The sequence below is a fragment of the Urocitellus parryii genome, assembly GCF_045843805.1.
Source record: "Urocitellus parryii isolate mUroPar1 chromosome 10 unlocalized genomic scaffold, mUroPar1.hap1 SUPER_10_unloc_2, whole genome shotgun sequence".
Taxonomy (NCBI): Eukaryota; Metazoa; Chordata; class Mammalia; order Rodentia; family Sciuridae; genus Urocitellus; species Urocitellus parryii.
In genome coordinates, this window is record NW_027551755.1 from 407,935 (window position 1) to 480,023 (window position 72,089).

The 72,089-nt window shown below is 37.1% G+C and overlaps 1 protein-coding gene across 1 annotated transcript; it reads left to right on the forward strand.

Annotated features, from left to right (window-relative positions):
• Positions 1-5,955: 5,955 nt before the first annotated feature.
• LOC144251234 (broad substrate specificity ATP-binding cassette transporter ABCG2-like) lies at positions 5,956-44,458 on the forward strand. Its single transcript, XM_077794264.1, is given in 13 exon segments — positions 5,956-6,146; positions 10,006-10,065; positions 10,658-10,772; positions 11,335-11,487; positions 20,120-20,256; positions 23,591-23,742; positions 25,520-25,767; positions 31,079-31,161; positions 37,252-37,341; positions 39,777-39,901; positions 41,074-41,228; positions 43,455-43,544; positions 44,369-44,458. Coding segments are annotated over 13 exon segments (1,689 nt in total).
• The last annotated feature ends 27,631 nt before the right edge of the window (positions 44,459-72,089 follow it).

The window sequence follows — 72,089 nt, forward strand, 5'->3', positions numbered from 1 at the left end:
CAAGAGATAAGAGTCTAATTTTTTTCTTCTATATATGGGCTACCCGTTTTCCTAGCACTGTTTGCTAAAAAAAGCTGTCTTTTCTCCCATGTATGTTTTTGGCACCTTTGTCAAAAAAAGATCAGGTTACTACATCTGAGTAAGTTTGTATCTGTGTCTTCAAGTCTGTACTATTGGTCTATGTGTCTGTTCTTAGGACAATTATTTTTGAGGGAAGTGTCTGTGTGTGTTACCTGAGGATGCAGAGGGGACTTAGAAATGACAATGGACAGCACTCTCAGTGCTGTCCGTAACGCATGGAGTAGTGCATATTCTAAGTGCACTTTCTGAGATGGTTTATTGTAGTTGTAACTGTCCTTATACTAAGAGTGACAGTATACACTTGGACACTAAGACCCTGTGGTCCGTATGTTACCAGTTGATGGCTGGGTTTTATTTGTAGATAAATCTAAATTTTATAGAGGAATAAGTGGGCCTCCCCTTCCATCCTTCCTTCCTTCCTGACTTGTTATTTTTACTCTTATTTTTAAGTAGGAGTAGACTGGAGATACAGTAGGAGTAGGCTGGAGATATACCTCAGTTGGTAGAGTGCTTGCCTTGAATGTACAAGACCCTGGGTTCAATCCCCAGTACCACAAAAAAGAAAGAAGGAAAACCTATAGAATAGTAAACATGTAACCAGTAACATCATCATTTACCATTGCTATTATTATGTATGGTACATAACTTTCCATGCTATACTTTTATGACAGAAGTATTGTAGGTTATTTATACCAGCAACACCCCAAATTTAATGAGTAGTGCACTTGCTAGAACAGCTGCCATGATGTTGACAACAGATGACAGCTGTCATGTCACTGGGCAACAGGGATTTTCCAGCTCTGTTATAATCTGATGGGAACATCACAGAAGCAGTCCATTGTTGAACAAAATTTCTATGGCTGTAGTTTTTATATTCAATTACACACACTTGATTGATCCCGTTGGTGAGTTGATCTAGTTTGTTGCTGATTTTATGCCACTAGATCTGTCCATTTCTAACACTCAATAGGAGGCTGACAAGAGTGAATATCTGATTTTGAGCTACACATTTAATTTATATACAGAGAGGAAATATTTGGTGGATCATATTCAAAGTTAGTAGTGTAGTAGTTGTTTAAGCCAGGGATGGGTGATAAGTACAGGGAGAAATTGCTATTCAACCTTCTGCTTGCATCCTGGTGTCTTTGAATAAGTTTGTTCTTTACAAGAAGGGAATGAAGTCTGTACTTGGTCAGAAACCCTCCTGAACCAGTATTCCTATATTTTATTGATCAATACCTCAATGTCTTGGGTTTGTGACTGGAAAGACCTTGCTGCTGTTTAAGCAGGGTCTGGCTGGAATTTAGTTCTTAGGCTCAGCTGGCACTAGATAATACACTTCATTTTATCCAGGAGGTGAAACAGAAGTTTCTAGAAGGTAATAAATCTGAAGATCTTGTAGCTGTAACTGTCCTTATAGTAAATGTGACAGTACACACTTGGACACTAAGACCCTGTGGTCCATATGCTACTGTTTGATAGCTGGATTTTATTTGGAGATAAATAAATGATGCCATGTCCCACTGCAGCCACTGGAGGTGAGAGTCTTACAAAGAAAGAGAAAGGAAAGACTGAGAGGTTTATCTACCCTCTCACAGAAGGTCTAAACAGTACAGTGGGGTCAGCTTGGTGAAGAGAGGAGACAAAGGGGGCATCTGCCAGTGTTGTCCTCCTGACTCCCACAGACACACACTCCCCCATGTCTTGATACCTACTCCTCTTGTTTGGATTCATAGGAGACTCTCCATTGGATTCCTTTTAAATTTGCATGAGTTTTTCTCTAGTTTCCATAGGACATAAAGTCAACAGTTATTATGCATTATACTTATTCTGTTTCCTAAAGTGATCATGGGGTGTGTGAGGCAGGGTACTGATGTATTTTTGGAACAAGTTAAGATCATAAAGGATCCTCACAAATCCTCTGTTTGGACCACAGAGTCCTTGCTGTGGGAATGAGATTCTCCTCCTCTTGAAGTTTTGTGCCTTCCCCACCTGCACCCCCATTTTCTTGTGGGCCAGGAGTGCTACAGGTGGTGTGTTCTTGGTGTGTTGTGTCTGATAAACCTGGGGCTGTTTCTGTTCTTGGAGTTTCTAAGTGGTGTTACACAGGGGCAGCACATACAGAGATAAAGAAGTCTTCCAAGTTCTCTCATAGGCAACAGAGGAGGAATTGAGAACAGTGTTCCCATGCTGGCTCTTTGGTTGTTAGAGTAGTCTTTTATATGATCTCCTTACTCCATCCTTACCCTGATAAAAGTAAGAGTGGTCCTTTTAAATATAGTTAAATAATGGCATTCCTTCACTCAGAATTTCTTGCTACCCTCAATCTCATTCCCAGTCCAAGTCAAATTCCTCATGGTGGTCAGTAAAGATATCTGCCTGAGCTCTCCTTCCTTTGACCTTATCACCTGTCTTCTTGCCCTCCTTCACTCTTCAGGCCCTCTGGCCTTTTTGCTGGTTCTTTACACTAGTGCTTAGAATAGCACTGTTCCTCCAGAAAACCACCCTCAGTGACTGTTCAATAGCATCACTGGAGAGTGCTTTCCTGACCCGCTGTCCTACATCAGTCTCTTGTGTAGCTGGGATTTAGAGGTTTGCACCACTATATCTAGCTTGAATTCTTTATTTTAATCTTTTTTTAAAAGATGTGGTTATTAGATGATAATCTGTTTTCCTTAACATATTACTACTGCAATTAAAACTACCTTTTAATGTCAATGTTTAATAACTCCAGTCTGGATTACCTGTGGGTCTTCTTTTATGTTCTAATTTTTGGAACTTTAGCTCCTATATCTGACACACTTGAAAATTTGAATGAGGATATCTTTTGTTTTTCTTTGTATTGTTAATCTGAGGCCCTTAACCAGTGAGCCACATCCACATGCCGTATTATTTTATTTTTTTTATTTTGAGACCATGTTCTTGCTGTGCTACTTAGGGCCTCACTAAATTCCTAAGCTGGCTTTGAACTTAAAATTCTCCTTCTAGCCCTAATAACCAGAATATACAAAGAACTCAAAAAATTAGACAATAAGATAACAAATAACCCAATCAATAAATGGGCCAAGGACCTGAACAGACACTTCTCAGAGGAGGACATACAATCAATCAACAAGTACATGAAAAAATGCTCACCATCGCTAGCAGTCAGAGAAATGCAAATCAAAACTACCCTAAGATACCATCTCACTCCAGTAAGACTGGCAGCCATTAGGAAGTCAAACAACAATAAGTGCTGGAGAGGATGCGGGGAAAAGGGCACTCTTGTTCATTGCTGGTGGGACTGCAAATTGGTGCAGCCAATTTGGAAAGCAGTATGGAGATTTCTCGGAAAGCTGGGAATGGAACCACCATTTGACCCAGCTATTCCCCTTCTCGGTCTATTCCCTAAAGCCCTAACAAGAGCATGCTACAGGGACACTGCTACATCGATGTTCATAGCAGCTCAATTCATGATAGCAAGACTGTGGAACCAGCCTAGATGCCCTTCAATAGATGAATGGATAAAAAAAATGTGGCATTTATATACAATGGAGTATTATTCTGCATTAAAAAATGACAAAATCATAGAATTTGGAGGGAAATGGATGGCATTAGAGCAGATTATGCTAAGTGAAGCTAGTCAATCTTTAAAAAACAAATACCAAATGACTCCTTTGATATAAGGGGAGTTAACAAGGACAGGGTAGGGACGAAGAGCTTGAGAAGAATATTTACATTAAACAGGGATGAGAGGTGGGAGGGAAAGGGAGTGAGAAGGGAAATTGCATGGAAATGGAAGGCGATCCTCAGGGTTATACAAAATGTCATATAAGAGGAAAGGAGGGGTAAGACAAGATAATACAAATGGAAGAAATGATTTACAGTAAAAGGGGTAGAGAGAGAAAAGGGGAGGGGAGGGGAGGGGAGGGGAGGGGGGATAGTAGAGAATAGGACAGACAGCAGAATACATCAGACACTAGAAAGGCAATATGTCAATCAATGGAAGGGTAACTGATGTGATACAGCAATTTGTATACGGGGTAAAAGGGGGAGTTCATAATCCACTTGAATCAAACCGTGTAATATGATGTATTAAGAACTATGTAATGTTATGAACGACCAATAAAAAAAAAAATAATCTAAAAAAAAAAAAAATTCTCCTTCCTCAGTCTCTTAAGTTGCTAAAAAATATGTGCCACTCCATCTGGGTGATGATATCTTTTTAAGAGTGATGACCTAGATTGAGCAGAGAATGGTCTCTTTTTGGTTTTCCTGTATTCTCAGGACATAATGTTTCTGAGATCTCAAAAGCTTGGTTTTCTAGGAATCCTCACCTTACTGGCTCACAATTCCAAATTTTGTCTCCCTGGATGAAAGACTGTTGAGATATTTGCTCAGATATACTAGGGGCTTCCTGGACAATGCCTCTAGCAGCTTATTTCTGCTTGGCTCCTGAATGGTGTCCTGTGTGTAAAAGTTTGAATTTGCAAACCCCAGAGAGGAAAAGGCACAGGGTTCTGGGATTGTCCAGTGCTATTCCTTGCTTGCTGGGATTTTCTGCATGGAGGCCTACATACCTGGCATACACCAAGGTTTTCTGAGTGGCAGACAACTTCCCTTGTGCTAGGCATGTGAGCTGCAGAGCCCTGGGCATGAGGCCATGTGTTGCAATCCCCATGCTTCCTCCATGGTCCACTCCTCAATTGGTCGTTGCAAGGACAGGTAGCAGAAATTGCATTGGTAGCTGCATGTAATCTTCTTAGCTACTGCCTGAGTATATATACATGGTAACTGTGCAATAAAATCAGATCTGTTTCCTGCTTGGTCTCCAGAGGTCTTGATTAGCAATTCTGCAGTCACACTCTCCTCTACCCTGTTCTGTGGACCTAATCGCTGGATGAGAGAGAGCCCACACAATTTTGGTTCCTCCAGTTCCATTGGCTTTCTTGCTCTCATCAGAGAACTCTTCACACACTCCTTCTCATGTTCTTTCTGCTTCTATGGTTGTTCTCGGGAGGATGATTAGTTTGGAGCAGCTAGTCCACCATAGGCAAAGAGAAAGTTCTCCATGAATGTCTTTAGCTTTTAAAAATGAGAACTAGGATTATTGCATTTAGCACTTAAAACCAATTTAACAAGCTTAGTTCAGCCACAGGTCTAATTCTGATTAAATACTTAAGGGAACTTTTGTAATTTCTGTAATGAAATATATGAAATATTTTTAACTTAATATTCACTTTTGCTCTAAAGCTTTGAACTGCTTAACTATTGGTTTGATTTACTTCATAATTTTCGTATGTTTGTGCATGAAGGAAATAATAATGTCATTGCAAAAGAATGTTGGAGTTTACCTACTTTGCTGATTGGAGGTGCCCAACAACCAAAATTGTACAACTGTAAATTCAGAGAAATCTCTCCTGCCACAGAATGCTAGAATAAGTTCCTTTTGGTAGTAAAAATATTAAAAACACTAACATTAAACAAATACAACCACTGAATGATGCTCCTCTAGGCTCTTCTTGAATTGAGGTTGTATCATACTATGATTTTCAAGCCAGACAAAACTAATAATTATTTGCATTTTTCTGCCTTCCTGGGTTTTAAATAATTTTCATACTGTTTAATTATTAGGACACCTTAATTTGGGAATGTGATATCTAATTGGAGTGCAGGTATTCTAATTTGGATCTGCCTCCCATTATAGGTTCTAAGGTTCTTTTTATCACAGTGATGTGGGGTCTTCTTTAGAAAGGAACCTACTCACTGCAGCACAATTTAAAGGATCCTCATTTAAATGTGTTCATATGTTGTTATCTAGTGTTTAAAATTTGATTTACATGGACTATCAACTTACAAATGTTTTTCTCTCTACAGAAAGACAGAACTATCCAGATGTCTTCCAGTAATGACCTGTGTTCAATTTCCATGTCCCAAAGAAACTCTGATGACCTCCCTGAGACAACTTCCAGTGATAAGAAAGGGCCTGTGTTGAGTTTTCACAATGTCTCTTGTCATGTAAAAGAGAAGAAAGGCTTTCCATTTGATCAGAAAACAACTGAGGAAAAGGGACTATGGAATATCAAGTATGTGCGTGAACTTTTTAAAAGACCACTATATTGACCAACAATGAATACAGGTCTTGGCTATTGTGTTCAAGACTGTGTACAGACATATTAAGATATGCTTTCACATCTTTTGGCTAAACTATGACTGAAATGATTGAATCATCTTTAAGTGTATGTTTAGTTCAAAAGGAACTGAACTGACACACCATTTCTAAAAATGATTGTAAAATGTATATCAATATTTATTTAAGAAACTGAACAATTAATAGGTCTTTGGTTTTTCATGGGTAAGCCTTGTGTTTGGGTGGAAGGATGCCTGTATCATTGTTTTTTAATTGTGGGTATATATAATTGTAACTCTGACCTTTCCAAACTATGAAATACAATGTGCTTTCTGAAACAGATGCATTTTAGGTACCTGTGCACTTTATATCCTTTGTAGTCTAGAAGCAAGAAGGTTAAAATGCTAGTATATTGTGAAAGTACTTTTCTTTTCAAACAGACCTGGGTTAAATGAATGTTTGCTTTAAAATTGTCTCTTTATAATAGTTATAATTGTTCTATAATAATTTACTTATCACTTATTCTAATAAAGACAGGTAAAACATTTAAATATAAGATGTCTGTAAGTTAATTGAAGTTATACAGTTAAAGTACAGAGTAATAAGAATTTATAATCTTAAATCAACTATTTTTTATTTGTTCTAATTAGTTTTACGTGACAGTAGAATTTTGCATTTTGACACATCATATGGAAATAGAGTATATCCTCTCATTCTTCTGGTTGTATATGATGTGGAATAACACCAGTCATGGAATCATAAATGCACATAGGGCAGGGTAATAATGTCCAATTCATTTTACTAACCTTTCAAACCCTATATCTTCTCCATTCCCTTCACTCCCCTCTGCCTAGTCCACTCTTTTTCCCTAGCCCTCACTGCCTTATTGTAAATTAGCATTCACAAACCTAAGAAAACATTCAGCCTTTGGTTTTTCTGGGATTGGCTTATTTTGCTTAACATGATATTCTCTAGCTCCACCCATTTACCAGCAAATGCCACAATTTCATTCTTCTTTAAGGCTGAGTAATATACCATTGTGTATATATACCACATTTTTTTTTTATCCATTCATCTGTTGAAGGGCACCTATGTTGGTTCCATAGTTTAGCTATTGTGAATGGGGTTGCTATAAATGTTGATGTGGTTGTGTAACTGTAGTATGATGATTTTAAGTCATTTGGGAATAAATAATTATATTTTTAAAGTACATGGCAATTATGTTTTTTATTCTTTTCATCTCACAACAAATTCAGAACTCAAAGTGCAATGTTGAAATGGGATCTAGAGGAGGAGGGCAATGAGTATTTCTATGTAACCTATCACTACCACATGTACCTCTGAGTTCAGATACTGACCGTTATGGGTATCAATGTTTTTCTGATATTTGTGAGTCTCTGATTCCCATATATGATGTTAGGATGTGAATTTGGCTTTGCATAGATACCATCGCTATAAGTTCTGTTTCTGTCATAAGGGAAAAATTCTTCCTAAACAAAGCAAAAACTTTTTCCTGGCTCCCCAAGGCTGGAGAGTGGTTATAAAAGAGTACTTTGACTCAATGTGGCTGCAGATCTATATGGAATTAGACATTCATTCTCTTTTCTAGATATTTTTTATGTGACTTTATACTTCTTTGTTAATGCCAGCAACTCCCTTCAGATCAAGGAAGTGATAAGATAGCATAGAAAATGTTGAGGCATGGGTGGAAAAGAAATGGTGAGGATCTGAGGGCTGATTGGGCTGAGGCCTTGACTGTATTAGGATGGTATCTCTGTCCATGCAGCAACACCTGCTATCTTGCCTACTTCTTGTCTCTCTCGTGTTAGTTTAGGAAATCCTGACTAGGAGAATAAGGAGAGAAATGGTGGATAACGGGCTTTGATCTTTTACTACATTAGATAGACTTGACTTATGAAAAGGTAACAAGCCTTTGTGAATACAGTAATTAAAATATGTTTGTCCCTACAGATTTTGTGATGAAAGAAGTGATTGTACCATGCTTTGAATATGTGCAGGTTGAATAGATATAAAATACATTCTGTGTGAGGGTTCATTTATCTTGCTCATCCTTTCCAGCTGCCTCAATGGATATGGAATTAGCTACTGATCCACATTGGAACTGTGGCATTTGGGAAACTACACTACTACCATTTTCTGCAACACTGGGTTTAGTGTCAAAGAAAACCAAAGAGTGGTACCTGTGAAATACTTTGCCTTTACATATTTACATTTGGTTTTGGTTGAATCATTGAGGATGGCTTGATCTTTCCTTGAATACATATCTTAAAAACCTGGGTAGTTTTCCAGGCACTGAATGAAGACTTAGGGAATAAGAAGGCTTTTCCTACTCATTTTAGAAGCAGTTTCTAGGTAGATATGAATAAAGAAGATCATTAGGAACTGTATACAAATGCACTTTGAGAGTGTAACCAAGCATTTTTAATTTGGGAGTTTGCTAATGATTGAACCCAAGACTTTATACATGCTAAACACCCATGCTAGCACTGATCTTCACCCCCAGATGTACCCAGTCATTTGTGTGTCTTTACACTGGGGGAGGAAGATTACCAAAAGAGTAAGAATTTTCTGTGTCACATCTTGTTCCTGGTTTATCACACTCTCATTATATTAGTTCAGTCATTGAGTGAGTTGTTCCTAGTTAAAACGCAAAGTGAAAGGTACATTTAACCTCAGCCCCCAGCTGCCCTAGTATCATTGTGAGACAAATTAGGTGGCACCGGCCATGAATGCCAAAGTCCTAGTGGTGTGAGTGCTGTGGGGCACTGTAGAACACATTTTGAGGTACCTAACAGTTCTAAAGAGAGACTGGCATAGACACCAGTGTTCTGAATGGGCTAAGTCAGACTGCTCTTTGATCATTCCTGTGCATCTGCAATGTCCCTGCCCTTAGTTCTCCTTCCTCCATTTAATTTTCTTAGTAGTTTCACCTCTTATATTTAGGACAAAATTCAGCCTATTTGACTTCATCTTGGGTCTTAGCACAGTCAACACTGCCATCATCACCCCCTCTTCTCTATCTGAATACTCACTACCCTCACATACACACTTAATTAGATTGAAGCACAATTGTATCTGTTTTGTGCCTGCACATCCCCAAAGGACATTCATGCTAGAGGGATGTCTCCTAATTCTACACAGATCATTTTCCAGTCCATTTATCAGATCCTGAACAAAGTAGTAAAACATCTATCCTAGGTCATGTTTTGCTTTTTTAATTGGTAAGGTGTTTTTCTCAAATGTGAAGAACAGATGTAGTTTCTTATACTCTAGAGTGCTTTATTCCAGTCTTTTATTTTTATTTAAGATGTATTGATTCTTTTGTTCTGATTAGATTTTAAAAGTGAGAACACTACTCCTGATAGTCCACAAATCATTGATTTATTAATTGTGTGTTTCTTGACTGGGAAACAGGCCAGGGAATTTGAAGAGGCTGATCATCAAACATTATTCAGAAGCTATTTAAGAGGAGTAAGAGGAATGGAGATTATTTACAAGAATTTCACAGATTGTTGATATAGAATGTGTCATTTCCATTTAGGGATTAGTGGCTTCATAAATAAATGAAAGGGATTTTCAAGGATCTGAGGCTTTTCTTTCATAGGTCTTGACTAGTGATTCACATCCTATGTATACTAGACTATTTTTAACCAGTGATTTTTTTCCTTAAAATTTGGTTCTTGTTATATGTCTGCAATTTCATTAGCCTTCAATAATATATTCAGTGTAGCTCCTAAACCTATAGAACTCTTTAAAAAGTTAAATAATAAATCAGTATGTTTTTGTGTTTACAGTGGGATCATGAAACCTGGCCTTAATGCCATCGTGGGACCCCAAGGTGGAGGCAAATCATTGTGAGTATAACAGAAAGCACAAATAAGTCTTTTGGTGCTGTTTCTGTGTGCTTTCACAAATCACATGCATTTTCTTTTCATGTCTTGGCTTTTGTCTTGTGGATAATGTGCATTTGGACTATCTTATGGTTTTAATCCTAGGACCAGGAATTCTTATTAAATTCAGCATTACAAACACAGCATGATAAAGTAATTAGCGCAAAGCAGTTGACCTTGTTATGAGATAATGAGAAAGTAAAATAAGGGAATAATATTAAAAGTGTAGATAAGGAGCTGAAGGTCTCAGTGGGACATACCTCAGAGGTAAAGGCTCCTATTGCTTGGGTTGGATCCATAAAGGTGAGGGTCACTTGGAAGATCTGTACTGGATAAGCCAATGATATCTTGCTTTAATGTTTTTTGGCTTTCTTATACCACATGATAAAGGAAAGTAAGAATTTGTGTGTCTGCATGCATGTACACACATATGTTAAACCACAGAATATTTTGGCTAGTTCACTTTCTAACCTGAACAGAATTTGGATTCAGAATAGGTGAGAGATGTGACCTTTGTAGTAAGGAAAAATCTCACAACATGTGTGTCCTTTTATAGGTTATTAGATATCTTAGCTGCAAGGAAAGAACCAAGAGTATTATATGAAAATGTTTGGGTACATGAAATACCTCACCCTGACAATTTCCAATGCAATTCAGGATATGTGGTATAGGTAAGTGTGGGTGGATTTTCGTTTTAGGTTTCCCCTGTTTCTATATGGGCAAGAGCCTTGGCTTGTAGTATACCATGCTTCCAATTGAACGTGCCCAAGGAACCAATCTTATTTACACCAAATTTACATAATCTCCCTTAAGACTGACAAAGAGGTTAAAAGGAGAGGAAGAAAGGATCTGGAATATGAACCTGTAGGCAATGGTAACAATTCGAACTTTGAAACATTTCCAAAGGGTCTACTGTTGCCCCTTTGTCCTTCCTTCACTTCTCTTTTTCTCCTAAAAGATGCCCCTGTCAAATCCTCATATAAAGTATTCTGGAAGTGCTTAGAAGTCACCATAATCACCTGTGCTCCATCTGGGTGTGAAGATAGGGAAGGAAAATTATTCCCTGGGCTCTGAAGCTCTGTGGAGTCACTGAAATGTTTAGAGTTGAAAGTTCACCATTACCTACAAATTTTCCATGAGTTTGTTATTTTTGTGAATAAACTTAAACATTCGCTGGAGTGATGGTCTTAGAAAAGACTCAGTATGACTCATTGAAAGCACATTTCCCTTCAGGATGATGTCCTGATGAGCATCCTGACAGTGAGAGAAAATATGTGGTTCTCAGCTTCTCTTCCACTTCCAACAACCATGTCAAAGAAGGAAAAAAATGAGTGAATCAAAAAGGTCATTGAAAAGTTAGGTCTCTGTGAAGTGGCAGATTCCAAGGTAATGTGAAAATTCCTGACAGATTCATAACCAGGAAAGAAGACTTCCCTATGTGGGCAATATGACCTTAATCAGAAGTTTCCTAAGATGTGTGTGGTCAAAACTGGCTGCTTTCTGTAGTTATAAAAAGAAGTGTCCAGATTCCTACTTTAAAGGGGTAAATTAAGTGAAGAAATAATCTTAACCGTGATCTAATCCTGGGGTGGAGTTGGGCTATGTGGAGAGAGCCCACCCTCATTGCTCAAGACACAGATCATTTGATGTCTTTGCACTTTTCTTGTTGTTTATTTCTTTCCCTTTTTACTTTTCTTCTGCCTCTCTTCTTCTGGTGGACATTGTTGTATGATTTTCTGAAATACACTTCTGTGTTTCATAAATGACAAGAATTCAAGGATTTTTTTAAATGGGTTCTTTTTAGTTGCACATAACACTATGATTCATTTTGACATAATTAGAAAAGCATGGAATATAGTTTGTTCTGGTTCAGTCCCCAATGCTTTCGCTTCCCCTTCTAACCTCCCTGCCCTGTATCCTTCCCTCTACTCTACTGAAACTTCAGCTATTTACTTATAGTTTTTTTAAAATTAATGTCTTTTGGATTTCCATGATGGGAAGATTCCCTGTTGTTTATTCATATAGGCACATAGGAAAGTTTGGTCAGACTCATTCCACTGTCTCTCCTTATCTCACCCCTCCTTCTCCTCTTCATCCTCCTTTTTCTACCTCACTGAACTTTCTTCTAGTTTTCTTATTTTGGATTAGCTTCCACATATCAGAGAAAACATTTGAACCTAAGCTTTGTGGAACAAGTTACTTTCATTTAGCGTGATAGACTTCTGTTCCATCATTTACTGGCAAATGGCATAATGTCAATCTTTATGGTTTAGTAAAACCCCATTTCATATTTCTACCACTTTATTTTTTCTGCCCATTTATCTCTTGATGGGCACCTAGTTTGATTCCATAACTTGGCTATTGTGAATTGTGCTGCTTTAAACATTGATGTGACTTTATAACTATAGTATATGATTTTAAATATCAAGGAGTGGGCTAACTGGGTGAAAAGATGCTTTCATTTCTAGTATTTAAAGGGATCGCCACACTGCTTTCCAGAGTGGTTGCACTAATTTTTAGTCCCACCAACAATGTATGAAAGTACCTTTTTCCGCATCCTAATCAACATTTATGGTTACTTGTATTCTTGATAATTGCCACTCTAACTAGATCAAGAAGAAATCTCAATGTAGTTTTAACCTGCATTTCCTTGATTAGCAGATATTAAACACTTTTCATGTATTTATTGAGAGTTTGTATTTCTCCTTTTGAGAAGTGTCTGTTTAATTTATTTGCCCACTTACTGATTTGTTCATTTATTTATTTGGTGTTAATTTTTTTAAAATTCTTTGTATATTCTGGATATCAATGCCCTGAGAAGCAGATGGAAAACATTTTCTCCCATTCTGTAGGTTTTCTCTTCATGCTCTTAATTCTTTCCTCTGCCATTCATAAACTTTAACTTGATGCCATCCCACTTACTGAATTTATTCTATTTCTTGCACTTTAGGAGTCTTATTTAAATAGTCAGTTCCTTTGATGATTTGTTGGAGTGTTGGGCCTACATTTCCTTTTAGCAGGTGCAGGGTTTCTAGTCTAATTCCTAGGTCTCCAGTTCAAATTGAGTTGACATTTTTGCAGGGTGAGAGGTTGGAGTTAAATTTTATTCTCTTCCATATAGATTTCCAGTTTTCCCAGGACTATTGGTTAAAAAGGCTATCTTTTCTCCAGCATATGTTTTTGGCACCTTTGTCTAGTATAAGATAATTGTATTATGTGAGTTTGTCTCTGTGTCTTCTGTTCTATTCTGTGGTCTTCATACCTGTTTGGTGCTAGCTGTTTTTGTTACAATAGTTTTGTACTATTATTTGAGATCTGGTATTGTGATGCCTCCTGCTCTGCTTTTCTCACCTAGGATTGCTTTGGCTATTCTGGGTCTTTTATTTTTTCCAAATAAATATTATAAGTGCTTTTTATAGTTCTGTGAAGATTGTCATTGGAATTTTGATGGGATTTGCATTGAATCTGTACATGCTTCTGGTAGAATGCCATTTTGATAATATTATTTCTACCTATATAAGTATATGAGAGATTTTTCCATCTTCTAAGGTCTTCCTCAATTATTTTCTTTATTCCAATCCTATTTTGTATTTTATTTAAAGACAGGGTTTTTCTGAGTTGCTTACTGCCTCACTTTTGCTGAGACTGGCTTTGAACTCACAATCCTCCTGCCTCAGCCTCCTGAGCCACCGGGATTACAGGCATGTACCACTGAACCCAGCTATTTTCTTAAGAGTTCAATATTTTTATTGTAGAGATCCTTCATCACTTTTGTTAGATTTATTCCCAAGTATTTTTTGAGACTAATGTGAATATAATAGTCTTTCTAATTTATTTTTTAGTTGATTCATCATGAGAGTATAGGAATATGATTGATTTATGAGTGTTGATATTGTATCCTGTTACATTACTGAATTCACTTATGAGTTCTCAAAGTCTCCTGCTGGAGTTATTTGAGTCTTCTAAATATAGTAGTATCATATCATCAGCATACAGAGATAATTTGAATTCTTCTTTTCACATTTGCATTTCTACAGATTCCTTCTCTTGCCTGAGTGCTCTGGCTAGAATTTCAAGGACTATTTTGAAAAGGACTTGTGAAAGTGGGCATACTTGCCTTGTTTCTGTTTTTAGAGGAAGTGATTTCAGTTTTACTCCATTCAGTATAATGTTGGCATTGGGTTTGTCATATATAGCATTCTAATGTTCAGTTAAATTTCTTCTGTCTGTAGTTTTTCAAAATGAATCGGTGTTGTACTTTGTCAAATGGTTTATCTGCAACTATTGACATTATCATGTGATTCTTGTCCTTAAGTCTATTTATATGGCAAATTACACTTATCAATTTCTGTATGTTGAGCCAAACTTGCATCTCTGGGATAATACCCACTTGATCTTGATGCACTACTTTTTTAATATGTTTTTGTCAACATCATCAAGATTTTCTAGCTTATTGGGTTATACATTTTCAAAATAGATTCTGTGGTGATATTTCCTTTTTCATCCTGAATTTGTTTTTTAGCCTTCTTTCTTTTTGTTAGTGTTTATCAATCTTTTTTATCCTTTCAAAAAACCAATTCTTTCTTATGTTTATCTCTCTGATCATTTTTTTTTATTCTCAATTTCATTGATTTCTGATCTGGTTTTAATTATTACCTATCTTCTACTGATTTTTTATTGGTGTATTTGTTCTTGTTTTTCTATGGCCTTGAGATGTAATGTTCAATTATTTATTTGGTATCTTTCTATTATTATAATATATGAGCTCAATGCTATGATCTTGGAGATTTTGATGTGTTGTATTACTATTCTCATTTACTTATAATTCTTTTTGTTTCTCCTCTGATTTCTTCTACTATGCATTCATCATTCAAATGTGTAATATTTAATCTCCTGGTGTTAAAGTGGGTTTTTAAAAATATTATCATTGATTTCTAACTTCATTCCTTTATGATCTGATAGAATGCAAGGTATTTTCTCTATTTTGCAAAGACCTAAAACATGGTCTATTTTAGAAAATTTTCCACGTGCTATTGAGAAGAAAGTGAAACAAGTCATTGATTGATGAAATATTTCATGGATGACTATTAGTTCCACTTATTAATTTTATTTTTTAATTCTGTAAAATCTTTATTTAGTTTATGTTTGAAGGATCTATACAGTGATGATAAAGGTGTGTTAAAATCACTTAGTATTATTGTTTTGTTGATTTATAATATTGACTTCATTTTTTAAATCAAAAATTTTGTTTGTTGGATGTATGTAGATGCTCTTTTGTTTGGGGAACTAATATTTACAATCATTATGTTTTTGATCTGCTCCCTTAAGCAGCATGAAGTGACCTTCTTTGTCTCTTCTGATTTATTATGTCTTAATGTCCACACTATCTGATATGAGAAGAGCTGCCCCTGATTGTTCATTAGTAAAATTTGAATGGTATGTCTTTTTCATCCTTTCACCTTTAGTCTGTGGATGTTTTTGCCTGTAAGGTGAGTCTCTTGGAGACAGCATAATGTTGGGTCCTGTTTTTTAATCCAATCTGCCAACCTGTGTCTTTTGATTAAAGATTTTCAACCATTTGCCTTCAAATTTGTTATTTAGAGATGATTTTTATGCTCATTTTGTTTTATTTCTAATGTTTAAAGTGGACTTGATTTTCCTTTGACTATGCTACTAGTACACTTCATTCCTATGCTGCTTATCATTTTTTTTTTCTCCCTGGCTTTCTGGGGGAGTGATTATCTGCTTATCATTTTTATTCTTCATTTCCTTTTCATAAAATTTTCCCATGAGCGTATCTTGTAATTCAGGCTTTCTAATTATAATTTCTATTGGCTCTGTTTATCATGGAAGGTTTTTATTTCAATTTCAATTCTGAAGCTTAATTTTGCTGGCTATGGAATTACTGGTTGGCATCAATTTTATTTCAGAGCTTGGAATATATTATTCCAAGTCCTCCTGACTTTCAGGGTATGTGTTGAGAAATGAATTGAAATTTGGATTGGTTTAGCTCTAAATGTGACCAATCATTTTTCTCTTGCAGCTTTTACAATTCTATCCTTATTTTGTATGTTAGGCATTTTCATTATAATGTGTCTTAGAGTGGATCTATTGTGATTTTTCTATAATTGGAATTCTTATACCTCTTTTATTTGGATTTCTATCTCATTCTTAAGGTTTGGAAATTTTTCTAGTATTATTTTATTCAAAAGACTGTGCATCCCTTTAGCTCAAATTTCAGAGCCTTCATGTATCCCAATGAATCTTAAATTTGGTCATTTAATGTTATCACATTTTTAAAAATATTTTATTTATGGTCTCTTAACCTCTTTTCTTTATTGTCAGCTTTATTTTCAAGATTATATACTTTGTCTTTGAGGCCTGAAAATGTTTCTTTGAAGTAGTTTAATCTATTGATGATGCTTTTATTTAAGTTTTTAATTTGGTTTCTTGAGTCTTTCATTTCTAACATTTCCATTTGATTCCTTTTCAGAATTTGTTTTATCTTTATTGAAATAATCTTTACTTCCTGTATTTTCTTTCAGTTTCACTTCTTACATCTTCCTTTAGGTCATAGAACATTTTAACTATGAACTTTCTAAATTATTTCTCTGACATTTCCTCTACTATAGTGTTGATGAAGTCAGTTGAAGCGTTATATAAAATTTGGGGTATTTCATTCTCTTGCCTTTTCATACTGTTTGTATGTCTACCCTTGTATGGGTATAATTCTCACTTCTTCTTTTAAGGAGGGACTATTTTGTGAGTTTCTTTCTCTCAAGAGTCCTGGGTATGTTGAATATCAAAATATTGATTTTTCATTTTTTATACCATGTTTGACTTCTACTTATCCCAATATCAGCACTACTTTCAGAGGTGCCACCCTCTTTATTATAATTGCTTCTGAGCTAATCGTCATGCTGTTCAACCTTATGAGAAACTAAAACTTCTTGCTATTTGTTTTTTATGGTTCCTCAAATCCAGTGTAAACTTGGAATAAACTTCTGTAACAGGCCAAAAAATTGGTATTTAATTTAGTAAAATTACTATACTTAAATGAGGGCTAAATGGGGGAAAGGAGAAAGATTGGGCAAACGGAGAGGGAAAAGAGATACTGAAAATAAGAAAAAGAGAGTAAAGTTATAAAAGGGTAATTCAGACCCAGATATAGAGAGAAATAGATGTTGTATATTTGAAATAGTAGCAGAAAAGGTAAGAAGATGAATTAAGGGTAAGAGGAACATTTATCAGCTAGAGCTAGAAAAGGGAAGATAGGATTGATTCCAATTAATGCTTTAAACCATTGGATGAAATACTTTCATACGGGTTGAGGGTGCAATGTTAGTTATTGGATAACAACTATCATTCAAATTAAAGAGTTATATATATTATCAAAGTTAATATTAGAGTTGTTTATAGTAAACCATGCTTAGGCAAAGAAAAACCTTGTTGAATTTTGATTTAGATTTCAGTGGGGTTTGGACATTTAGGAAATTACCATCATTCTTTGGCTGTGGATCTGTCCATATTACAGGGGCATAGGAGCCAATTTGCAAGTTGCTGTGAACCTCCACCAGGCAGTTCTGGTTTGTCAGCTCAGGAGCTTGAAGTTGTCTGCTTGGAGGGTGCAGTGTTGTATGTTGGTTGTTTTTATTGTGCGTAGGAGTTCAGGATGCAGAATCTGGAGTGTCCCTATGAATGCCATGGGTCACTGTGTACCTCTTACCCTCTATCAGATTCTTTTAGTGGTGGTGAGGATCCTGGTGACTGACTGAGTGCAGAAACTCTATGAGCACAGGAACTCTGTGTTCTTTAAAGCAGCTGTCTAGGTATGGGAAATGGCCATGGTGATTTAAGGGATAACTTTAAGGGGTGGAAGGACTGTGGACTCAACTAGAGTTTTCTTTTCAGATTTGGTTTTAAGCTATTTGTTCTAAGAACCCTGCTGTTCCTGTCATACTTTAAATTTTGTCTGCTTTTCTACTTGTTTTTAAGTGGGTGAGCTTAAGAGTTTTTCTGCTCCCTCCTTTCTCTCTTTGTTGCCCGGTCCCACTTTACCTACCTGGTTCAGTTTTAGGGTTAGGGGACTCTGTGCTCCTTTTCTACTCTAGTAACCTATCATCAAGTCTCTCCATGTCTCAAACTTTGTAATATTGCATCTTAAAGCATTTGTTTTGTCACCCAAATCTTACTTCTGCTTTTCCTTCACTACCTCCTTCTGTGTGAGCTGATTTGGACTCGCTAATTGTGCTATGATTCACTTTGTTGTAATTGGGCTTCCAAATGATATTTTTTTTTACCTCTGGAGTTACTTCTAATTTGTGGAGTGATAGAGTTATTTTGTAAAGCCTTTCTTCTTTCTTTCACAGTTTTCTTTTCTCATTCTCTCCAGTCTTTTTTGTTGTTGTTGTTTTTATTTCCAGACTCTTACATCTTTCTCTGTGATTTCTCATTTGTTTACCTCTTCTCACATAATTGCAAAAGGAAATAAGTACATTTACTTACCTTATCAACACATTATCAATCAATAAAATGTCTCTAAAAAGTGTCTCTGTATAATCAGCTGGTTTAAGTCCATATTTTTTGTCACAATCATGGTATACAATATACAATTGCTTTAGACTGGAGATTGATGAAGATTTAATACAAATCATTTTTTTAAGTTCCCAATTTTTAAGGTTTTCTTAATCTTAAAAATCCTTTTTGCTTTGTTTTGTTTTACAGGTAAGTAGATCAACATGGATATAAAGGGAGTATGAAAAAATAGGACAGACATTTGACATTCAGTATCTTGTTGATTTTTCCTTTGTAAATTATTCATTGTATTCCCCTCTTCAATACTGATTAGCTTGTCAAAAGTTGAATTCCATAAGATTCCACGACATTGGTCATAATTTGTTACTTAGAGAAAAAATTTAAGAAAAATCTCCTGTAGGGAAAGGTTTCCTAAAACTCCAAGCAATTACATTTTTAGTATACTTTTCTTTTGAAGGTTTTTATCTATTTAGGGAGATATATAAAATTAACTAGAGTGATAGTAATGGTAATATCATGTATTTGTGTAGCACTTTTAATATTAAGCATCAACTCTATATTTATATTCAAGTGTTTTTATTAGTTTATAATAATTATACAGAATAATAGATTCCATTGTCGCATATTTGTACAAGCATATGACATTTTGATAAAGGTACCCAAATGTCTTTTATAGTTCATTTGTTAATAATACCCAATCAAGGGCCATGAATAGCATTTGGATATCATCTGTTTGGAGACTCCAAATTCCAGATGTGCTTTCTACTTCCTTCCTCCCCAAAACCTTCTTTCTCCCCTACATATATATTTACTCATTGCAAAGACTGGGCCAGTTGCCCTGTGGAATATTCGCTTTTCTGGATTTTTCTGAAAAGATGAATCAGGAATTCCAAGGTAAGTTAAGGTATAGAAAACAACATTTTGGGGAAAAAATTATGAAATTGAAAAGAGGCTGAAATGGTATGGTAAAAAGTGTACATTCCTGGCTCCAACTTGACTCTCTTTATCAATCCCCTTGGGATTGTTTTGTGGAGGCAGTGTTTCAGTGGGAGTTGATTAGAAAACACTGAAAGATCGCTATAGATAGTTTCCTCTCCTATCTTAGTAGGGATTTTTTTTTTTTACGTCAGAGTTATATTTTTTTTTAGTGTTGTAACTTACTCTCTTAAAACTAAATACTTGACTTGGTGAGGAACATACAGGACTATTAGAGCCTGAGCTTTAATAATACATGATATTACCACTACTATCACTCTAGTTAATTTTATATCATATCAGGTACAGTCACTTGATAACTTTGCTCTGGGCCTCATCTTATGCATATAAGAGAAACCTCTCCTTCTCCCAGGTGTCATTTACTTAACATACAGAATAATCAACATAATGAGATAATATGTCTCTATTAAGAATGGTACAGTTTAATTCATCAAATGACAGTGACTATATTCATTCATATGGATGATGATAATCATTTGTGTTTTAGGTGAAATCTAAAGGAGAAAGAAAAATGATTAGTATAGGAATGCAGCTGATCCTTGATCCTTCCATCTTATTCCTGGATGAGCCCACAACTGGTTTATACTGGAACACAGCATATAAGGTCATTAAACTCCTGAAAAGGTAAATGCTATGGCAACTTTGTTTTTTAATTTATTTGCTATCTGTTCACCTGGTATTCTTGGTGCAGAGGATTCAGAATCTAAAAAAGTGCTCCTCTTGGTTAGTGGAATACAGTCAATAAACAAGAAGCGGTTCAAGAAAGATGAAACAAGAGCATAGGGAAGGAAGTTCATGTGAAGTTGGGAAACTTTTAAAATAGCAGAAAGGTCATGTAAGACCACAAGCATGTGACACATGAGGAGAGAGAGAGAGAGAGAGAGAGAGAGAGAGAGAGAGAGAGAGAGATGCTGTAAATTCAGAAGAGAGTTCTGGTTGTAATAAGCAGTGGCCCTGTGGCAGGTCATATCTGGTATGTGGACATCAAAGAAGCCTGAGGGACAGACCCATGGACTAAAGGTAGTAGAGGTTGGCTGGGGGCTTAACAAAAAAATTTAATTTTATTATGGCTCTGGAACTATAAATTTGAGATCAATGCATCCTCAGGGTTGTTTCTTCCTTGGCCTCTCTCCTTGGCTTGTAGATGGCCATCAACTTCATTGTGTGTCTTTGTCCTAATTTGCTCCTAATTGGAAAGGCAGATGAGCGACTTTCGAAGACCACATTTAACTTTAATAACATCTTCAAAGGTGCTGTGTCCAATGTGGCCACATTTTGTGGCACTAGGGGATATGGCTTCAACACCTGAGTTTGGGGAGGACCCAGTTCAGACCATCACAGGTGGATTAGGATATGAGGTGTAGTGGGCTCTTGGCAGATTGCATAGATCTCATAGGCCATATCAGATGTGTGTTCTTCCTGTCAATAGGGGACATGGGGATGGTTTGAGGGTTTAAAGCAGAGCAATGACTGTGGAGAATACTGTGCAGTTGGGCAAGGTGAGGGAGGACCCCATGAAGGAGTTGCTAAGGGACGATGGAGCTTTGATTATGCTAATCGTGGTGAGAATTGGGCAGTTTCTGGGTCTGTTTTCAAGGGACTCAACAGGATCAGCTCAGGATTAGACTTGGGATGGGAGGATGGAGACAAACTGCTGAGATTTGGGGCTTGAAGATGTGGAAGAATGAAATGAAAGAAATGACTTTCCTTTTACAAGAAAGTAAAATATTAGGGATCACTTATAAGAAAATTTTCAATAGCTGAGATTTAGACATCATCTTTAAAAATATAGAAAAATATTTCATACTGACAGAAAGGATGCAAATATAATACAGATGAAATCCTACTCTTCTCACCTGGATTCCTCACTGTCATATGTCACTGCGTCTATAACCCCTCCTGCTCTCTCTGGTGCTCCCTACATAGTTTTTTTTTTTTTTTCTGCCATCATGCCCTTCCACTCCAAATACTACCTACTCCAGACTCCAATGAGGGAGGCCACACCACTGCCTGCACTCCCCAGTCAATAAGCATGGCTTGCCAGAATTCAATCCAGGGCTGTTCAGATTTCACTGCTTCTCCATATCATCTATTTACAGTCAGCACTCATTGAATGACATGGCTCCCAGGAAATCCGGCTTCCATCTTCCAGAAATTTCCCAACTCATTATGTCCTTTAAAGTTCCAGTTTCTAAGTGAAGGGTTCATCATGAGTTTGTTTTGCTCCTCACTTTAGTTATCTTTTTCACCCAACACAACATCAAGACAAGCACACACATAAGCACTGCTTATTGTGTGACACAGAACAGCTTCTGGTACTTTCAGAATAGACCTGTTCAGTTTACTCGTTGTTCACCTTGTTCTTTAACCGTGAGTATCTCTTTTCTTAACTCACTCCTGTTAGTGCTTTCAATATTCTACTTATATTATTTTAAGACTGGGTTGTAACCCTCTGTTTGTTTACAAAGAACCACTAGCTACTTCTAATCATCATATTGAAATTACAGATTCCTATCTTGTGTTTCTCATTGAATCAGAACATTCTTGGATACATTGCTAGATGCACAAGGTGCTTATCAAATTTTTAAATTAAAATGATTCTTCTATTAAAATAATTTAAATAACTATTTTGAATAGTGATTGTGACCTTTGTTTCTTCTTCCCACAAGTAATAACTTCTATAAAAGATAGTTTAGTTGTGTTCCTAGCTTAGCATTAGTTCAGAGCTCAGATCCCAAACTTGCCCCTTAGTAACTGTGAGTCCCTGTTCAGTTGCTTGACCTTTTAGCCTTATCTGTAAAATGGAGGGAAATGATAATATTAGAACTGCCTTATAACAACATTTTGTAAATGAAAATGAGTTTAGCTCTAAAGGATTTAGTGAAGATATTCTGAGTGCTTAGTAATAATATATCATGAGGATAGAAGTGAAAACCAATTCCTAATGAGACAGAATAGTTAAATGATCAATGAGAATTAGTTATATGATATTCTTTTAATCATTGGTCCATAACTACTCCTCAAAATGAGTGTACTTAGAGATTATCTGTGATGCTTATTAATAATACAGATTCCCTATACATAAATCCAGATATTGTAATTCACTGGGAAGACTATATAGGAACCTGCATTTTCACTAAAATTCTAGCCAATTCTAGACTGTTGATGCATCAAATTTTAAGAATCTTTATCTTCTTTAAAAAAGCATTAAATTTAGGTTCCCTGGTTTCTAAGTATGAGATATGGAATATGACAAACCCTAAAATAGTATGGCTTGGACAGATGATGTAAAAAGAAAATCAGCATATTAACGGCATTGATCTTTTCCCAGTTCATTCTTCCCAGTGACAGAACAATCCCTAGAAAGGAAGCCAAAGCATTAATCCTTCCCCAAATAAACCCTTTCCCAGTGACAGTACAGTAGGACCCTGAAGGGAAAGAGACAAGCACTGTATGCTGACCCCAGACCCTCCATTCTTCCCCAAGTAAAAATATTTCCCAGTAAAAACAAATTTTCAAATTCTCACAAACCTATTTCCTGAGTGCCCAAACTGACCACTGACCCTAGATCTCTCCCATTTCACCCAGTATGTCATACCCCAAATTCCTAAGTGCCCCAAACTAATAAGATCATTAATTATGTCACCTCTCAGTATAGCTTATATAACCCCAGAAGCCTCCTTTGTCCAGGGGCTCAAATTCCACTAGAAGAGTGGGTCCATTCCTGTGAATGTAATCCCCTTCTGGAATAAAAGGCTAAAATGATCCATGAAGTTTGCACCCAGCCTTGTCCTTTTGTGCTAACACCAAGTATATAATATGAATTGAAATGAGAAGTTTGTGGGACGAGATCAAGTTGAACTGAGAGAAAATGCTCTACTGACAGGAATAAAGTATTTTACCAAGAAGTGCAAGGTTTGGAATTTTAATAATTCATTATTTTCCCTTTTTCACTTAGCCTTTCAGAGCAGGGACAAACAATCATCTTCTCTATTTATCAGCCTCAGTATTCCATCGTCCAGTTATTTGACAGCCTCACCATATTGGCCTCAGGAAAACTAATGTACCATGGTCCTGCCAAGATGGCTTTGGAGTACTTCAAATCAGGAGGTGTAGTTGAACTTTTCATGCATGATCCTTCATTCATAGACTCCTGGGGAGAGCAGAGGGGGTAGCAACAGTGCTGCTTGATCTTTGCATAGACCTAACTGGATTTTCACCACCCTAAAACATTTTCAATCTGTTTGGTGCCAGAGTGTTCCCTCATTTTGCAGCACTTGCTTATTGTTCAGGGCTCTTTCTCTTCTCCTATGTGAGTATGCATACTGTGTGGGAGGAGCGGGGGAATACACGTGTATTTCTCATGGGCAATTCATTGCCTGTTCTATTCCCAGTTGTGGTGACCTTTCCCTTACAGTTAAGTAATTAACATGTTGAATTTACACCTAGTTATTTTGTTGGTTGAACATTTTTTAAAAGTCCAAAATCATTGCCTTTTGGACCATGTAACAGATTGTTGTTGTCCAGTATTTCCCCTGACACATGATCTTGCTCTGCCTTCCTGAGGGTTCATGAGATGCTGCTGCATTTTCTAGTAACTTTAGTTTGAAGGTCTTGAGTGATGTGGTCTTGAGTGGAATGGCTGGCCCTGAATCTGACATTAATGGACCAAACATTCCAGGCTGCTTGGTTCTATTTCAGATTAAATATTATGATTTCTTTAATGGCTTATCCATCTTCTTCTTTTTAGACATTTTTGGGTATTATTATAGATGTTTCTCCATGACCCTAAATCAAATTGTTAATATTATCTTTCTCAATTTGTTTTTATTAAATCTTTGTTGTTTAAAAATAATCAAACACATGTGAATCTGGGGAATCCAGGGAAAATGAACTGAAAAGTCAGAGCTCAGGCCAAGTTTAGATGATTGTGCCACAGGAAGTTGAGGTGAGAGCTCAGATGTGCTGTGCTGGTCACATTCTGTTGATAATGCTTCTTATGGGAATTTCTTGTCGATCTGGGATTATGGCAGCTTGAGAGGTGATTTTTTGGATCTCTGGATTTAATAGGTAGCCAAGCAGCCCTTGCTGATATGCATATTGATGTTTCAGTATTCTTTACATGAACTGAAAGTTCACAAGAAACTTAATATTTTTTTCTTGGACCTATATTTAGATTTTTGAAGAAGTACTAATAAGCACCAAGACATATTGAAAGCTACTTGAGGTTCAAAGATTTATGAGAAGTAAGGATTAATATAAGATGGTCTATAGATTTCAAAAATGTTTTGGAATGTTTCTTTTAAGTTGGGGACAGAGTGCATAAAATATTGTAGGACTAAATGTATAAGAGGAAAGGATAAAATAGTGAGATGAAAAGAGAGCAAGGAGAAAGAAGTTATTGAGTCAGTCTTCCCTAGCCTTACCTCCATCAGACTTACTGAGTCTGCTCTATTTTCCAAAACCTATGTGGAGTTCTTGCTGGTATCTTTTATAGGTTAGGGCTGTGAGCACTATGCCAATCCTGCTGAAGTCTTCTTTGATGTCATTAATGGTATAATAAAGCAAAAGTCAGAAGGTACGTGAATCTCTAACATTTCCATATTTTTGCCAAATTAAGTTAGTTAAGGTTTAGCAATGCAGTAGCTCATTAAAACACAGCCTAGTGAATTTACATATTAATGTGGTAACCAAATAAATTTAGTTGTCAGTGAATACTGTGAGTATTTTTATCTAATTTACAAGTGATTATGTTGGTTCTTTTGTACTCAAGTTTCAGAATTTAGGAGTTATACAAATAAGAGTTCACAGAAAACCTAGTAAAACTGGTAGTAATCTGTTACTAATGAGGTAGTAATCTGAGGCCTGTTATCCACTTTTATTCCAGCCAACAACACTGAAATGCCTTTAGATAATGAAGAGTCAATCATAGAAGCATTAGCTGATTTTTATGAAAAATCCCCCATCTCTGGAGAAACAAAATCTGAACTAGAAGGACTCTCAAATGATCAGAACAAGAAGAGCTTATTCAGGGAGGAGATCACCTATGTTACCTCTTTTGGTCATCAGCTCATAGGCATCACCTGGCATTCATTCCAAAACTTGCTGGGTCGTCCCCGGCCCTGGATAGTTCAGGTAACTGACAGATTCTTCTAATTATGCTATGAAATAATCATGTGAGAGCTATTTTTTCTGATATGGACTGCTCCAGGATTGTTTTGTCTTCTACCCATCCTCCCATTTATTTGTCATTCCTATTCTATTTGAGATATAGAAAGAGTCAATTGAACCAGTGTAATAGTTTGGAAATAATGTAAGTCTTCCCCCAAAGACTCATGTGTTGAAGGCATAGTCCCCATAGAGCAGTATTCAGAGGTGAGGCTCTTGGAAAGTGGTTGGATCATCTGACCTCATCAAAGGATGGAGGGATTCATAGTTTGGTGGCAGTATTGGGAGGTTGGGAAAGTAGGAGGTGAGGCCTAATTGGAATAAGTGTTCTCTGGGGTGGTGGGGGTTGCCCTGGAAGGGATTATCTTATCTGTGGTTCCTCCTTTGCTCTCTCTGCTTCCTGGCTGCCATGAGGTAAGCAGCATTTCTTCATCATGCCCTCCTGCCATGATGTTCTGCCTCACCTCAGGCCCAAAACAATTCAGCTAATAGACCATGGACTGAAACCTCTGAAACTGTGAACCAAAATAAATCTTATCTCCTGTCAGTGTCCTTTTTTCTGTGACCAAAATAGCAGAAAACAACTTCCAGAGGAAAAGGTAATTTGAGTCTCATGGTTTCAGAAAGTCTCAGTTCATAGAGGACTGACTCCATTGTTCTGGGCCCAAGGGGAGGTAGCACTTATACAAATAAGTGTAAATGCTCAGAAGCAGAGAGGAGTGAGAGTGAGAAGGGGCCTCAGGAAGAACAATACTTTCTGGGCATGCTCCCCAGTGACCCACCTCCTCCCACCACACCCCATGTGTCTGCAGTTACTACTCAGACATTCCATAGTAATGGATGGACGGGTCAGATTACAGCTCTCACAATTCAATCATTTCACCTCTGAATATTGCTGCATTATCAAATAAGTTTTCAGGGGACACCTCATATGAAAGTTATAATATCTCCTTTAAGTTGATTTTCTTAGGTATTTTTTTAACAATGATAAAAAAGCTGAATAACACATCAGGTAAGACACAATTACATTTCTACCTTTGCAATGCTTTTTAAAGTGTTTTCCTGGACTATATAACTCAAAATTTTGATGATGTAGACAAATTTTAATGGAAAATCTTCAACAAAATTTTTTTAAGAAGTGTCAAGAAAAGAAAATATCAACTAAATATAGTATTTTCTAGTAGCTGTCCACAATCATTTATTGATTCATTTGAAAAGTTCAACTCAAGAGTATGTGTTCCATTTTGATACTCTACTGGTGAATGAAATGGGTAAAAATTAAAACCTCTACTGGCATAGATTTTATTTTCTTATGAGGACAGAGACATGATATCTGAAAACAGAAAATTCATGGTGTGCCATATGGTAGAAGAGACTATGAAGAGGTTTTAAAGAGAAAGAAAATACAAAAGGGGAAGGAAGAGGGCAGAAGATAGATGGACTATGGTTGGTTTGCTCTTGATATTAGATGTTGAAGGAACCTAGTCTTATTGACTATTTCTGACAGTAGTTCGTTCTGTGCACTGTCTGAGGGAAGAGACTGTAGGCAGAATGTTGTTTCTTGTAATTGACCCTCCTTGTTAAGAGATTCTAGGGCTGGGAATGTGGCTCAGGCGGTAGCGCGCTCGTCTGGCATGCGTGCGGCCCGGGTTCGATCCTCAGCACCACATACCAACAAAGATGTTGTGTCCGCCGAGAACTAAAAAATAAAATATTAAAAATTCTCTCTCTCTCTCTCTCTCTCTCTCTCTCTCTCCTCTCTCACTCTCTCTTTAAAAAAAATAAAAAAAAAGAGATTCTAATCCTGGTAAAGCCATAGATGTCTCAAAGAATGTGCATTTATGCACAGGAAATAACCAGACTAAACAAGGCTATTCACGTCTGCTTAACTCCTTTATATAAGATGTGATGGTGTTCTGTTTTTCCTTTTACTGGCTCTGTAGTAGTTGTTGATGATCACTTTTAAGGTTTTTTTTTCCTACCGCAGTGCTAGGACTGAATTTAGAGCCTCATACATACTAAACAATTGCCTTATCCCTGAGCTACAAAGCCAGCCCATTTTTTGATTAATTCATGGCCCTATGTCACACAAAAAACTAGTTCTCTCTCAGGTAGTTTATAAGAAAATCAATTTAGCTTGTTTTTTTGGGGGGGTATTATTTTTATTATCAATCATTGAGTTTCTGTGGAATATTTAGATGTAGCTTGGTTTTGGCTCCAAATAACTGACTTCCCTGCACAAGCACCGTACTTTTCATTTTTAAGTATTATTGATTTGCAATTGTGCCTGAGAACCAGCATCTCCTTCTCAATCATGCTTTCCATCCTGCAAACATTTTTGATCCTTGTGCTTTGGCATATCTTTCAGAACACAGGCATTTTAGTGTCTTGTCAACCAAAAGTTACATTTTATTCTTCATAATAGATGTTATTTCATTTGGAAAATTGTCAGGTGAGTTACATCATGGAACCTTGTTCAGTAGTGAGATGATGTAGTGATTTGATTCTTTAGAGTAATTTATGCATTAAGTTTTTCTTTTTTGACTCTGTAACTGGTATGTCTTGTCCAATACATATATGGTAGTTATGGGCAGGCATTATTAGAACACACCTTATCTATAAAATACCAGGATTGTGCATGTTTTGGGTCTAGGCTTCTTTAAGGTGCAGACAACAAGCCCAAAGCCTCCAGGTTGCACATTCAGCCTACTTGCCTCATCAGAAAACTAAGTTCCATAGAAGAAATTCCAACAGTGTTCAGAAAAGATTCAGTCTCTAAAATAAGGGTAGAATCTTGTAGCTCCCAGAGTTTAGCAGAAAAACTATTGTTCCTGTTTGTAAATGCTGGAAAATTATCTCAGGAGCAGACAAATACTCTTTGATAAAGGCCCAGATAGTAAATATTTTGGACTTTGAGAGCTACAGATGGCCTTGTCTGGAGTAGTCAACCCTGCGCTTCAGCATCAAAGTAGCCACAACTAATAAATATGCTATTCATGGACACTGAATTTTGAATTCTTTAGATGTTCAATATTGCAGGAAATATTATTCTTGATTTGTTTCTCCCAATTAATGGGAAAAAAATCTAACCATTTTTAGCTTATATGCTTAAGAAAAATAGGAGACTAGCCCTGTTTGATCTGTGTGTTGTAGTTTACTGACTCTTGCATAGGGTTCTTATTCTCATATTATTTTTATTTCTCTAATTTTGTAAAAATGGAGTTGTTAAAAAGTTTTATGACTCCTGCTGATAATCCTGTATTTATTGTCTTATTGTTGTACTTTGTTCTGGACTAGTTATTTTTTTACATGATTCAAACTTGACATCTAACCAGATAAAATACTGAGAAGATCTAGGAATGAATAGATTATTGGAGAAAGAAGATTTAATGTTCTTTTAATGTGCCAAGTTTTCTGAACAAATCAACTTGGACAACATTATCACTAATCACCTGGAAGTTCATTGTTTATATTCACATAAAAAACAAACATTTGACTATGGATCCTCCTCCTCCTCCTCCTTCTACTTCTTTTTAAAGAGAAAGCTACAAACACCACTCAAAACACACCTTGAGAAATGAAATGTTGTTTAAATACATCTGAACAAAGGCAGAGTAAGATGGTTGGAAATTTTTTTTTTAATCTCTTTTGAAAGAGAGTAGTGGACAGATGCACAAAGCTCATAGATAGTGTCATTTGCTCTGTTGTGAGCATTTCAGTTTGCTCAAAGGCTTTCTTTTTCTTTATGGAAGAAGAAATACCACATATAAACCTTGTGAAAGCATGGTATGATCCAGGATTCATCATTTTGTCAATATGTTTGAAAATTGAAAATATCTAAGAAACATCCTCATGGTAATATTCAATCAGTGTAAGATGTCAAGTTTGGATGCAAAAGAAGCAAAGAATGCAGAGCGTATATTTTGAAGTCTTAATGTCTTAAAAGTCATACTGCGTAAAAGTATACATGTATACATATGTGTGCTGCATGTCAATAGAACCAACTGCATTTGTTTTGAAAGTTTGAGCTGTTTAAATGAAATAGAGCATATCCTGAAGGTATTTGGAAAATGTCAGGGCAAAGGATATTCCTTCCTAAATTTCTCTTATTAGGAAATGAATTTTAAGAACATCTCATAGGCGAAACATTTAAATAATATTGTTTCCTGCATCTGGTCTTTACAAACTAGTGTTTACAGACTATGATTCTGTTTTTGCCTTTTGTTTGACTTCTTGCCATTAGTGTCCTTTACAAATTAGCTCATGGCTTGATATCACGATAATGTTGAGGTTTCTTTTTATTTTGATGTTTCCAAGATATATGGTAGCATATTTTGTTTTCTTTGCATTACAATTTTCTCTATTATTATATTTAAAGCAAGAATAATTATAAGAGGAATTCCTTACATAGACTATATCACAATGTAACCCTTAACTTTTTGACAATTAAATCACTCTTAAGCCACTTTTTATTCTACAAACAAGTTTTACGTTGGTCCATTCTCTATGGGAGCCATTCATACAGACTGTGTAAGTAAAGATGAATGAGAATGGCAAAGAAAGAATTTGAGGCTCAGGTGTGCCAAGTAAATGTAGACCTCACTGGCTGGGATTGGAAGATAAGCAATGTCATTGGAGATGGTCATGGAACCTTTGGGTGTCCTCAACTGGCTGAGTGCTTTGGTGACAGTGACAATGTACTTTCCAGTGCAGGTGGGGATATCCCACAAGTTGGAAAGGTGTCAATTACTACTGCATTATCATTCAAAATCCCATTGTTAGAATTTGTATGAGTGTGTGTATATATGTTATTATATTCTTGTTTATCTCTTTATTTGGAAGTGGTGAGGATCAAAACCTAGGATGTGGCATATGCTATGACAGCATTCTATTGGTAAACTACCTCCTCAGCCTTGAAATTTCATTCATTTCCAATGATCAGAGTAAAGACATCCTGTTTTTACTTGATCTTCTTGAAGTATAAAGCTACATGTTCACTGGCATGATAGTTGAGAGTTCAGTTCCAGTTAATGACTGATTTAGAAAGCAGTGGGACTCTGGCCAAGTCATTTAAAGTGTGTATTTTAGTGGAGAAATTTGATTAGGTAGTATGATATAAATAAAATGTAGTACATACATATGATATCCTATCATATGTATGTACTAAATTTTATTTGTCCACTCATCCATTGCTAAAATATATATTTTTTAATAATAAAATTTTTACATGCAATTGAAACTCTTTTCTTTCTGTTTTCATTTTTTTCTTTTTGAAAAGATAATTTCCACATTCATTCTGGGAATTGTTGTAGGCGCTACTTTCCTTTGGCTAAAAAATGATTGTACTGAAATACAAAATAGGTAAGTAAAATTAGCTCTTGATTTGAGAAAATTCTGTCACTTTGTTCAAGCTCAGGTGCATCTATTAAGAATTTGAACTTATTGTATCAAAATATATTCTACTGCCATGTATAAAAATTAAAAAATAATTTGAATTTATGACAATAGAGGGTAAACATTGGTGTTTTATTATGGGGTAGGGACAGTAAATGTATTCAAAACAATAGAAGAGTTAATTTTTTCATATATACTTGTGTGGTGGTAAGTTACACACATCTCATACACATCTCTTTTTTTTAAATTTTTATTGTTGGTTGTTCAAAACATTACATATTTCTTGATATATCATATTTCACACTTTGATTCAAGTGGGCTATGGTCTCCCATTTTTACCCCATATACAGATTGCAGAATCACATTGGTTACACATCCATTGATTTACATATTGCCATACTAGTGTCTGTTGTATTCTGCTGCCTTTCCTATCCTCTACTATCCCCCCTCCCCTCCCCTCCCCTCCCCTCTTCTCTCTCTACCCCCTCTACTGTAATTCATTTCTCCCTTTTTTTTCTTTCCCCTCACTTCCTCTTGTATGTAATTTTGTATAAGCCTGAGGGTCTCCTTCCATTTCCATGCAATTTCCCTTCTCTCTCCCTTTCCCTCCCACCTCTCATCCCTGTTTAATGTTAATCTTCTTCTCATGCTCTTCCTCCCTACTCTGTTCTTAGTTACTCTCGTTATATCAAAGAAGACATTTGGCATTTGTTTTTTAGGGATTGGCTAGCTTCACTTAGCATAATCTGCTCTAATGCCATCCATTTCCCTGCAAATTCTATGATTTTGTCATTTTTTAATGCAGAGTAATACTCCATTGTGTATAAATGCCACATTTTTTTTTTTATCCATTAGTCTATTGAAGGGCATCTAGGTTGGTTCCACAGTCTTGCTATTGTGAATTGTCATACACATCTTAATTATTTCTAAGTTCACAGTTCCGGGACATCAAATATATTCAAGTTGTCAGTTGTCAGCTATCACCACCATCCAACTCCAGAGCGTTTCTTCATCTTCCCAGGGGAAATCTTCAATCCACCTAAGAGAAACCAGCCACAGCCACCTCTGCCACCTCTGCAACCATCTGAAATTTTCTGTTTCTGCATTTGGTTATTCTAGGAAGCTCATGAATGTGCAGGCATACTATACTCATCTTTTTATGACTGCCTTATTTACCTTAGCATAATGTCCTCAAGGTTCTTCTAAATTAAGGTATCCTATTTTTTTTCTGTTTTAAGGTTGAAAAATATTCTATCATATGTATATACTACATTTTATTTGTCCATTCATCCATTGCTAAAAATAGGGATTGCTTACACATCTTGGTTATTTGTGTGATACTGCTATGGGTATACACAGAGCTATTTGAATTCTGTTTTCAATAGGGCTTTGGAGAAGATACCAGAAGTAGAACTTCTGTATTATTTGGAAATTCTGTTGATTTTTTAACTAATGCCATACTCTCTTCTATTTCATTTTACCTTCTTAGCAGCAGAACATAGAGTTCCAATCTCTCCACATTCTCATCAAAATTGATTGTTTTTTCTTTTTTCAAATAACAGAGTTCCATTATATCTTTGAAGATATGTCTGTTTTAAGTCCTTTGCAAGTTTTAAAATAAGATTTTTTTTGCTCAGGATTTTTTGTTATTGTTGCTGCTAATGTACAGTCCTTTATATTTATGAGTTATTAATCCCTCTTCAGATACATGATTTATGCATATTTTATCCTATTCTGTGGATTTACTTATTTCTGTTGATAGTACCATTTTTGCACAGATTTTTTAATTTTTATATAGTCCTATTGATCATTTTTCTTTGGAGGTTTGTGAGCCAATTTTCCTAATGCTTTTTATTTGGGAGTATAGGACATGTGGATGGAATGGCATTTATCCTCTCATTTGAAAAGCACTTGTCAGTGTTATGATCCTTTCTAGTTTCAGTCAAAATGTATCCCAAAAACTTGCATACCAGGATGTCATTTTAAACAGTTGCCTCATAGTCTGAACCTAGATTCTCAACATTAGAGTCCACAGGGCTCTCATCACAATTCATATAAGGAGAACCACTCCTTGCTAGGCATTGAGCTCCATTATTGACAGCTGTGGCTCATGTTACCTACCAATAGCCAGAGAAGTGGACGGTCTCATCCCCATTTTAATATTGATAACCTTTGAGGAATTTGATGTTGAATCTATTTTGATATGTAGAAAAGGCTTGATTCCAAAAGCTCAGTCCTTGTCCCAGATGCCAGTGCAAATCATGAGAACAGGGTTTTGCAAAACACACAAAAATAAATTTTATTGATTTCCTCTAGTATACAAAAAAGAAAGAGCAGACTAACATTTCCAGAGTTATTTTCCTCTCTACAAGGGGAACAAAGTGTTATTAAAGGGAAATTCCGGAACCAGACTCCAAGTATACTTTTTAAAAGGTATATATAATGTCCACATGGTGCCCTGAAGAAGCCATTGGTCAGATCTGTTGGTACCAGTTTCTATCTTTGCACATCTTACCAATACCAATTTCCTTATTCTTGTTAATGATCTGAACAGTTAATGACCTGGATATGATAGCCCAGACTAGGACACACAAAAAAAATGTGAATCTTACTTCTACACACACAGGGAGGGGAAGAAGGAAAATAGGAAGAAAAGAGAATAAAACACATCAGTTTTAAAATAAGCCTCCTGTGTTTGAGCAGGAAAGTTCATACTAAATGCCTGAAATGGATCCCTGTTACAGGCTGGTTGCTTTGAATGGAAGAATAACTATAAAAGTTAATTCTTTATTCAAGTACAGTGAATTTTCCTCTTTATTGAATCAGGTTGTTTTTCCCTATGAAGAGATGATTATTACAGTTGTTTTCCAGAGTTAAGTCTCCTTTTTAGCTTCTAAAGGCAGAGATCTCTGGAATTTTTTACAACTCTGCCAATACTTGGTTTATGCCCTGTGTAGATACTATTTCTTAACCAAGCTCAGCATAATCACAGGTTCTCAAAGTTGTGTACTGTTTATATCATGTAGCAGGAAGCATTTGGAAAAATATTAAGGAATCTGTCATCAGCTGCAATTTTAAAGTAGTGAAATGCTAACTATTAAATGTTTTAATAGAAAAAGCCAAGGAAATAAAGAGGAACTTTAGCAGTTTCTTCAGATGTTTTCTGGAAAAAATGAACACTAACCTCATTATAATTTGTACTTTTTACTTACAATTGCTACAACTTTTTATAAGTTTGGGCATTGTAAAAGTGGCCAGTGTGTGTGGCTCATCAAATCCATCTTCATGTAATTGATTCTTCTGTTTATGAAAAAAAAATTCAGCCTTATCTCTGAAACCAGATTGTTAGACCTTTCTTTAGGGCTTAGTATCAGTGCCTCATCATTTGAAGAGGCCAACAGTTTAGTTTTTTGGGGGGGACCAAGCAATGTCTTTGCACTCTCTCTTACCCTGTGTAACCAAGGAACTGGGTTAGAATCCTGTGTAGAGTGTGAGCTTATTTGAATAGCTTTAAGAGTGTGATGATTTCTAAACAAATTTGAAAAAAGGTGTTTAAAAAATATTTGGATCCAGTAACCCCACTTCTGTGTATTTATACAAAATATTTGAAGTCAGTTTGTTAAGAGGGGTCTCACTCCCATGTTCATTGCAGCACTGTGCACAATAGTCGGTTCAGAAATCAGTCTAAGTGTCCATCAGCTGATGAATGGATAAGGAAAGTGTGTGTATACACAAGGGAACGCTGTTCAGCCTCAAGAAAAGAAATCTTACCATTTGTGACAACATGGATAGAAATGGAGAACATTATGCTAAGTAAAATAATCCAGACAGAGAAAGACAAAAGTCACATGTTCTCATATGTAAATTCTGACACTATTGGACTCTAAAAAACAGAGAGTAGAATGGGGGTTGCTAAAGGCTAACATATGGGGAAATGAGGTGATGAAGGTTGAAAGTACTAATCTCAGTAAGGCAGAAAGTATAGGCTTTTTTCTTTTGAACAACTTCTCCTTCTCCTCCTCCTCCTCCTCCTCCTCCTCCTCCTCCTCCTCCTTCTTCTTCTCTTTTGAGATATACTGCACAGGATGGTGAATCCATAAAAGAATAATGTACAATTCATAATTTCTAGGAATAAATTTCAAATATTCTCATCATAAAAAATGATGAGTACTTGAATTGATGGGTACCACCATAAATATTTTCATTTTGTTATTCTTTCACACATTATATTCTTGAAGCATAACATTACTTTTTGCCCCAGAAATATACTATTACAATTTATCAATTTATGAATAAAAATAAATCAGATCTATATGAAGGTTACCCCTTGAAAAGCATTAAATATTTTAACATTAAAATTTTTTAATAATAAAACTGTTTAATGTAAAATGAATCATCTTATGTATTAGAAGGAATTATGCTGTTTTTTCTTAGAATCATGAATATTTTAATAGAAAAAGCCAAAGAAATAAAGAAGAACTTTAGCAGTTTCTTCAGATGTTTTCTGGAAAAAATGAACACTAACCTCATTTTAATTTGTATTTTTGACTTATATTATTAAATGTATTTGTATTATTAAATGTGAGACAACAAATTAAAGTGAATTTTTGCCCTGTCCCATGTTTCTAAAATTGCCTTTCAACTTGATATTATGTTTATTCCAATAGCAAAAGTTATATAGTAGTTTTTCTCTTGGGCCTGGCTATTTTCCATTCACTTTGATTATTATGTGAACTTTCATACTAAAAACAGCTTATACCCCTTAGTTCTTCATTCTTTAGGTGAAAAAAAATTGCCTATGGGCTCTTCTTTTCCTTTTTTTTTCTAAGTAGTTGGAATTATTTACTTGGATTTATATGCATAAAAATGTTCTCTTCTTTTTAAGTCATTTAAATGATACACACATTATCTCACTTTCTGGTTTTTACTGTCAGTTCAGTTGTTTGGTTTGGAAGGGAAGCTTTTCTTTGTTTCAGGGATGGTGGCATGCTTTCATGAAATCCTTATTTCTACTGGAGTATAAGTTAACTGAACACTTTTCTTTCTAAACCTCAATTATTTTAACCAAGAAATAAGTATTAAAGCTTCATACACATGATCAAATTACTTTTTATATTATAAATAAGCATCAAATTGATTTTTGTTTTGAGCATCCTAGAAAATCCTGTAGGAAAGTGGCTGTCCCACATCAAGGATAACTGTCAAGGCTATTGATGGCCCTGTCCTGGGTGACTACAGCAAGGAGCTGAGCAGGGGTTTCCTCCCCTATCTCATTTCTTTCCACATGTCTTACTTTCTTATTACTTCACTTTAAAACCAAACTGGATGATTAAATATTTTAACTCTTGGGAGATTTATTTAGGTTCATTTAGTTTAATGTTTCTCTTTTCGTACATTAGGAATGACATACAGCATTTTTGTGAGTTAATTTGAAGATGAGGGAGTATTTTTATGTTAGCTTGGGCTGTCATAGGAAAATTCCATGTACTTGGTGGCTGAAAGAACAGAATGTTATTTTCTCTCAATAATGGAGTCTGGAAGTCTGGGGTTACAATTCCCTTCCAGCAGGTCAGGCTCCTATTAGGGTCCCTCCCTGGCTTGTAGATGGGGCCTTCACTGGACATCCTCTCATGGCAGAGAACAGCTGGTGTTTCTTCCTCTCCACCAATTCACTAATCCCATCATGGGGCTCCACTCTCATGACCTCATGTAAACCTTATTACTTCCTTAAGCCTACCTCCTGGTACTATCACATTGGGGGTTATCTCTTCAACAGATGAATTTTAGGGAAAACAAGTCAGTGCACAACAACCCAAAACAAGAATTTCAATTTTTGCTTTAGTGTGGAGTGACAGGGGTACCAATGAGGAGACACAGATTTGGGAGAGCCACTAGAAGGGGCCAGGCTTTCCTATCTGTTTAAACTTAAAGAGTTCTACTTTTCTTTTTAAGATGTATTTGATATTACATTATTTCTGGAAGGAGTTTTATGGGAAGAAACCAACCTAAGAGTGCTGAGTTACTTGAGGTGCTTTTGTTCCCATTCTGTCCTGACAGAGCAGCAGTGCTGTCCGTCCTGATGGTCCACCAGTGCTTCAGCAGCGTGTCAGCCGTGAAACTCTTTGTGGTCCAGAAGCAGCTATTTCTGTGAGTTGGTCTCTATTCTGGTAAGGGCCATTGCTGGCTGGGGGAAAATGGTTAAATGCAGAATTAGACCAAAAATGTGATTCTGGGGATTACTGGTATTTATTTTTCTTTTCTTTTCCCTGGTGTTCTTTTTTTTTTTTGTGTGTGTGTATTCCATAAAAACTTTATTTATGGACACTAAAATTTTAAATTCCATATAAATCCCATGTGTCACAAAGTATTCTTCAGTTTTTTCCCCCCAACTGTTTAAACATGCAAATGGAATTCTTATCCTGTGGGCTACACAAAATAGTGGACTAGATTTGGTCCATAGATTACAACTTATTGACCCCTGGTTTAGGCTCCTAATGACTACTATATTTTCTCTCAAAAAGTGTTTTTTAATAGTGTTTTTTTCTTTTTTTAAAATTTTTTTATTGGTTGTTCACAACATTACAAAGCTCTTGACATATCATATTTCATACATTAGATTGAAGTGGGTTATGAACTCCCAATTTTTACCCCAAATGCAGATTGCAGAATCACATCAGTTACACATCCACATTTTTACATAATGCCCTGTTAGTAACTGTTGTATTCTGCTACCTTTCCTATCCCCTACTATCCCCCCTCCCCTCCCCTCCCATCTTCTCTCTCTACCCCATCTACTGTAATTCATTTCTCTCCTTGTTTATTTTCCCATTCCCCTCACAACCTCTTATATGTAATTTTGTATAGCAATGAGGGTCTCCCTTCATTTCCATGCAATTTCCCTTTTCTCTCCCTTTCCCTCCCATCTCATGTCTCTGTTTAAAGTTAATCTTATTTTCCTGCTCTTCCTCCCTACTCTGTTCATAGTTGCTCTCATTATATCAAAGAAGACATTTGGTGTTTGTTTTTTAGGGATTGGCTAGCTTCACTAAGCATAATCTGCTCTAGTGCCATCCATTTCCCTGCAAATTCCATGATTTTGTCATTTTTTAGTGCTGCATAGTATTCCGTGGTGTATAAATGCCACATTTTTTTTATCCATTCATCTATTTAAGGGCATCTGGGTTGGTTCCACAGTCTAGCTATTGTGAATTGTGCTGCTATGAACATCGATGTGGCAGTATCCCTGTAGCATGCTCTTTTAAGGTCTTCAGGGAATAGTCCAAGAAGGGCAATAGCTGGGTCAAATGGTGGTTCCATTCCCAGCTTTCCCAGGAATCTCCAAACTGCTTTCCAAATTGGCTGCACCAATTTGCAGTCCCACCAGCAATGTACCCTTTTCTCCACATCCTCGCCAGCACTTGTTGTTGTTTGACTTCATAGTGGCTGCCAATCTCCCTTGTGTTCTTTATGTTTTCAAATTCACATTTAAATTATACATATTTACCATGTAAAACACAAAGTCTATATAAGGATTACCAATATTAAGTGAGAAAAAGCAGTCCCAATTGGGATAGAATGTCAAGAGTGTGTGGGGCCTGCTACAAAGAAAAAAGAAATTTTAAGGTTAGGATATGGTCATCAAATCCCAATTCTGCTGAGAAAACAAGGAATAAAGGGGTTAATAAGTATCTTTAGTTTTTAGGAAAAAAATAGGTCATAATGACCCTCCCAAGGAAATTTTTCAGAGTCTTTGGTAGAGATTAAGTAGAGGTGTAAGCAGCAAATTAGAAATGGGATATGAAGTTGACAAAGTATGTGGCCAAGCATTGCTCTGAGTGGATCAAAGAAAAAGTGAAGAGACCCAGAGGGCAGCCTTACAGGAAAGAGCAAGATGGTTTTTCCCTGTATTTTTCAACAATGGAGGAAATTTACCCAGGCTTTAATGCCCAGGACAGGAATCACCCACCAGAGAGGAAAGGAATGAAGACAGTGGTGAAAGAGTTTGGAATTTAGGGAAGAAAGGTGTCAGGAAGAGGGGAGATGAGGATTTGATTGCTGACAGTGCTGCACTTGGAGGCAGGATCATGGGAGGAAGAAGTTTTTTCCTTTTTTTTAACAAAAGAGAAGTAAACAAATTTAGTGATCTGAATCTACTTGAGGGCCATGGAAATTAACAATGTTACTTTCACACTCAGAAGTGGAGAGAAGAAAAGCCTCCATTACCACTGAACTTAGCCCCTGAAGTGCTGCTTATCAGGCAGAGCCAGCCTGACAGCAGAAGCAGAGGCTCTGAGGAGAGTGAGGAGATGCAGACTCTGTCCCTGGAGGGGTGATATGGGCCAGAGTGGGTGGCAGCAGGAGGGGTGCTGTCATGAGAGGGTCACAGCAAGTGCCTCATGGGGCTAATGCCCCAGGGAGGTTGCATCTGAGAAGGAGAAGGATGGGGGGAGGGTCAGCCTGGAACTTGTGGGCAGCTGCAGTGTCAGACCTGGGGGCAGCAGGAGTCTGCACAGCAGCATCTCATCTGGGCTGTGCCTTCTTGGACTAATCTGGGGTGTGTGGTGTGTGTTTTTGTTCTGCAGACACGAGCACATCAGTGGATACTACAGGGTGTCGTCTTATTTCCTTGGAAATATTTTATCTGACTTACTAGCCAGGAGGTTCTTGCCAAGTTTTATATTTACTTTTATAGTATACTTCATGGTGGGTAAGTAACAAGACAAAGGGGATGTGTCTCTAGCCTTGAATATGTTGAGATGTTAACTTCTCATTGTAAACACGCTTTTGGTTCCCAAAACTATAAAACAAGCTATAAGGAATCATGTATTGATGGTATATTCTCTAAATTAGCTGATTAATGTGGACACTTTTTCTAGACTTTTTCCCAACTGAACTTTAAAATGTATTTACGGAACTATATTTTTTCTGAAGGATGCCATGTGTCATGCTCAAACATGGAAAGCATTTGTCGAATTATTTGAGACTGTGCTAGAGAAGCTGGGATATTTATTGCCTATCTGTATTTGTTTTCTCTATATCTTGCTACATGTATCTCTATGTGGAGAAAAAATATATACAGGCAGGTAATATCTATGATATGCAGAGATATGTAGAAGGAGATTGAAAAAAAACAATGTATGCATATCTTTTCTCCCTGTCTCCTACTCTAACAAGAGGAAGACGGTGACTTTGGGATCTATTGATTTAATAAAATTACTTGTTTGATGATGTAGAACAGAATCAGTTGTGCATTATGCTCTGGCTTCACACCAGGATCACTGAATTATCATTTCTATAAGTTTCTCTGATATGTGTGTGTGTGCACACACATGCACACACACACACACACACACACACACACGAATTTTCTTTGACAACTCACCACAGGATTATAACCACTAATAGAGCTGGAAACTTCAGTTTTATAAATAATAAGTGTGCTATGAGAATTAGGCATGGAATCTTAGAGTTGTAGACTTCTTATCAGTATTCTTACAGATGTTCCAAAATCTTCAGACCATTCTAATACAGAGCATCAGCTCATGATAATTATAAAGAAATTTAAGAAGCTTGGCAGCCCAATCACAGAGCCACGTGGTGGTGATTATGCTAGGGGATTTACGTTATAAAGATGGCTACCCTTCATTCGCATGAAGAGAAATAATGAAATTAGTGACACAATTAGTGATACATTGATTGTGATTTGGAAGTTTTTGTGTAGAATTTTAAAAGCCAGTCGTAAAATTTTATTGCATGTGAGTGATGTTTTTTGTTGTTCTGATCTTACTTTCTCAGGATATTGTAGTGTTATTGGCACTATAAACAGTTCCAGATACACAGGGAGCTACACAGCTAAACTTATCCTTTGTTTTCTTTAAGGATCAAAACCAGCGGTGGAGGCTTTCTTCATCATGATCTTTACCCTCATGATGGTGGCTTTTTCATCCATTTCCATGTCACTGGCCATAGGAATAAATCATAGTAATGTAACTATAACAGGACGGGTCATGAACATCTATTTTACATTTATGTTGGTGAGTGTGAATTGGGCTTCTCTGGGGACAGAATTTTTCCCCCTGTTTCTATGACACCTTCCTGTCATGAAAAAGTCTGTTTTGAGGATTCTGGATGTGGGAATCTGATGGTTTCAGGAATCCATAGACTGAACTATAGTTTACATTAAAGAATGTACCACTTTCTTCCTTGCTTCTGTATAGGCTTTTCTGCTAGTGTTCTCATGTAGTTACTTATCTTAGCTATGTCCTTATTAATGAGCTTTTAAAAAAGACTTTTTGGTGATTATGAACATTTTTAAATTAGGACTTCAAAAACAAGAATAATGATTGATTCCCTTGCAAAAACCACAGGCTGTCTACCTGCCTTTCATGCTGGTATTAGAGAACTGCCAGCTGTGTAAGCAGCAGAGCTGGTTTGGTTGGATTCATTATTCCCCAAGGTGAAAGTGAAGCTCCATGAGAAGTGTTACAGGGGGTCTAACTTGGATGCCTCTTACATTTGAAAATGTTTTAAAATTACTGGAAATTTCTAAAGTCCATAGTATTAGGTCACCTGTTGTCTGGCTTCCTGAGAATCCCTAATATCAATATGTTTCTGTTTCATATTTTTAGAAAATGATTACAAAGTCATAATATTTCATGGTCCTAAAATTTGCACTCACATAGATGAATCAACATATAAACAGAGCCTATTACCACACACCCCACACAATATCGGCTAAACAGCATCCTTTCTGGTACAATAGAAAGAGATGCCCTTGAATGGCACATATACAACACTTAAAAAAGTTATTTTTATTAATGTGGCATAGTTATCTATAATTTGGGGTTCATTTTGAGGCAACCATAAAAGCATGGCTTACACATACTCTTGTCAAAGTTTAGTTCAATTTCTGAATTTGTCAACTGCCAATATATACCATCAACAATATGATGTCTAATTTGTATTTCATCTACTATAAAAAAAAGTCCTTCAGTAAATAGAGATGTTTTGTTTGATTTATTTGATACATTGATTGTGATTTGGAAGTTTTCGTGTAGAATTTTAAAAGCCAGTCGTAAAATTTTACTTCACTCAGAGATGTCATGTTATACACCAGGCACTTCTGGTAGGTCAAGTCTGATATACGCAGGCACACCACGGCACTGCCACCATTGTGCAAATCCCAGCTCACCTCACCCCAGTTGGGGCCAGTGTTATGTGGGCCTCTCGTTCATCTCCAGCGCTCCTTCTTGAATCTGCATTGCAATATCACTTTTTCATAGCTTTAAACAGAGGGATTGTCCATGTTTTCTGCTGTACTACACCACAATATAAAGTTTATAAGTTCTAGGCATTGGGAAACCTGAAGCCTACAATTCTGAACCCCAAATTATTATTAATGTCATGGACGCAAAAAGCAAATCCTTGTAAATAACAAATCTTACAGTTGTATGGAAATAGAGAGGTGTATGTGAAGCTCAGGAACATTCTTGTATATGTTCCTAGATTTTCAGGATCATTAGGGGCAACACACCTTGGTGTTATACTTAGAATAGTCAGTAGTCAGCTCTTTGTGTCAGTGAGTTCTGCATTAGAAAATTCAAACAACCACAGATGAAAAACATACAGAACAATAATTAGGTATGTACTGGATATGTACATTTTCTTTTTTAGTTATTATTGCCTAAACTACATAGTTTATATGGTTATAGATATATAGTATAAACTACATATACAACATTTATACTATAGTAGGTAAAAGAAATATGAAGATGATTTAAAATGCAAAGGACACATATATTTAAAGTATAAAGCATTTGCTTGGGATTACATGCAAATACTATGCTCTTTTAAAATAATGGAATTTGAGATCTACAGATTTGAGTAACTATGTATGTGAGTACACTTGAGCTGGTCTCCTTGGATACCAAGAAATGAATGTATTTCTTAATCTTCCATTGTTTGCAAGTACAGAAAAACATGAAAATATAGTATTAACAATTAAGGATCTTCCAAAATAAATGAAATCTATGATATAGACTAGAGTATATTTTCATTAATTAAAACCCTAAACAGTCTTAGCCATGTGAGGTTTACACATGCAAAGGAAGATTAATATTTAGAGCAAGGTCAAAGAATTTCAAGAGTTGTTCCTACTAGAAATATTTAGAAGGTTATAGCATTCTTGAAGATGCTCTTCTCTAGAATTCCTCATGAAATTCCTGGACCAGTTCTAATTCATGATTTTTGCTTTTTTGTAGATTTTTTTGGGTCTGACATTGTATTTTGGAAGCATGGCTCCTCAGATCATGTGGCTTCAGTACTTCAGCATTCCTTATTATGGCTTTACAGTAAGTTGTCCTTGACTATCATTGTGAATAGGTGCCCAAGGTGGGAACAGTGAAAATAAAGCCTATAGGTCTCACTTCCCCTGACATGACCTGAGGACACCCCCCCCCACCCAGGAATTTCCTTCCAGGAGCAATGGAGGAGTATTTCCTATTATCCCTTAGCACAAGGTCAGGGAGTCATCTGGGGTTTTCCTCAGTCACCCTGTTGTTTCAGATGAGGAAATGTGAGGAGAATAAATCTTATAGTAAAGTGGAAAGAATAACAGATGAAAAACATTGTGTTTCCATTCAATAAGGAAATAAATGAGAGGATGGGAGACTGGGATACTTAGCTTATGATTAAAGAGAAATTATGAGAAACAAAGAGGCTAAACAACACTCCTAGCCCTATGGCTCTAGCAAAGGAATCAACTCCAAAGAAACCGTGTCTTAATACAGTGTAACCAAGATTTTAACTTCTACAAGTGATTTTGATGAAAACAAGAAAAGATCATTACCATAAGTCAGCAATATTCATGGAGCAATACTACATCATTTTAGTTATAAAGATTATAGGGTTATACAGTTAAAGAGAGAAGAAAGAAGGGGCTATGGGGTGATCTACCAAGAGATCTCCCTTCTTGGCCAATTGGAAGGAATATCCCAACCTTAGGCCTCTTAATTTCCAGGTAAATTAGTTAATTTGTGATATATTGTGAATATGCAACTTTGTATATATTTGGAAATAACAATAAAGATTGAACTTGAAGATTTAATTGTTATGATTCTTTGAAAATGTTTTGAAATTTTTAAAACCACCTTGCATTTTCCTTTGTGTGACATAGGCTTTGCAGCATAATGAATTTTTGGGACGATACTTCTGTCAAGCCCTCAATATAACACATGGAAATAACTGTCCAAACTACGTAATGTAAGTTTGTGTCCAATGTCTTAAGAGGCTTTATTATTACTATGATGAGATATAGAGAGTCCCCTGGGATTAGAGCTGGAACAAGAATTTTCAGGGTCAACAAACCTTTCTGAGCCTATATTTTCTCCCTCATAAAGTGAGTCATTGTGCACTAATGCATGTGAACATGTTGTACTTGTATTATGCTACAGTCCAAATTTTTTTGTATAGAAATGTTCACTGGGGGCCTGTTGAAAAATTAATGTTTCAGTTTTTGAGTGATTTTTAGTTTTTAGAGCATTTGAGTTTGAAACAGGCTGTTTGATAGTTTAGCAAAGCTTATAGTCTCTGGATGTATGGATTCTGTGCTGTCAGCCCAGCCCATGGACCACAGTAGGCATTAACAGGGCTGCAGTAACATAAAGGGGGTAACATTAAGATCTGGATCTAGTCCTTTCCTCTGCTCACATTATGTGTGTGTGTGTGTGTGTGTGTGTGAGAGAGAGAGAGAGAGAGAGAGAGAGAGAGAGAGTGTGTGTGTGTTTGTATGTGTGTGTGTGTGTGTGTGTGTGTGTGTGTGTGTGTGAGAGAGAGAGAGAGAGAGAGAGAGAGAGAGAGAGAGAGAGAGAGAGAGACTGACTTGGAATTCTCCCTATCAATGGTTATGTCCTTTAGTGAATAAACACATATTTCAACAAGTCAAGAAGGAATTCTCATTTTTTGCATCAAGTTCTTAAAATAGAAATGCTGGTTTTAGTGAAATGAGAAGATCTTGTTTTGTACTTTTTATATTTTACTTTTCTATTACTGTTTTTAATCATTTGATGTCAATACAAAATTAATGAAAGAAAAGAGAATACTGGTATTTTAAATCCCTTTTGGATGTTCAAATAACTTAGAAATAATTCTTAGTAATAAGACAATTTTGTATTTTGAATTACTAATGGGAAAATCCTCTAGGAAAAGAGATTTTCTATTTTTGCCTGCTCTCCTTGGTTTGATTTGGGTGTGGTGTCTTTGTAACATAGAGTCACCACCAGGCTTCTAGGGAGAATGCAGTGGTTGGAAATGTGGGACCAGATAAGGAGGAGCCACCACAGGCTTCACACTTACATAGGCTCATCTTCACAAGAGGAAGGAAGAAGCTCCTCTTAGCAGAGGGAGGCCATGACTATCTTAGGAACTTCTAAATGCCAAGATGCACAAGACAACAGGCCATAACTGTGGCTGCACAGTTGATACTGTCTTAGTATTAGGTGCTTTTCTACCTGTGGCAGGAATGCTCCATTCTGCTCTGTTCCAGCTGGTACTTCAGGTCTGAGTCTGTTTTCTGGGCCTGCAGGTAATATCCTGTACCCTAGCATCTGTGATGTTCATCATAATATTGGAGTGACAGCTGACAAACATAACTCTGGCTGGAAGCCCTTGCTCTTCTCTGGTCCTGGTTTTAGAATTCTTAGCCTATGTTTTTAGGAAGGTTGTCTTGAGGATAAGCAGAACTGCAAACAACTTTGATTATCTTAAGAAGGGGCATAGGTGTCATAACTTAGGCCACAGTTTTCCCTATCAGGAGTAAGTGAAAGGTCACTTGATAATCATTTCGGCCCTTTAAAGAGGGCAGCATTAGATACTTAAAAACATATGAATTTGATCAAGCTAAAAATTTGGTTCTTAATGTGACTATAAACTTGGCCAAGTTCATTAAGCCTACTTCCCTTCCTCTTTTAAATATGTAGGATATGTATACCCCTTTGATTTATTTAATGATTCATAGGTATTATATATGAAGGGATAATTATTGAAGATTTTGTGTGCATAGAGATGTCTTTAAGGAACAGCAACTGTATTGACTAAAATTTCATAGATTCTAGGAATGAAGTTACATTCTTTCTGTGTTTAATTTCAGATGTTCTGGTGAAGAATTCTTGGAACTGCAGAACATTGATCTCTCACCTTGGGGTTTGTGGAAGAATCATGTGACTTTGGCTATTTTGATGATTATCTTACTCATAATTGCCTACCTAAGAATATTATTTCTTCACAAACATTCTTAAATTCTGCTTTAATTTTCTATGAATTACCCTCACATTAAAAAATATCTAATGAAAATTATTTGTTGTCTTCTGTTAAGTTTCATTATACCATAGGTAAGCAATAATTATTTTTTTAATAAAAAACTACAGAAATAACTGAATTATTCATCAAATAATCCACATCAAAACCTAATTCTATTACATATTGCATGTTAACTTATCTCATTGGACAGTCAGAATTAGGAAGAAATGCCAGCTAATTTCTTGATATAACAAAGGAGAATTTAACTATAGAAACTCTTGACAAGTTGATAATATTTGTGCTATCAGATTTCTCATGTTCAAAATGAGTAAGCAGATTAGTAGCTGGACAGTTTTAACATCCTTTGTATCCTTGATCTGCCATTCTTCAATAAATAACAAGTGTGCTAATGTTCCACTAAAAGTAATAAACCTAAAATATATTGAAACATAGTGCCATTTCTACAGTAAAAAACAAACAAACAAACATTCAGATAGAAATTCATGTCTTTGATAAGCTAATTGAGGTTGGTGGAACTTACTGATAGGTCTTTAAAGGATTTGTAATATCTCAAGATTCTTGGCTGGGAGCTTTGAGCTATAGGTAGAGTTGAGGGCCTGGGTTCTAGGAATGAAGCTCTTGTGTCATATCTGGGACATTCTGGCTCTGCAAAGTAACTTCACTTCCTCAGATGCCTCAGTAGTATATAATCTGGTTGCAACAGATTCTCCTGAGAGCTTTGCTAAGACATAGTTGTCTACCCCTCCTGTCCCACCACAGCAGTACCTATAGAGCCACCTCCAAGAAGAAATTTGCCAGGGCTGGATTTCATCATTTCTAAGGTCCTTTCAGCTCTAAAAAATTCAGACTCATGGTCTAATAGCTGTTCTATCTTTCTCTTCACAGGATGCCCCATCATTTGTATATCTCATTTATTTCTATATACTCTCTTCATTCTAACTTTACCTCCAATAGGGAAGTATTTACCAATACTGTGCTGTGTTTCAAAACTTCTCTTTTGGCAATGTAACAAAAAGCACAGTAAAGCGAAGTATCATATATTGAAGACATATTGCAGCCACCATTCCAGGTCAAGAGGTAGAATGTGACCAGCACACAGGTGACCCATAGGCTCTCTGTAATCACTGCTTCTTCCTCTCTCCATGGGTTGCTTTTGAAATGCTCCATGTGTATTCCTCTCAGTTCCTGTTTATCAGATCATCACTGCAGCTCAGGTTTGTGGGGTTATGTGCACAAGTACATGCTTAAGTACCTCTTCCACTTTTAATAAGCTTTTAGTACTTAAACAATTTATATTTACAAAAAAAGCTGCAAAGGTAGTGTGGAAATTTCCCAAGTTCCCTTTGCCCAGCTTTCCTTAATATTCACATTTTACATACCAAGCTCCAGTTCTGATCTCACCACTTTTTGACTAGTTTTTATTGTTTTGGGGTCTGTTTCAAGACATCATATCACATATAGCTCCTCTTGTTTAGACAGATATACTTACAGGAATTAAAGGGTCCAGGGGATGACCAGATGTAGACCTGATGTGGTCATCTTGGAATGTCATTTACCCACCAGTGGGTGCCCTGCCATATTCCTGCAATATCAGAGTAGAGACATGACTTTAAATTTTTATCTTTAAGCTTTAACATTTATTTCTTTTTACAACATTTCATTAATGCATCATATCCTAACATCTGCTTTACCTGGTTATTATGTAAATATCAAAGTCAAAGAGTTTTCCCCATTTTTGGAAGTATTCTGCTTTTTCTGTAACTGTGCTTTAAGTTCCCTACATGTACATTTCATTACACATATGAAAATATTTATCCACACTCTATGTACAATATAGACCAAAAATATTAAAAAACAGCCAAAATTATAAATATCTTCTTTTTACATTATTCCTAATTTAAATAAACCCTAGTTTGTTTATCCTTTTGTATTATAATCACTTTTTTATATATTTTATTGTGGTAAGAAACACATAATAAAATTTATCAACTTATCCACTATGGGGAGACATAATTGTCTGGCCCTCCTGTCCCACCACAGCAGTGCCTATAGAGCCACCTCCAAGAAGAAATTTGCCAGGGCTGGATTTCATCATTTCTAAGGTCCTTTCAGCTCTAAAAATTTTAGACTTATGGTCTAATAGCTGTTCTATCTTTCTCTTCAGAGGATGCCCCATCATTTGTATACCTCATTTATTTTTATATATTCTCTTTATTCTAACTTTACCTCTAATCGGGAAGTATTTGCCAGTACTGGTAAATACTGTGCCTTGTTAGGGTTTTTTTTTTTTTCCTGCTCAGGAAGGTTTAAGCCACCTATGAAATTAAAGTCTACAATAATTAGTGAAGAACAAAAGACAAAGTCAGAAAGATATTTTCAAAATATGGAGCCCCTGATAGGTCTAGTCTACACAGGAGCTGTAACTAGAGAATTATAAAATAACTCCTGTGGTTTATTTAAGGGGGGTACATCAAAGGCAGAGATAAGGTTTGAGGGGAGGAGTCTTTCTTCCTGATGTCTTGCAGTCAGCAGGTTGATTCGTGTCTTGGCAGGTCACACCCATCTCATGGGGGGCTGTGCAGCTACAGCAGGTCACCCCAACTCCAGTACTGTGTGGGACCTTTGGCAGATGTTGAATAGGGCTCACAGCATGTATGGGAAGTCTGCCAGAGGAAATGTCTACTGGAAGTTCCCAGACACCAGATTCTTCTATTCACTGGCTGTGATGTATGATATAGTCTACACACAGCCCAGCGATGGCTTTCAACAATCCCCTTTTGAGGAACATTTTAAAAAGTAAGTTGGAAAAATGTTTGTTTGCAGAAATTTATTTAAGAACATGTACATACTCTCATGTAATTTGTTGTTATTTCATTGGATGTCAGAACTAATCTATAATGGAGGGGACTGATTGATTTGGTTTAAAATAAAAGAAAGCAAAGAGCAAATGAAGCATCATCTGATAATTATACTCCAGTTGCTCTTTTTGGGATGGCAAAAACTCCAATAATGCTACTACAGAAGGCTGATATGTTGGGGATGGAATAATAAAGGGGAGAAAAAAGCAGGTAATTTGGAGAGAAAGATTAAAGAGGAAGTGTACATATCTCTACTCTGTCTTTGAAGCCATCCTCTTGAACCTTAGATTTGAATTTCATTAACATCTACTGCATGTATACATATTTGAACAGTAACAATACTGACTTGTAAGATGTCTTTTTCCTACTCCAATGCATATCCAATGGGCTTTAGAAAAGAATTGTCAAGGGGACAGAGATGGAGGCTGTCAATGGATCTCATAAGAGCTGGGCTGTCACCTGGAAAGCAGCATAGTACAGCTGAAGTAATGGCCAAGAATAAGGAAGTTCTAGAAAGGATGCTAGAAGAGAGAAATAAAAAATGGTGCTTGTGGCCTGTGGGAAATAGCAGCAATGGGGACCAACTAGTTCCATTGACCCTCCAGTATTGTGTTTTCTAGATATTGCTACTAGCCTCTGCCTCAAGCTGTCCAGAGTGAACTTGAGATGTTTACAAGTGGATCTGTATGGTGGGAGGGTTGGGCTGAATTGGGTGCTGTTGGTGCTGTCACACCTCCTCTGTGCACCTCCACTTTTGGTTGCTGCTATGGTGGACAATTGCTTGTGAGCTGAGCTCATTCCAACAACGTCCCTCCTCCAGCCTGCACCACACCTCTCTCCACTTAGGACTGCTCTTAGGCCTGTTTCTAAGTTACAAGAAAGTCAGATTGTGTGCAGGTGTGGTGGGCAAGACCAAGGCTAATATCCCATGAGCACCTGTAACAAACAGGGACAGGGCCAAAGAGAAATGTCCCAGCATGATGCTTTTCAGACAGGAAATTTGGGGATGCATTCCTTTGTGCTATCAGAGGAGGAATCCAGCCTTTTGCCTACTGAGGCAACTTTAACAGCATAATTGTGTATTAGCCTTTCCCCCTTTCCTGTCTCCTCTTCTACTGCCATTTATTTATTTTTTTTTTTTTTGAGTTAAAAGTCTGGACTCACAGATAAACAGACAACCTAAGAATGTTTCTATATTTGCAACTGCACATTGGATTTCATGATATGCTCAGATTTGTTTGATAAACTAAGAGATTGATCTGGATAAATAATAAAATTTGTGTTAATAGCATTTATTTTATAATCATCCAATAATCTTTTCAGAGGTAAAGTTCATGTGCATTTGGATTTTGGGGAACACTGGCTGCCTCCAGTGTTTAATATATGTTGCATTTTTCAAAGCCATTTTGTTTTCCAGGCTACTTGATAGTTTTTAACATTTATTGGTAAATAAAAAAGTTCATTTTTTCAACACAGCTCTTACCATGATCCTTCTGTTTTCTTGGGAGATTGTATATACCCAATATTTCTTCCATTTGACAGGTTCATTTTGAAATATGCTGAATATTCAATTTCTCCACCTCTCTTCTTCATCCCACCCTTTCAATGAGATGCCTTTGCCTTTGTAATGCAGCCTGAAGTTTTTCCAGTAGGAAGAGCCCATTAGTCATTTTAATTATGTCTTGGGCATACCCTTTCCTCCACAGTAGTAAATATTTCCTGTAGCTAATAAAAGAATCCGTAGTTCATACAATGAAAACATACATGATTAAAATGAAAAAAAAATCAAACCTTAAAAAATTGTAAAATTGATGCCATTTTGACTTATTCAGCTAGCAAAAATTAATATTTTTTTCAGTCAAAGTTTTTTTTTTCCTTTTCAAGATCAGTGATGGCTTATGATTTCAATTAAAAATCTTGGGTGTGTTTTACTTTCTTGAAACAAAACTACACCTGTTGAGAAATCTTTATCTTAAAGTATTGAATGTGTTTCTTTTAATCTCTGGAGGAAGTTTTAGGAAATCCTGTCTTTTGGAGGCAACCTTTGAGGTTCAATAATTTATTCCATTTCATGAATAAATTTTTGTTTCAATTCAACTGAAAATAAATAATTTGTTAAAAAATGTGTTTGCAATTAGGGAAATGGGCTCATATTGTTTTGGCTTTTGTATAAATTGGTACAAACATCTTAAAGAATTGCTTGGAAAATTGCATCAAGACTATATTCTCATATTTTTTGTGAAAATTCTATAAAGAAATAATAAAAAAAGAGGTTATATTAGTTATAGTCTCATAGAAAATCATTAAAAAATGGAAAAATATAAATGTTCATCAATAGCAGGAATGAGGTTAATATGTTTTGGTTATTTGGTATAAATTATAAATTCATAACATTATTTTATATAGAGATATACATATATATCCATGCAATATGTAAAATAATTTATAGTAACATACTCTGTCACCATAACAAAATCAGGATTTCAGGACATGTTTAATATGAGGTGAAAAGGCAGTAAAATGTAGAATTAGTACTTTTTCCATCACTATTTTTATGTACATTTTAAATGTACATAGGGTGGGATCTGTTGTTACATATTTGGGCATGCATATATAACAATATAGCTTGATTAATATCATTCCCCAGTATGTCCCCTTTTTACCCCTTCCCTCTCCCCCTAGTCACTTTCCTTTACAGATCTCCCTTTTATTTTTTTGAGATTCTTCCCACCTTACTTTTCCTTTTCCCTTTCTAGCTTCCACAGGTGAGAGAAAATATGTGACCCTTGATCTTCTGAGTTTGGCTTATTTCACTAAAAATAATGGTCTCAAGTTCCATCCATTTTCCTGTAAATGACATAGTTTATTTTTTCTTTATGGCTGAATAAAAACTCCATTGTGTATATATGTCACATTTTCTTTATGCATTCATCTGTGGATGGACACCTAGGCTTGTTCCTCAGTCTGGCTATTGTGAATTGTGCTGCCATAAACATGGGTATGCAGGTATCACTATAATATGATGACTTTAATCCTTTAGGATAAATATTAAGGGTGTGGTAGAGCTGGCTTAGATGGCAATTCCATGCTTAGATTTTTGAGGAACCTCCACACTGTTTTCCACAGTGGTTGTACTAGTTGACAATCCTACAAGCATTGTAAAAGTGCTCCTTTTCTCCCCAATCTCCTAAACAGTTACAATGGTTTGTAATTTTGATGATTGACATTCTAACTGCAGATGACATCTCAGTATAACTTTTTTATTTTCATTTCTCTAATTGCTAATGATGCTGGACATTTTTCCCATATATTTGCTTAACATTTTTATTTCTTCTTTTGAGATATATTCAGTTCATTACTCCATTTATTAATTAGGTTATTTGTTTTTCTGGTGTTGATTTTGAGTGCTTTAAATATCATGGACATTAATACTCTATCAGAAGAGCAGCTAGCAAAGATTTTTCTTCTTTTCTATAGTTTCTCTCTTCACATTCTTGTTTCTTTTGCTGTGCAGATGCTTTTAATTCTATCTCATCCTATTTATTAACTCTTGGCATTATATCCTGAGCTTCAAGAGTCATGGCATTTGCAGGTAAATGGATGGCATTGGAGAAGATAATGCTAATTGAAGTTAGCCAATCCCCCCCCCCCAAAACAAATGCCAAATGTTTTCTCTGATATAAAGAGGCTGACTCATAGTGTGGCAGGGAGGGGGAGCATGGGAGGAATAAATGAATTCTAGATAGGGAAGAGGGGTGGGAGGGTAAGGGTGGGGACAGGGGATTAGCAAGGATGGTGGAATGTGTTGGACATCATTATCCAAAGTACATGTATGAAGATTCGAATTGGGTGTCAACATACTTTATATACAAACAGAGATATGAAAAATTGTTGTATATATGTGTAATAAGAATTGTAATGCAAAAAAGCAAAGTACATGTATAGAGACATGAATTGGCATGAATATACTTTTATACAAAGATATGAAAAATTGTGCTCTGTATGTATAATAAGAATTGTAATGCATTCTGCTGCCATGTATTTAAAAAATAAAATCAGTTAAAAATTAAGAGTCCTATTGAGAAATTCATTTCCTGTGCATGTATTTTGAAGTGTTGACCTTATGTTTTCTTCTAGAAGTTGCATAGTGTCTAGTCTAATTCCTAGGTATTTGATCCATTTTGAGTTCTTTTTTATTTAGGGTAAGAGATTATAGAGTCTAATATCATTCTTCTACATATGGATAAGAAGTTTTCCAACACCATGTAAATGAAAAAGGCTGTCTTTTCTCTAATGTTTGTGTTTGGCACCTGTCAGAAGTCAAATATGACTACATTTAAGTGGATTTGTCTCTGTGTCTTCTATTCTGTACCTTTGGTCTATGTGTCTGTTTTTGTGCTGGTACCATGAAGTTATTACTACAGCTCTCTTGTGTAATTTGAAGTCAGGTATCGTGAAGCTTCCAGCATGGCTTTTTTGACTTAGAATTGCTTTGGCTATTCTCAATCTTTAATTCTCTCAAATGAATGTTAGAACTGTTCCTTCCAACTCTTTAAACAATGTCATTGGTATTTTGATGGGGATTGTATTGAATTTGTAATTACTTTTAATAGTATGGCAATTTTATCCATGTTAATTCTGCTTATCCATGAGCATGAGAGGTCTTTTCATCTTCTATCTTTTTCAATATTCAATTTTTTTCATTGTAGAGGTCTTTCAACTCCTTGGTTAGATTTATGCCTAGGCTTTTCTTTTTCTTCTTTCTGTTTTCTCCCTATGTTAATGTGAATGACATGGTTTTCATAATTTCTTTATTGGTATATAGGAAAGCTATTAAATTTTGTAATTGACAAATAGTTTTAAGTATATTTACAGTGAAAGCTTATAGAAGACTTTTAAGAGTTTCCAATTATCATTTGTCACCATCAGTCACTCTATTTTAGATTTCCAATTTTAAATTTTTGAGAAATGCTTTCACTTTTGCTGATTACACCAATTATTATTTGTTGAACAAGTCCCTGTGCTAGGTATCACACAGCCTCTTTTCATTTCAAAGGGAAATTTCAATTTTAATGTGCTTTTGTACTTACACATCCTTATTTTCTCCACTGTAAGAGAATATTCTAAGAGACACAAGATAGGCATTCAATTTCCTAATTTATAAATGAGAAATTGGAAGTCTTCAGAAAAGTAGACTCAGCCACTAGGAGTCTTCATAGGATCACATGTCTAGTATTTATACAATGAGGACCAGAATCTTAACCTAGTGCTATATTTACAGCTTCTCCCTGTGTCATGGGGTGGTCTACAAAGAAAGCTTGGGACACATCTCCACAGCGTTTTATCTACCTGTGTCGTAAGTGAATGGAATTCCTTGGAGTTGAATTTTGGGTGAATCCATCTAGTGGGTACTGCAGGCACCTTGCCCACGTCCTTTGTGTCATAGCACTTCAGTGTGTGCCTACCCATTCCCAGTTACCTGTGCCTGCAGGTTTTTCCTGACTCAGAAGCCAGTAAGGACTGCTGTGTCTACAGGAAGAACTAAAGAATAACTCATTCTCCTCGAATAGCTTTTCATCCGAAGTCCTACATCTCAAGATTAGATGAGTCTGAATTGTTTGTATCTTACTGTTTCCCAGAGTTGGGGCTTCAGTAGCCTGTGGTGTGGGTCAGCGTGATAGCCTGCCCTTTCCTAACATCTTCCCTCTCCTGTTCTCCCCACTCTATCACTTCCATTTCCCAAATAAAGCCACCTTCCTGACCTCCTGGAATCCTTGTCTTGGGCTATAATCCTCAGGGAACTAAAAATTAGACACCATGCATGACAGCCCTGTATTTAAAGTTTTAATGGTTACCGGAAATGTTTATGTGGTGTAATAAATAAGAAAATGTATTAAATATCTTGTTTTTGAACATGGAAAAAGTGTCTTTTTTAAGTCTAAGCCCTTATTAACTATCTCCTGATGAAAGGCAAATTACCCAATTGTTTTCTACAAAGGAAACACACAGTTCTTACATCTGGTATTTTATCAAGACTTTATTAAGAAGCAAAGTGCTCAGTATTACACAATTATAAAATTCTTGATTGTTGAGACTGGCATATGTAACATCATAATTATTCCTGTCATACATAGGTGGGAATGTGATATGGAAAGGGCTGGGACTGAATGCTCCATGACTAAAGAATAAAAATCTATGGAACTTATGGATAATAAGAAAAGAATTTCACCACGTTTTACAAGTGAAATGAAAAACAATACAATGATAAGTACCATAAAAAGAGTTTCTAGTGACCATAATTAACCTATGGCACCAGGTCAATATACATGGATACCACATAATAGTTGCACTTCAAATTGAAGTTTGTTTACATGTAACAACAAGGTACACAAACATAAATATGTACACTCCATAACCCTTTAATGCAAACTTCAGTACTTAGGAATAAAGAATTGGTGTAGCATGTTAAAGTAAAGACAGATAGAGATGAATCCATGGGGAATGACTGTTAAAGACACTCAATATGTTTTATTTCTATAGACACTAAGGCAGAAAGGCTTGTCTTCTCTTTTCATTAGAGATTTGACTGACATACTCCACCAATGGAATGAACTACTTAAGATGCAACATTTAAAAGCAGGACTCCCTTCTGTTATCCAACTGAGAGATGCTCACCAATATTACATTGCCCTTGCTGGTCCTATTAGCTATCAAAAAGCCACATTTCCCAATACTTTTCAAAAATAATTTGCTTTTTTTTGAGAAATAGTTTTTTCTCCCATAAATTTTGCAAGACCCTTTCCTATTGAAAACAATTGCTGCACTCAAAATGTGGCTGGTACTTTCTGACAAAGGATGAACTTTGAATACCAATGCCTCCTTTTTATTAAATTGAGCATCATTTACATTATAAATACTGAATCAGGAATATTTGAGAACTATATTCTTGAGAGAGTATTAAACTAAAACTTTAGTTTTGTTGGTGGTTTAATGAATTTCAAAACTAAAGTTTGAAATTACCATTTCCTCTTCAAATTGGTCTTTGGTGGTTTTCTTGACTATTTCAAATTCAAAGCTAATATAATATAAAAATGAAATTATAGTCTCACAGATTTCAGATATAAACAAACAATAAAAGCACAGTATTTAACATTTATCTTAACCACTCATACAAATTCTAGCATAGTGACTACATATCCATTCTGTGGTCTGGAGTTCTTTTCTACCTAGTCTTTTAGAAAAGTTCACTCCAGTAAGGTAGTTGGAAAAAAAAAAAAAAAGAATCCTTTTTAAAAAGAAAGCCATGCATTGAGCTCATGAGTTACTCCCCAAGTGGAGAGAAATGTCCTACTTGCTTTCATACACTGGACAAAAGTGGCAATACTGATTTTTGTGAATGGAAGTAAACTCAGAAGACCTTTGACTGTTCTCTTCTAGCTATAAAGGCTACTTCACTGTCAACTGGGAAGATGCAGGCATGGTGGCAACTGACCATACACTCCACATACTTTTCAAATATTTTCCCCAAACTCAATATTTACATCTAGATTTCTCATATGAGGGGGGGGGGACCTCAAAACCAAAAAAAAAAAAAAAAAAAAAAACAAAACCAAATCAAAACAAACAAACAAACAACAACAACAAAAAAAAAAAACACACTTGGATCCACGGGTAACATTTATATAAAATAAGTTAAAGTGCAGAAGATTAACAATCAGTCACATAGGCCAGCATCCTATGGTAATCAGGGCATATAAATAGTATACTTGTTATGGCGATTGGGACAGCGCCTTCTCGCCTATCAGGAACATACACAACAACACTCCTCACACGTGCATATTGGCACTCCCATTTCCACCTCCACCTTCTGCGCCCTCTGTGGACTGGGAGGAGGAAGGACGGGATCCTCTGGGGCGAGGCTGACCATTGAGTCCCACAGGTGTGCCTAGCCGGTGACTTATCTGGGAAGCTGCGTCATCAGATTCCCAGCGCTCCAGCTCTTCCCGCACTAACTGCTCCATCTGTTCCCTGTGGATTTCACTGTCACGACCCAGTCTTTCATCCTAACAAGAGAAAAGAAACCAAGGTGTTACTGGTGAGGCGATGCATGTTCTTGTACATGGAAATGAATCCTTTGTTCATCATTCTCCAGCCCATGACTTCTTACCTCGGCCACCCCATCCAGCAGCCTCCCTAGCACCTCCCATCTCTTCACTTTGGTCCGCTCCATGGTCTCTAACTTGATGATCACAGCATCGATCTTGGACACAATGCTGCCGATGGAGTGCTCCATGCGGTCCACGCGCCTCACCAGGCTGCAGGTAACCACAGTTAAGAGGGAAAAGCCGCATTATCTTTTCAGCTCCATTGGCTTTTCAAACAGAAATGCTAAGATTTTTTTAAACAATCATAACCTGAAATACTTTCTATTTTTAAATTATTTTGGCAAGGCTGGGGATGGAACCCAGGTCCTTAGGCAGGTGTTCTATCACTGAGCCACATCTCCAGCCCTGAACCCTTTTCTAGTGGTCTCAAGCTCTAGGGACAAACTTTCATAGGCTGCTGGTGGGATTCCTAGCTGGCTCACATCTCCAGAGAGTTGCCATTGTATTTTAAATCTTAGAACCATGCCTAATCCTTCTTTTGGATGTTCTAGTTTTAGAACTTTTTCTAAAGAGATGTTTTATGTTATAATTTTTTACTACAATGCTGCTTCTTATTAGCATAACATTGAAATAGCTACATTAGCCAATCAGAGATTGTTTAAATACATCACTGTCTATCTATACAATGGAACTCTTAGGTGACACCAGAAGTTATACTGTGACAAAATATTTAATTAAATAATGTTCACAGTATACTGAGTAAATAAACCAGTGGAGAAAACCGTATGCTCACTCATCATCCCTGGGGGTCTCAATTTTAAAATATTATGTAAATATCTTAAAATAGGGTAACTTGAGACAACTTCTAGAATGATGGCACATAAGAGTTCTGTAGGTTCTCTCAGTGAAATGACTATAAATGTTGAAAATTGTTTTTAAAAACTCCAACATTCAAATGCATGAGAAATTTTCCTAAGGTCATACAACAAATGAAAAGACATTTATTCAAAGAAATCTGCTATTTTTCTATAAGAATGAGAGTCTGAAGCATTTTTAAAAATATTTGAAGAAATAATGCTTGAATGCCTCCCAAATATTTTGAAAAACATTACCTATCAAGGAAGCACACACACACAAAAAAAACCTCCAAGTTTTTGGGGATAGTCTTGGATAGTCTTGGAGACACACACCCAGACATACTAAGTACAAATATTTAGAGACATGTAGCAGGGAACTTTAGTAAGATTAACATCTGTCTTATCAGAAACATTGGAGGCCAGAAAAAATGAAGACAAAACAAAACATACTCAGATAAACAAGAGCAGAGTTTTTGCTAGAAGATCTGCTTTACAATAAATACTAACAGAAATTCTTCAGGTTGAAATAAAATCACAGCAATTATAATCCTCATGAAAAAACAGAACATTGGTAGAAGTCATTATGTAAATATAAAATACAGTAAAAATTCACATTTCCTCCTATTTTTCTTAACTAATTTAAAACCAACTGTGTGAGATCTGTACATAATTGGATTATTGGTCCTATAAACATATATAAATAGAATACACTTAACAATGACCAGGTAACAGTAGAAGTTATACTGTGACAGAATATTTAATTAAATAATGTTTACAGTATAGGTAGGAGCAAAGTTTTATTGGAGCAAGAAAATAATATCAGATGGCACCGTGAATATAGAGAACAGAAGAGAATCAGATGTGGTAAGGTTAATAAGATGAGAAGGTTAATTTAGCAAATGCTATAAATATATACTTCTAATTCTTCTTTCAGCTTTGTTAAGAGACATAAAATTATATATTGGGATAACAACTTCAATGTAATATTGAGTTTGTACACTTTATGTAGATCAGTATCATGTGGAGATAATACACACATACACACACACACACACAGATACACGTATACACACACATAGAGTGTCCACAGAAAGTGAAAAGAAGAAAAAGAGCTATTTAGAAATAACATTTCCTTAGCTTGCTGGACTAATTTAATTTAAAACCTAAGTAGTTTCTCACTAACTGATTTATATATGTTACATCCTAAAGCAACCACACACAAAAAAAGTCCTACAAATAGTGAAAAAAATTAGTAAAAGAACCAAATTATTACACTATAAAATATTCACTTAGTGGAAAAGAAAAAAATATGGAAGGAATGGAGGAACAAAAGAGACATTAGAAAATACAATGTAAAATGTTAGAAATAAAATCCAACTATGTCAATGATAACCTTAAATGTAAATGGCTCAAACAATCCAAACAAAAGGCAGAGATTGACAAATAAAAAAAAAGGCAAGATCTAAACGTATGCTGTCTACATGAGACATATTTTAGATTCAAAGATTCAAAAATATGTCATGCAAAGGGCAACTATAAGAAAGCTGGAGTGGCAACAGTTATTTCCGTGAAAAAAAAAATTACTAAGATGGAGTGAGACATCTTATAATGAAAGCAGGGTCATCAATTAGGAACATATACTAATTACAAATGTGCACCTAACAACACTGCCTCAAAATAAATGAAACTAAATCTTACAGAATTAAAGTGATAGACAATTGAATAAAAAAGTTGGAGACTTTAATAGCACACTTTCACAATTAGAACAACTATACAGAAGAACAATAGAGAAATAGGAGACTCAAATAACACGATAAAGCCACTAGACATATCAGACATCTGGAAATCATTCCACTCAAAATGGCATAATAAATAAAACAGACTGTTAAAAACAAAGGCTGAAATTTTCTTCTTTCATATGTGGAAGCTAGAGCAAAATAAAGCGGAATAAATGGGGATCAAGGGGACTCATTAAGATATAGGGAAGATCAGCAAAGTAGAGGGAGAAGGAGATAGGGAAGGAGGAGGGATGGGAAAGGGGAGAAAATGCGAAATAAATTTAACAAAATCACATTGTGTGCATGTATAAATATAACACAGTGAATTCCACTTTTACATACATGTATAAAACACCAATCAAAAATAAATAAATGAGTGAAAGGAAGATGAGCAGAGAAAGGGGACTGTGGAGAGAGAAGGGAAATGGGGAGGCACAGGGGACTAAAATGGGAGTAAATCAAATTCCATATATGTATGAATTTGTCAAAATGAGCCCAACTATTATATATGACTCTAGTTAAAAAAAAGTAGCATAATATACATTCTTTTTAAGTGCACTTGGAAACCTCCACAATAAAGTATATGTTAGTCTAAGAAAATTTGTAAAAATATCATTAAATGCATGTAAATGGAACCACAGATAATAAAATATTAATAGAAATTTTCATTGGTAGAAATATAGGAGATATTTATATTTTTTTCTTTTTTCTATATTATCCATTTTTTCCTATAATAAACACTTTACCTTTCTAAAGACAAAATGCATGAATAAAAGTCACAAAAAAGAATTGATGGTTAACAATGGAAAAGAATGGATTAAGAAAAGCAGGGAATTTTTGATGGAAATTGCATTGAATCTGTAGAGCACTTTTGGTAGTACGGCCATTTAGAAATGTTAGTTCTGCCTAACAATACAGGAGGTCTTTCCATATTCTAAGGACTTCTTCAATTCCTTTCTTTAGTGTTCAGTCATTTTTGTTACAGAGGTCTTTCACCTCTTTTGTTAGATTGATTCCCAAGTATTTTATTTTCCAGGGGCAGTGGGGCAGTTTTTAGATGTTGATTCTTGGTACTTTGCTTAATTCATTTGTGAGTTCTAGAAGTCTTTATGGAGCATTTAGGTCAGCAAACAGAGATAATTTGAGCTCTTCATTTCCTATTTGTATCCATTTAATATCTTTTGCTTGCCTATATTGTTCTGGCTAGAATTTCTAACAATATATTAAATAGGAGTGGTGAAAATAGATATCCTTTTCTTGTCCCAGATTTTAAAGGAAATCCTTTCAGTTTTTCTCTATTCAGAATAATGTTGGCCTTGGGTTTTTGTATATAGCATTCACAGAAATAGAAAAAGCTGAAAGAATAGCCAAACCACTCCTCAGTGAAAAAAAAAAAAAAAAGCACAAAGCAAAAGACATCACAGTATCAGAACTCAAATTATACTACAGAGCAGTAACAAAAACAGCATGATACTGGCACCACAACAGGCACAAAAACCAACAAAATACAATAGAAGACACAGAGACAAACCCACATAAATACAGTTATCTCATACTAGACAAGTGTGCCAAAAACACATTGGAGAAAAGATAGCCTCTTCAACAAATAATGCTGGGGAAACTGGAAATCCAAATGAAGTAGAATGAAATTTAACCCTATCTCCCTGTATAAAACTCAACTCAATGTGTATCAAAGACCTAGGAATTAGACAGAAATTCTGCACCTGCTACACAAAAATGAGGGCCCAGCATTCTAACATGCTGGCTCAGAAACTGACTTCCTTAACAAGACTCCTAAAGTGCAAGAATTAAAATAAAAGATCAATAAATGGGATGGAATCAAATTTAAAAAGCTTCTTCAGAGCAAAGGAAACAATCAAGAACATGAAGAGAGAACATAGAGAATGGGAGACAATCTTTGATACCTGCTCTTCAGGGCAATAATATCCAGGATATTCAAAGAACTCAGAAAACTTAACACCAAAAAGCAAATAACCCAATCAATAAATGGGCAAAGGAACTAAAAAGACACTACTCAAAAGAAGAAATATGAACAATCAACAAATACATGAAAAAAATATTCAATATCTCTAGCAATAAGATAAATGCAAATTAAAACTACAATGAGATTTCATCTCACTCCAGTCAGAGTGGCAATTATCAAGAATACAAGTTAACAATAAATGTTGGAAAGGATGTGGGGAAAAGGGTGCACGCATTCATTGTTGGTGGGACTGCAAACTGGTGCAACTATTCCAGAAAGCAGTATAACAGTTCCCCAAAAATTTAGAAATGGAAGCATCATTTGACCCTGTTATCCCACTCCTTGGAATATATCCAAAGGATTTAAAATTAGCATACTATAGTGACACAGTCACATCAATGTTTATGGCAGCACAATTCACAATAGCTAAGCTGTGGAGCCTACCTAGGTGCCCTTTAACTGATGAATGGATAAAGAAAATGTGGTATGTATACACATGGAGGAGCCATTAAGAAGAATAACTTTATGGCATGTGCCAGTAAATGGATGAGTCTGGAGACTATCATGCTAAGTGAAATAAGCCCATCTCTAAAAGCCAAAGGTTGATTGGTTTCTCTGATATGAAGAAACTATCAAAAATAAGGGGGGAAGTTAAGAGAGAGAGAGAGAGAGAGAGAGAGAGAGAGAGAGAGAGAGAGAGAGAATAGAAGAAAGATTAGTGGAGTACACAAAGGCAAGTGAAGGAAAAGGAGGAGGGATGGGAACAAGAAAGACAGTGGAATTAATTCTATATAACATTTATATATATATATATATATATATATATATATATATATATATATACACCACAGTGAATCTCACTACTATGTACATCAACAGGACACTAATTTAAAAAAAATAATAACTCTAAGTGAACAGCAGAAAAACCAGTAGAGTAGAGGGATGAGAACAGGGGAAAGGATATTGGAAAGGATGTGGGGAAAAGGGTACATGCATTCATTGTTGGTGGGACTTCAAATTGGTGCAACTATTCCAGAAAGGAGAGGGGAGGGGAAGTACCAGGGACTCAATTAGAACAAATCATATTTTATGCTTTCGTAATTATGTCAAAATAAATACTGTTGCCATGTGTAACTAAAAAGAAACAAACAAACAAAAATAAAGTACATGGTGAAGATTTAAAAAAATAAAGATTCAGTATCTTTACTAATTACAAAAACCAAAAAAAGAAAAGAAAGAAAAAATGGGAAACAGCCACATCTCGTTTAGACTCTGGTGCACCAAAATTCAGCCAATTCCTTTATACTCACACTTGAAACTCTTCATAAGAAACCCCACTGGAGATGCTTCCCCTCCTTCTGGAGCTGTGTCCACTGTCTTCGTCGTCATCCTCCTCAGAGTCATCCAGGCTTCTTGGGAAACTGCGGCTGCTCATGGGACGAGGCAAAGAGCTATGGTCCAAGTCCAGGTCCTCCTGCAGGACAAGGGGTCGCCCAGTGAAGAGAGGCACCAAGACCTCACACAGAATTTAGCAAGGTCTTGGGCAAGTAGGAAATGGGTGTCAGCCAGACCAGGATAGCCACATTTTTCTATATTGTGGAATGCACACATTTTCAGACAGATTTTAACTATTAAATAGGAGTTGCTAAGCTTTTGTTTGGACAAGAAAGAACATTAAAAACATAAGAAAGAAAAAAAGTAAATAAAAGAATACCCTTATCACCTTCTTTTCATAAAAGAACAAATTCAATAACTCTAAAGCAGGAAGGATATAATCTCAGATTTTTGACTAAATACTGACGCAAGAAAATTTCATTTACTGTCTTTGTGCTTACATTTCACAATGAATGTTGAAGTTTGTAACCTTTGGACAAACTTGTCTGGAGCACTGTTTAGTAACAATTATTCTAGACTTTTCCTTGGAGGAAAGTGGCTTTGTATATTAGCATTTCATCTGTGTTCTCTATACCTTAATTTCTTGTTGTTGTTGTTAAAACATTTATATTTGAAAGTTAATGGTAAAACTGTTCATTCTTCTTAAATTACATAAGCTCATTTACAATTTTATTTAATTATTATTTATTACTTGTTACTTGAGATGGGTTCTATGTTGCCCAGGCTGGTCTCCAACACTTGGGTTCAAAGTACCTCCCACATCAGTCTCCTGAGTAGCTGGGATTATGTGGGTACCACCGTGCCCAACAGTTAATTTTACTTTCTATTACTCTGTAGTAAATATTCAAATGAAAGACACATGATAATTTTATTTTGCTATAAAAGTTAATAATTAAAAGAGCAACTAATTAACCAGAGAAATTTTTATCTTCTGGTAACTTTTTTTTTTTTTCTCACTCTCTTGGACATAAAGAAATATTCAAGTAATCAAGCTCCTCTTTCAAGTTGACTACCAGAAAGCTTAGGGCCCAAAAGGCCAAGACCATTTTCCAACGTTTATAAGCATATGCCTAGTTATACAATAAGTTTTTATTAGCTTTATCCATAATGTAATTTTGCACCCTTGTTTCTAGTTTTCTGGCGTTCATCTATTTTATTGCACCTTATATATTACTGTTTATATACTCCTTTTGGGATAAACAGAGCACTAATACATTTGTTGAGAGAGAGAGAGAAAGACAGATTCCCAGTCACCCACCACTTAGTGCAGTGTTTGACTGGTGGTGGGTGCTGAAACAGATCATGGTCTCTTAACCTAGACCCACCCTCTCTTTTTCCAAGTCATCTGCTGATGTTCATGTTCAGTGAGCTCCTGGTCTCCATCTTGGTCATACTTGGTGAATATTGCCTCAATCTCTGCATCAGTATGGCCCTTCCTGAAATTGAGAGGATACAGATGAATTCATTCTTGTACATGGTCCAACCCCAACACCAAAAAATCAAAATGCAAGAGGAAAGAGAAATCACCAAATGGGGGCCTAGCCTCTTCTCAGAGCATATTCCAGAAAGACAGCTGCCTATGAAATAACTGTGCTTCTCTATGAAAATTTGGGCCATAAACATTCTCGCCAAGAATTGATTTTTAGCAGCAGGAACTTCCTAGTGACCCAGGATGTGTCACTCTTACCCTTTGAGATCTTGTCGAAGTTCGTCAAAGTTTAACTTGCCTCCTCCTTGCCGCACACTCTCTGAAATGTCATCCACAGTATTTTTTTTCAGTTTTAGTTTGACCAAAGCTTTATGGTATCCCTATTGGGGAAACAAAGCAGAACATTTGTTTAGTTTTTTTCTGCTTTTGCATTTGCTTTAACTCTCATTTGTAGCATCAACAAACATAAACCATTGCCTGGTGGAACTTGGTCACTGAAGTGTGTGCTAAATGAGTGAATAATGAAAGAATAATACAAAAGTCCTGTAGAAGACATATGGAAAAGGTAAGAAGTTTTCAATAAACCAAGGACTGAGGTCCTTTCCTTCACATGTGTTTTTGGATTGGTTGACAAATAAAAATCACTACATATTCTATAGCTATCAGCTCCCAAATATATAGATATATGCAACAGTTCTTAAAGAAACAATCTGTGAGGTGAATAGAGAGCATACCTCTTGGGAGCAAATCTTTACCCCTCACGCATCGGATAGAGCACTAATCTCTAGGGTATATAAAGAACTCATAAAGCTAAACACCAAAAAAACAAAAACCCAATCAATAAATGGGCCAAGGACCTGAACAGACACTTCTCAGAAGATGATATACAATCAATCAACAAATATATGAAAAAATATTCATCATTGCTAGCAATTAGAGAAATGCAAATCAAAACCACTCTAAGATTTCATCTCACTCCAGTCAGAATGACAGCTATTATGAAGACAAACAACTATAAGTATTGGCGAGGATGTAGGGGGAAAAGGTATACTCATACACTGGTGGTCAGCCTGCAAATTGGTGCAGCCAATATGGAAAGCAGTATGGAGACTTCTTGGAAAATTGGGAATAGAACCACCATTTGACCCAGCTATCCCTCTCCTTGGTCTGTAACCAAAGGACTTCAAAACAGCATACTACAGGGACACAGCCACATCAATGTTTACAGCAGCACAATTCACAATAGCTAAATTGTGGAATCAACCTAGATGCCCTTCAGTAGATGAATGGATGAAAAAATGTGGCATATATACACAATAAAATATTACTCAGAAATAAAAGAGAATAAAGTCATGGCATTTGCAGGTAAATGGATAGAGTTAGAGAAGATAATGCTAAGTGAATTTAGTCAATCCCCCAAAAAACAAATGCCAAATGTTTTCTCTGATTTAAGAAGCCTGATTCATAGTGGGGTAGGGAGAAGGAGCATGGGAGGAATAGATGAACTCTAGATAGGGCAGAAGGGTTGGAGGGGAATGGAGGGGGCATGCAGTTAGAAATGATGGTGAAATGTGACGGTCATTATTATCCAAACTACATGTATGAAGACACGAATTGGTGTGAGTATATTTTGTATACAACCAGAGATATGAAAATTGTGCTCTATATGTGTAATAAGAATTGAAATGTTGTGGCTGGCTCAAGCGGTAGCAAGCTCGCCTGGCATGCGTGCGGCCCGGGTTCAATCCTCAGCACCACATACAAACAAAGATGTTGTGTCTGCCGAAAACTAAAAAATAAATATTAAAATTCTCTCTCTCTCTCTCAAAAAAAAAAAAAAAGAATTGAAATGTATTCTGCTATTATATATAAATTAAAAAATTAATTAAAAAAATAATACCAAGAAATCTGAGTCATGGATTAATTATCTTTTCCTTGTCTCACAGTAATTTCTTTATATATGTTAGATATACAAAAAAAAAATCCCAGTGAAATATGGATGAGGATTTTTCACTAACATATAGGGTTGAGGCTAGGGTGTAGTGAACGGTAGCATGCTGGCCTAGCATGTGTGAGATCCCAGGTTGATCCCCAACACCAATAAGTCAAACAAACAAACAATAAATTATAGTCAGAGGTTTTTTGTGCTCTTACTCACTGTTAATGAGCAGTGATAATGCAAACTTGAACCAGATTTTTAAGGATTTGGTGTTATGTAACAAAAGTGTAGTACCCGAACATTGTGTGTTATCAAAACTGTGCACACTGTGGAGAGTTTCTGTACATGATGGAAGTATGCTAAAATGTAGGCAACCATGATGCTAAATTTAAGATAACAGGGATTTTAGGTTTCATGTAAGGGACTTGTAAGAAGCTGGAATTTTCCCTTACACCATGATCCACAGTTAATATGGTCCCAGGGCTTGACTCAACAGAAAACAGGGTCAAGGAGCCCTTGTATTTACCAGCATGATGTTGGACAACACGCTTTTATACTACAAAAGTCTTTGTTATTGTGAAACTTTATTTTCCACCAAATAAAGAAGTCACCTGTAGAAGAATGAAGCTGCCCCACTCCTTGTCCTGCCCTCTCTTCAACATCTAACCCTGCCTGAGAAGCTAAGGAAGTGGAAGTTCTCAGGCACCAGGCTATGGCCTATATCCAAGGACCTTTTCCTTTGACCATTTTACAACTGTCCTTAGAAGGTCAAGGGTAAAGGAAAAGGCACTAAATACTGGCATCTAAAACCTTTTTCTTTTTTAATATGACAATTGATATAGAAAAGCTGGAAATGGGTTCATATAATCTTGCCTTCCAGTTTATTCTGAGCTCAGAATCTGGAAGTGACAGTGGACTAGAGGAAATGTCTGAACATACAAAGGAGCTCAGACCCTAAGAGTCAACAAGGTAATAAAGAGTTGAATTCAGGGGCTGGGGATGTGGCTCAAGGGGTAGCACGCTCACCTGGCATGTGTGTGGCCTGGGTTCGATCCTCAGCACCACATAGAAATAAAGATGTTGTGTCCACCAAAAACTAAAAAATAAATATTAAAAAAATTTTCTCTCTCTCTCTCTCTCTTAAAAAAAAAGAGTTAAATTCAGGACATAAAAAGACTCCCTGATTTTCAAGCCAGCAGTCAGTTGCCTTCCAAAGGTGAACCTCTAAGTGGGTTGACTTTAATCTCAGAATATATTTCTGCATGGAAATCATGTCAAATGCCTTCCTGGCTCCCAAAGTTTAGGTACTGCTCAACAGCTTAATTTGACCCCTGGCTTATCCTCCTCACCAACATTACTTTACCAGATGCAAACCCAAGGTTGTACTTAGTTGTGCACCCTGGTCAAGGTCACCCAGTTAAGAGTGATTTAAATCCAGCTCTACCCAATCTGAAGTCTTTACTTCTCCTCACACCACCCCTTAGCCAGACAAACTTGCTTACTTCTATTTTTCCTTTCTTGATAATCTCTTGGAAGAAGCCAGTGTTAGGCTAAATTTAGTAGATCTAGGAGGGTATTTTCCCAATAGGCTATTTTTCCTACAAGTTCAGGTATGGCCTGCTGCAATGTACTAGGGCCTGCCTCACACCACTGCCCAGAGACCTGTGCCCAGATGACCCTATGTCCAGGACACAGAGTCTCCTCAGGGAAGAGTGGAGGAGTAGGAGAAGGAGACACCATGGAAAGTTCAGGAGAAAGGACCAGAAGGTTCTTCCAGGACTAGACTCCCAGAGCAGCCAAAGATCCCTCTCTATCTTGCCCTACAGGATCAGGTCTAGACCTTGCCAGCAGCTCCCAGGCTCTAACCCCACCCTCTCACCAGTGAGCTGGACCCACCTAGTCCCACCCACTGCCTGCTGTGAGGACTGCAGCCTTTATTTAGAGTGCTCACTTGTTTTTTTGGATGAGTTCTCTGAGTTAGAGCCACAACTCCTCAAGGGTCCTGAGGACTGGTGTCTGGTCCTGGGGTGACAAAAGGCAGGCAGCATGCAGTGGAACTTGGTGAGGTGACTGTAAGGGAGAATGATCAGTTTCCCAGCTCTTATACATCTTGAGCAGAGAAGCATCCTTGGGCTCAATTCACTGCAATGGCACCATCATGAAAAGGTGGCATATGGTGGCAAGAGCAACATCCAGCTGTTTTGGGCATAGGGCATCAGGCGTCGAAAGTCAGGAGTCGAGTATTGGCGTGGGGTGGGGGTGACTGTGGTGGTGTCATCATGCAGCTGTGACTTGGGAGTTCCTTGATTCCTACTCATGGTGGCAGTGACAGTGAAACAATCCAGAAACAGTGGTTGTAACAACAGATGCATCCAGCCATGAGTGTTTTCATCTGCCATAGTGACAAGGGTTTGGCTGCAATTGCAATGAAGTTGGCCCCAGTACTGAGTGTCACTGTCTAGTATCCATGTTAAAGTCTGGTGGCAGCAGGGCAGAGCTCCAGAGTCTGGCAGGGGGGGGAGCAACATGCAGCTGCATCAGGGGTCCATCCTCAGTAGAGGGGTCGGGCACCAGGTGTGGTGTAAAGTACGATGACATTGGGGCCTTGGTGGGCATTGTTGGAGTCCATCTGGAGTTTGGAAGTTTGAGTGCTGCACAATGGTGGTGGCACCATAAGAGTTCAGAAGCAGGGGCAGCAACAACAGGCAGTGTCCAGCAGTGAGCATCTTCATCCTGCAGAAGTAACTGGGGTCCAGCTGCAGGACAGTGAAAGTGGCATCCAGTGGCCATGTGGGGAGTCTGGTTGGCTGCAGCGAAGAGTTCCAGGCTGGCATGGCAGCAAGGGCATGGGATAGTGGGTGTCAGAGTGATAAGGTAACCAGTAGCTGGGATGTCCTTGTGGTGGAGGCTCCAGGCCCTGGTCTTGTGCATGGTCGACTGGCCTGCTCAGGAAGAAGAATGCGGGAGGCGGTGGTACCCACGCAGCTGCCCAGGACCTTATGCTTCCCACAGCTGCCATGTCTCGCTCTGTCCATGAGCCCACTGTGTGTCTGCTCACCCCATCGCCTGATATAGCCTCTCTACTGAGGAACTAGGTTGTCTGCTAGGTTGGGGCGGTCTTGGGAGAGAACCTCACCATCCCCAGCCACTTCCTGAGTGGACTGTGGGTGCAGAAAGCAGAGGTCCTAGGACATCTTCACCCCCAAAGTGCATTTCTGTGGCTGGAGGTGGCAGAAGACCAAGACAGAGAACTCGTTGCCCTTAGACTCCCACTGCCACCTGTGCCCTCCACCTTGTCCCAGCCCAGGGATGCACTTGGAGGGTGAGGATTTTCCAGGCCCCCCCACCTCCCACCTCTGCACTCTGCTACCCCAGCCCAGGGGAGATGTAGCTGGGGAGGGTGGGTGCCTTCTCCCAAGGCTGCCCCAGCTGGCAGCAGGCCAACTCATCCCCCAGAGGCTGAAACTCAGGGAGGGGCAGGGTGAACTCAAGGATTAGGTGAGCAGCCTGGTGGACTCCAGGCCAATGCCAGGCATTGCTGGAATGGGCAGCATAAGGTCCTCAGCAGGTGTCTGGGTACCACCTGATCCTGCGCCCTGCTTAGTGGGCAGGCAGGCCCTACAAGGAGCAATACCAGTTGCCTGGAGGAGCCACTGCAGAGGCCATCACAGCCTCCAGTCACCCTCTGACTCTGAGGCCTGCTGTCCCAAGCTGTCACCATCACCGCTAACAGAGCTCCACACTGAAGCCACTGAGTCCCCACAGGGCCACCAGTGATGCCGCAGCCACCACCACTGCACTGGGACCAGACTCCTGCCACTGCCAGAGGATGAGAATGCAACTCTCTGGATGCCTGGCTTGACGTTGCCACCTACAGACTCCTCAGTTGCCTTTGCCACCACTGCCATAACTGAACTTCAGACACCAATACCTCCAAGCACAACACATCTTCATCGAATAGCTTAGCAAGACCTTATAGACAACTTACAAGAGCTTCTCCATCAGCACTTGTTTTTTTGCCTTGCGCGTTTACTTTATGGAGAGGGGCTTCTTGGCAAAAACATAATGGACCAAACTCTGGCAGTTGCAATGAAGTTGGCCACAGTACTGAGTGTCACTGTCTAGTATCCATGTTAAAGTCTGGTGGCAGCAGGGCAGAGCTCCAGAGTCTGGCAGGTGCAGGAGCAACATGCAGCTGCATCAGGGGTCCATCCTCAGTAGAGGGGTCGGGCACCAGGTGTGGTGTAAAGTACGATGACATTGGGGCCTTGGTGGGCATTGTTGGAGTCCATCTGGAGTTTGGAAGTTTGAGTGCTGCACAATGGTGGTGGCACCATAAGAGTTCAGAAGCAGGGGCAGCAACAACAGGCAGTGTCCAGCAGTGAGCATCTTCATCCTGCAGAAGTAACTGGGGTCCAGCTGCAGGACAGTGAAAGTGGCATCCAGTGGCCATGTGGGGAGTCTGGTTGGCTGCAGCGAAGAGTTCCAGGCTGGCATGGCAGCAAGGGCATGGGATAGTGGGTGTCAGAGTGATAAGGTAACCAGTAGCTGGGATGTCCTCTGTGGTGGAGGCTCCAGGCCCTGGTCTTGTGCATGGTCGACTGGCCTGCTCAGGAAGAAGAATGCGGGAGGTGGTGGTACCCACGCAGCTGCCCAGGACATTCTGCATCCCACAGCTGCCATGTCTCCCTCTGTCCATGAGCCCACTGTGTGTCTGCTCACCCCATCGCCTGATATAGCCTCTCTACTAAGGAACTAGGTTGTCTGCTAGGTTGGGGCGGTCTTGAGAGAGAACCTCACCATCCCCAGCCACTTCACCCTGTCCCTCCCTGAGTTGCAGCCTCTGAGGGATGAGTAGGCCTGCTGCCAGCTGGGGCAGCCTTGGGAGAAGGCACCCACCCTCCCCAGCTACATCTCCCCTGGGCTGGGGTAGCAGAGTGCAGAGGTGGGAGGTGGGGGGGCCTGGAAAATCCTCACCCTCCAAGTGCATCCCTGGGCTGGGACAAGGTGGAGGGCACAGGTGGCAGTGGGAGTCTAAGGGCAACGAGTTCTCTGTCTTGGTCTTCTGCCACCTCCAGCCACAGAAATGCACTTTGGGGGTGAAGATGTCCTAGGACCTCTGCTTTCTGCACCCACAGTCCACTCAGGAAGTGGCTGGGGATGGTGAGGTTCTCTCCCAAGACCGCCCCAACCTAGCAGACAACCTAGTTCCTCAGTAGAGAGGCTATATCAGGC